At 36.0% G+C, this 72089-nt stretch overlaps 2 protein-coding genes across 2 annotated transcripts; both read left to right on the forward strand.

Moving 5' to 3' along the window:
• The first annotated feature begins 41582 nt into the window (after positions 1-41582).
• Positions 41583-52808, forward strand: LOC105051367 (3-oxoacyl-[acyl-carrier-protein] reductase 4). The gene is made up of 11 exons (XM_010931760.4): positions 41583-41957; positions 43447-43589; positions 47692-47745; positions 50117-50197; positions 50299-50344; positions 50423-50517; positions 50610-50642; positions 51375-51509; positions 51595-51688; positions 52214-52296; positions 52524-52808. Exons 1-11 carry the CDS (start codon positions 41795-41797, stop codon positions 52554-52556), a joined length of 960 nt encoding a protein of 319 aa, XP_010930062.2. The 5' UTR covers positions 41583-41794; the 3' UTR covers positions 52557-52808.
• A 6195-nt stretch (positions 52809-59003) lies between these two features.
• On the forward strand, positions 59004-60518 carry LOC140851751 (TLC domain-containing protein At5g14285-like). The gene is made up of 2 exons (XM_073243859.1): positions 59004-59149; positions 59258-60518. Exon 2 carries the CDS (start codon positions 59503-59505, stop codon positions 60244-60246), a length of 744 nt encoding a protein of 247 aa, XP_073099960.1. The 5' UTR covers positions 59004-59149; positions 59258-59502; the 3' UTR covers positions 60247-60518.
• The last annotated feature ends 11571 nt before the right edge of the window (positions 60519-72089 follow it).

Here is a 72089-nt window from a genome sequence, read left to right on the forward strand (position 1 = left end):
CCAGAGGAAGTTCTTCATGTTCATGTAGAGCAGATCTGGCATGAGGGTGACTCAAGAATAGTCATAGGCTGGATTAAAAATCCTCTCTCTTCTAAATATGCAGGCAAGCTACTTCTCAAGGATATTTGGCAATGAATAAAGACCTGTCCAATTTTTATAGCAATTGCGAAGCTAATCAAGCGGCTGATGGATAGCCAAGCATGCATGAGAGTTTGATGTCCAAGGGGTTTGTTTTGCAAGAACTTAATTTTCTACAGGCTAAGCCTCCTTCTGTATCAAAGGAACAAAAAAAAAAAAAAGAAGAGAAAAGCGCTAAAGTGCTAAATCCAAGGTTTCACCATTTATCTCACGGAAGATTATACTCCTTGTCCTCCGTGACATTTTGCTCCTTGATAATAAAGCGGCTTTTTGTATATCTCTTCTCCTTGTCCCCTTTTGGCAGGATTACAAATAAAAGAAAGAAAGGAGAAAAAAAAGGTCCAAATCAAACGTCTAGAGGTTGGCATGGCCCAATTAGAGTGACGCCCACAAAATCTATCCTTTCACTACTTTTGCGCCACCATTTTGTAGACCTGATGAACTACCATTATCTTGTCCATATATCATTCTACTGGAAAGATTATCTTCCAACATCCCCAACCCAATAATGTCATTCTATTCACTTATGGCTTCCACACCATCACTTCCATGCGAAAAAAACATCAAGACTTCTCTCGCAACTTTTTACCTTCCTTGTTTATTATGATTGATCAGAAAACAAGTGGCTAGCTTCTGATATACCTTCCAATACTAGTTTCACTAAATTAAGAGCATATTTGGTTGGGGGAGTTGGACTTTGGAATGAAAATGAGTGACTCTTATTCTAGTCATTTGATTGGGGAGGATTTTATTCCCATCCTGATTCCAAAAGGGAATGGAAATATCCTAATGGCTCAAAATTATCCAATCCAGTATGATTCTGATTCGGGTTGTAATACCAAACACACCCTAATATTATGATAGAATTAATGCTTATATCCTTTCTTTAAATGCTTTGCTCGTAACTAGCCCCTCAAAGACCTCTTTCAGTCTTCCTGAACTCCTTAAACCAACTCCTTTCAGGCTCTCGGATTCTCTTCCAACACACTATTGCCTAACCATCATGGCGCTCATTTTTCTTCGCTCACTTTTTGAGCTTTCAAAGGCATAATGATGCTTCTACCAAAAAAAAAAGGCATAATGACACAAATTCCACTATTCCCCACCATGAAAGACCAAGAAATATCTCTCTTGACTCCTGCCTCACTTTCACTTTAGCAGTGACGCCCATATCACTTGAATAACTTCCCTCTCTTGTTCCATAATCATCTTCCTTGAGTCCAGTGAGGTGTGCAATCATATGTTGAAGCCATATTAAGTAACCAGCTCCAGCAAAAATATAATTGGTTATCACTTATTAACCTAGATGCTTGAAAAGTAACAGGATGGATATGAACTACTTTCTTAAGAAAATATGTAAAGAACATTGGAACCTCCTGCTTAAAGCAACTAATGTTAAGCTTTCCATAATACCCCTAATCATTATCATAATCATCAACAAAAGCCAAAAGCCCATGCTAATGTTCTTGTACATTATACGCATCATATATGTGATACCCAGCCAACCCAAACGAAAAAAAAAAAAAAAAAAACAGAAAACAGAGGAGAAGAACTCCCGAAGGGAGTCTTCTTCCTCCGTTCACCGGCTCCTAATCGGAGTCGGAAACAGGTTTCCTCCGGCCCTATTTAAGGAGGAGAACCCTCCTCTCTCCTCTCATCGAGAAATCCCGGGGCAAAACGGCGGCAATCGCCGGAAATTCCTCATGGAGATCCGTTGCTGTGCCGTCCAATTTCTCGTCGGAAAAGCTTCGCCGGCGATGGAGGTAAGCCTCCTCCTCTTCCTCTCTTCTCCCCCTTTCTTCCCGTGCCGATGTGCACGCTCGCCGGCGACCGGAGTCACCGGATTTTGTTGCAGAAGAATTTTCTTTTTTTGCCGTTTTGCCGTCGCCGGTGGTCACCGCCGACCATCGGTTTGGCCCTCTTCTTATTGACGAGTCACCTCCTCCTGCCGACGGCCGTCTCATGCCGACCACGCCGCCGGTCGGAACACCAATGAGGGGACCTCACGGTCCCCTGTTTCAGCCCAAAACAAGCCCACGGGAAGAAGAAAAGAAAAAGAAGAAGAAGGAGGAAAAGAAAAAGAAAAAGAAAAGAAGAAGAAGGAAAAGAAAAGAAAAAGAAAAGAAAAAAAAGAAAAAGGAAAAGAAAAAAAAAAGAAAGAAGAAAAATAAAATGATAATAATATAATAATAATAAATAGGATTTTCTCCTCTCTCTTCCGTGAAGAAAAAGAAAAAAAAAAGAGAGAGAGAGAAAAGAAAAGAAAAAAAATCATTAAATTAATTAATAAATAATGATATAAATAATAAAATATGAGAAAGAGAGTTTCTCTCTCTTCAGCCTGAACTAGTATTTTCTCTCTCTAGAATTGGACTTTCTCTCTCCACTTTCTCTCTCTAGAATTCTCTCTCTAGATTATTTCTCTCTCTTAAGATTTCTAAAATTTTGAGAAGAATGATGATGAATTTAAATGATCCTCGTGATGGATTTTTGATCTGTGATCGTCGGACGGTACACCGACATCCACTTTGATCAGGTCAGGTATTTTTAGATTTTATTTCTCATAATTTTATTGAATTGTCCACATGATAATTTCAGCATGATTTGATCCGATCGATCAGAATTTGTTGAATCATATTGTCTGAAGAATCCAAGATGAATTTTCTCTCTCTAAAATATTCTCTCTCTTGATTGATTCTCTCTCTAAAAAGGTTAGTGAACGAAGAAATTTCTTTTAATAATCATGATCTGATTCTAATGAAGAACCCTGATCCATGATTGTCTGACAGCGTACTGGCACCCACCTTGATCAGACCATGAATCTTTAGATTTGATCGTCCATGATTCCGATCTAGCCATGATTTGATTTGATCATATTGATTTCACCAATTGAGATATTGGACCAATCGTAATGTTGGATTGTGTCACCTGATCAATTTGAATTGTACCTCATGAATTCTCTCTCCTCTAATTTTCTCTCTCCACTTGATGTTATGAAATCGATGAAGAAACTTCGGTCCTATCACTTCGAATCCGATTTGATCTGACAGTCAAACTTTGGATCATTTAGGTCCTAATTAGATTTTGATTAGATGAAATTAGATGATCGGACCCAATCTAAACTGTTGAAATATGGTATTCGTATTCTTTCTAATTATTGAAATTGATTCTGTATAGGATTGTGGATGTTTGATCATGGGATATCGCGATATGATCTACGAATAAAATTTTTGGAAAAAAATTTATAGAATTATGTGGATTTATTGGAATGCGTTCGAGGTAAGTAATGTTTCATTTTTTTTAGATTTATCGACAAATTATAATATATTTTTCTGACATAATTTGTGAAACGATGCATGAATTGGATGAATGGTATTTTGTTATGAAAATATCTTATTTGAAATGTTATGATGAAGCATGATTGAACATATTGATTTCATGATGCATTATTAAATTGATTTCGATACTACATGATTATATATTTTATTATCGAAATTAGAATATGAAACATGATTTATGAAGAATTATGATATAAGAAATAATAAGAATTGACAACCTGACTATGTAAAGGACCCTGCCAATGGGGGCATATACGTTGGCAATTGATTGTCCTGAGGATTTATGTCGCCAGCGAGACCAGCGACATGTCACCAGAGAGACCAGCGACAAACCGCCAGAGAGACCAGCGGTTCCAAAGGACATGGCTGCCAGATGATTCGCAGCCTACCGCAAGCAGATACGCGGTATTATGACCCTGCCACAGGAAAAATATGGTCATAGCTCATGGTTGACGAAAAGAAATTGAAGAATAAAAGAAATTGAAATTTGGAAAGAAATTTGAATTTTCAAAAAAGAAATGAATTTGGCATGAATTATGTTGCACAATTGAAATTGATTTCGAATTGATGAACTCTATATGCTTATTTTTTTATAAATGATGATTTACTTAAATGCCTGATGAAATCTGTTTAAAAGTGATCATTGCTTACAGGGCTGTTTAGCTCATTACCTCCTATTTTACTATTTTTACAGATGTTGAAGAATTAAGATGATACAAGATATGAATGGAAGAGTGATCAGAAGTAGAATCTTCATACTTTTATTTTAGGTTGAAAGGCTTATTGAATTTGATGCAAAGCCTTTGAATCGTTATTGAATTTATTGAGATATTAAAGAAAAAATTTAGGTCGTTATATTTTAGATTTAAATTGTTGACTAATTATTTCGCTGTTGTTTTAGGATAGTATGATAAGATGCCTTGCATGCTTATGGGAAGAGTTTTCTATGAGTATGCGGCGGTTGCCATGACCCTCGATTCAAAATCTCGAGTCGGGGGTGTGATAATATGTCAAGCCCCCGACCCGAGATTTGAATCGAGGGTCATGACAACCGCCGCATACTTATAGAATACTTTTCCCATAAGCATGCAAGGCATCTCATCATGATATCTTCACAAATAGTTAAATAAATTTTTCTTTATTCAATAATCAAACCTTGGTTCAAATAACAAATCAAAACTAAGTGTTCAAAAGAAAGTAACTGTCTGACAAAGTCAATACTAAAAACAAAACTAAAGGTCCTGAATCAATTCTGAGAAAAATCCTAAATCAATGAGTTAACTCCATCTCTAATCGCTCTCCCAACCGAAATCCCGCATCATGCTAATTTTCTGGATCTGTAAGAAAAAAACATAAAACTTATCATGAGCTAAATAGCCCAGTAAGCAGTGTATACCTTTAACTGAATAATCAGGCAAATAATACTATGCATAACAAATCAATATGTAATTTCATGAAATCATATTCATACTATCAATCATATATAAAAATCAAATCATCATCATTTCCAATTATACTTTTTTTCTTAAATTCATCAATTTCTTAAATTCTTCTTACCAACCATGACTATGACCACATTATCCCTGTGGCAGGGTCATAATACCGCGTATCTGCTTGCGGTGGGCTGCGAATCATCTGGCAGCCAAGTCCTTTGGAACCGCTGGTCTAGCTGGCGGTTTTGTCGCTGGTCTATCTGGCGACATGTCGCTGGTCTCACTGACGACATAAATCTTCAGGACAGTCAATTGCCAACGTATATGCCCCCATTGACGGGGTCCTCAACACAGTCAGGTTGTCAATTTCATATTGTCTTCCAATTCATATATTATTTTCAAGAATAATAAAATTAATTGATATTCGAGTCAAATCAATTATAACATTCTTTGAGATCATATATCATCATAATAATTGCTCAACAAATAACTTCAATCATAAATAATTTTCTACAATTAACTTTCATCATAAATAATTTTTAACAATTATTTCAATAAATAATTTCAATTGCAAGCATGCATAAATTTATTTAATTCATAATATACCAGATAAATTCAGTAAAAGTAAACACTACTTACCTCAAAAGAAAATCCAAACTAGAAATTCTAAGGGTCTCGAAAATCTTTCTCTGAATCTGATATGTCAAATATCATATTTTAAATCAAAATTTCATCGAATTAAAAATAATTAAATTATTAAAATCTAATATCTCCACTAGGATCAATTCGTCGACAGCATCCCGATTTTCGAATTAATCCATGGACATCCTAATTTTATTTTTATTTTTATTGCTAATTTTTTTTTAATTAATTCCATAAATCCTAAAATCTAGAGAGAGAGAGAGTTTCTCTCTCCGCCCCCTCTTTTTTTTTTTCTTTTCCTTTTTTTCTTTTTCTTCTTTTTCTTTTCCTTTCTTTTCCTTTTCTTCTTTTTCTTCTTCTTCTTCTTCTTCTTCTCGCACCGGAACAGAGGACTCTTGGTCCTCAGGCCTTGATCGGCTGTTCGGGCCGCGGCCGCCACGGCGGAGGCCGGCGGCCGACGGGGCCACTCCTCCGATCACGGAGGAAACATGGCCGGCGGTCAATTTTGATCGCCGGCGCCGGAAATTCACGAAAACGGGGCCCAAAACAGAGTCTTTTTTTCCCGACCAAAAATCGACGACGCTCGTCGCCGGCCACCGCGCACAAGCGCACGGGGGAAAGAGGAAGGAAGGGAGGAAAAGAAGGGAAGCTTACCTTGACCTCCGGTGACTTCGTCGGAGAGAAAACACGGCAAGAAACCCAACTGTGCCCGCTGCTCCTCTTCGGAAAAATCGGAGAGAAAGAGAGGAAGAAGAGGCCGATGGTCGATCTCAAGAGGGAGGGGGTATTCTTATAGGAAACCCTAGGACTCCGAGGGGTCCTAGGAGTCCTGATTTCGTCTGGATTTCGCCGGAGAAGGAGACTCCCATCGAGAGTCTTCTTCCCGGTTTTGAATTCCTCTATTTTTTTTTTTCGTTTTGGGTTTTTGTTTGCTGTAATGGATTTTGGGCTATAACATAATATATATTGTGATCATACTCGTTACTGCAGAAAAATTAAACCTCTTTCTCCATGTTGGACTTCAGCAAGTAAAAGAGCATAACCGGAAAATCTATAAGGTATCTACTCTTTTCCACAGTCTATCAAGGGTCATGAACGTCTCACATCCAATAAAGAGGAAGCCTTGTATAAGCCTAGTACCCGACAGGTGGATCAAACGTAATTTGTGATCAAGGCCCTGTTTAACAATGTTGTTGGCAGTAGAGATTTTAGAGGCAGAGCTTTTAAAATAAAATTTTTATAACAAACTGTTTGTTATTTGGTAACTATATCTCTAAGTATCATGGAGCTTTAACACGTATTTAATATCCCAAATAATGAAGTGCTTTTAGTATGATAAAATGATAATGAAGGACACTGCATAGTATTATATAATGAAATATAATATAATATAATATTATCTATTAAATTTTAATATATTATAATATAAATTGCATAATTTAATATTGAATATTATAGCACAGTAATATAATATAATATGATATGATATTATGATTGTAATCATATTTGTGGTATATATATCATGCTTAATTATAATATAATTTAAGAATATATTTATTAATTATAACTATATATTATTACAATAATATAATATATTATACTATGACAGCATAATAATATAATATAATATAATATAACATAATATATTATTAACTAATTATTATATTATATTTTACTTATAATAATATGATATGATATGATATGATAGAAGATTTAATTATAAGATATGTCGGAGAGTATTTTGGTTATCAAAAAATATTTATTAAAATCAAAATAGTTTTCTGATATTAGTCAGAAGCACTTTTAACGAGAAGCTTCAAAATGGAGCTTTTTTCAAATAGACCTGTTCTATTTTCTGACGAAGTTAAAATAGCTTTTCAATTTTTACCAAATATCATTATACTATTCAAAAGTATTTTTAGAGAGGAGGAATAGAAAGTACTTTTTAGCCCTCCAAAAACTTTGCCAAACAAGGCCTACATTATTTGAGATCCCACTGTAACCATTACGATGCTTAAATAAATTTGTTAGAAATTTTTGGATTTCTTATTTTAAAAGATTCAAATTTATAGGATAAACAAACATTAATTCTTTTCATTTTTAAATGATTCAAAATTTTAAAATTTGATTCTTAATAGTCATATTATATGATTAAATGCAAGTCCTCTTGCATTTGTAGACAATGCTTGTAAGCCCAAGTTGGGCTTTAAGGATAGTGGCAGGCACATTTTGTCACACGCTTCCCCTTATTTGAACTTGAATTTAGAATTTTTAGACCTGTAAATAGCAGGCATATTTTGCCACCTGTCCCCTCTTATTTCTATTTGAGTTTAAAATTTTTAGATTTGTAACGTGAATGTTACAAATCAAGTTTGATTTTGCAAGGAACTTCGAAAGTGCAGCATAAATGTTATGCTGACTTTGAACTATTTTTCTGCTATTCTCTTAAATATTTTCTAATCTTTGATTTGGGCAACTAAAAGAGTTGATCGGTCAAGCCTTCCAAGCGATTGTGTTCCCACAAGGAGGATCAAGTTGAGCGGAATTTTATTGCATCTTGAAGATGATCATGCCTAGATCTTACGAGCACTACAAAAAATTTGACTATTAGCGATGGCTACCTTATGAGCACTATAAGAAATTTGACTATTAGCGATAGTTAATTGTCATCACTAATAGTTATTTTATCGTTACTAAAATTATTAACGATAGCATCTCATCACTAATTGATGGTCGAAAAATTTTAGTTGCTAATTATCTTTATTAGCGATGGACTTTCCAGCCATCATTAGTAACTGGTATTAGTAACGGTATTAGCAACGGCTAACTTCTGTCGCTATTTATTTTCTCATTTTTAAATAAAATTTTAAAAAAAAATTTAAAAAAAAATAGCGACAGCTTTATTGTCGCTAATGCCGTCGCTAATAATATTAGTGACGATAAAAACCATCGGTGATATTTAATTTTATTTTTTTAAAAAATTTATAATAATATTTTGTTATTAGTGATGGCTAAAGTCGTCGCTAATACCGTTGGTAATAGTTAATTTTATTTTTAAAAAAAATTATAATAATATTTTTTAAAATTTATTTTAATTAATCACAATCAATTATGATTTCTAACACCTGTTATAATTAAAATCCAAAGATAATAAGACAATCACAAATAAAAAACTAATTATATTATATTAAAAATATAAATTATATAATTATACAATTTTACAGCTCACATCCTCATTGTCGTCCTCCTGCTCCTCTCCAACAACTGGTGGATGAGAGTCGGATGTCCCAATATCCTGAAATGAAGAAAAATAAAATATTATTAATATATTTCGATATGGAGGTGTATCTTTGGATACAGAGGCGTATCTTTCAATACACTTCTTCGATTTTTGAATAGATTATTCCTATACATTTCATTCGATGATATGGAACTATAAACACCCCGGCCCATCAATTGGATAGCTAAATTGAATTTTTAGCTCCTAAATCTCCTTCTCCAACTCAAGCCTAAATATATGAAGCTTCTAAATATGAAAACTTAAAACAAGTAAAAGAGTTTACTAATAGAATTACTTAATATGATGGTTGGAACAATGAGCCCAGCTGATCGTACAGCTGCGGATCTTAGAGAATCTCCACAATCGTATCATGGACGGTATCTCGGAAGCTCTGAGGTCGCTAGCTTAGAAGCTTCTCCACGACCTTCTCCACATGCGCATCACTCCAAGTCTGGGACGTCGAGGCCTGTGAGGACGCCGAAGAGTATCGAGCTACTAGAGGATCGAAGCTGTGGTTGAATCCTATGTCTGGTTCCTACTCACCCCTCTGACGATCCTGAGCCATCCCTCAAGATCAAGGAGGGGCTAAGTGGACTAGTCATTGCCGTGTCGTGCAACAACATACTCCGCATAATCCGTCTGTACAGTTCAAAAATTCATTAATTCTAATATACATATCAGATCTTGTAACAACTTAATAAATACAGTTTAAAATTCTTACTACGATCTATCATGATCTAGAATCTAAATAATCACTAGTCCTCCTAGACTGGTGTGTGGCCTCCCATAACTGCAGCTGGCCTGGTGGATGACTGAGCTACCATCTCTACAATAAGTAAATAACAAAATTAAATTTATTAAAGCATGTATATAAGAGTTTTTATAGTTCTAGTGAAGAGTTTTGGTATAGATTTTTTATCAGTTTATCAGCCACAATATGGATGCTGACGGAGCTGCCTGTATGCCTAATCGGATCCTACTGACTATCCGATTCTATCGGACCCTCTGTCGTCTACTAACATACTCCTCATTGCTCCACTAGTCACAAAGGGCCTCCCATACATCTGTCCGCATCCAGTGATCCTTGCAGGATTTCTAGTCCAATGGTAACTGAAAACCGAAATGCTTGATGGCGGATTGCTGTAGGCTATGTAGCCCATCTTGAAACCTACATGTGGCCATTTGCTCGAAGATCGAATGGCCAGCCTCCTCATCCTGAGGAGATAAGAATCGATAGAACCCCTGTAAGTAGAAACAAGCATGTATTAATAAATAAATACAAATCTACCATGAATTATTAAATTAAATACCTTTGACTTATCAGGAACATCTCCCAGGCTGCATCATGAGCCCCTAATGGCCAACTGGAAAACTCATTCATCGGCTCCGACATCAATCGTCGGATGATCCTAGTAATCACATAAGGCACGGAGCTCTTTATAAATGTGCTGCAAAATTGATTTTGAATAATAAATGTTAGACTCTACAATGCATAAATTTTAAACATATTCAGTAAAGATATAATACTTATGATCGGCTCTGAATATGGATGAGCTTTCTATCCTCCGATCAAGTTGGAGGTGCCGTGAGCCAGGCAGGTCCTCTACCACACCTCTATGTTTGGGAGTTGGTCGCTGGTGTGTGTGACTATGGGGTCACTGATGACCCTCTGTCCTTTGAATCTGAATGCAAACATCTAATATAATGAATGTTATATTAGTTAAAAAAGGACAAAATAATATAAATGAAAACATCTAAAGGGTTAGAGTTTATCATGGGGTGTGAGAGGTGCAGAACCCTGTGAGTTGGCCGCATGATCGCTCTCTCCTCGAGAGCTCTATCCTCTGCTGGCATGGCTCCGGCTTCAAGAAGACATGATATATAATCTCTGAAAAATAAAAATAAATAGATTTATCAAGTTAATTATATAATTAGGATGGCAATACAAGATTTAAAATGATTCGAAGATTATATATTTAGCACTACTCATCGACCTCTTCAGATGTCTGGTACCCTTCGGATTCTTCTTTTGATTCTTACTCTTCTTCCACTTCTTCCTCTTCTTCCATCTCTTCTTTTTCCTCTTCTTTTCTTTCTTGGATAGGATTGTCCTTTAAAACAAAATTAGTTGGGTCTACCTCCTCATGTTGGCCATCATGTATGAAAATTCCTAAAGCATCCAACTCGGCATCTATTGAAGACTAATAAAATTCTAATGTTTCATCCTCCTGAAAGCATTCTGATAATTGAAACTCTTCTTCTTCTTTGAGCACATAATGAATGGCTTGAAACTTAATCTTACATACAGCCCACCAATCTTTTCTTCCTCTCTTGATAGAAAAAGAGTATAATATACTTGAGCAGCTTGTTGGGCTCGCACAAAGGGGTCATTGACATATTCTTTTGATCCATGTTTGATTTCAATAAGCCCATGCTGTGGATCAACCTTCATATAATTATTGGTATCAAACCATCGGCACTTAAACAGAATGATACTATTATCACCTAAGGGGTAGGTCAACTTGATCACTTCTTCGAGGATCCCATAGTAGTCACTCTCCACCTCAATATCAAACCAGCTGCCCTTTATACACACACCGTTGTTTATTGTGCTTTTATGTTCTCCATATTGCTACATGTAAAATTTGAAACTATTTATATTATAACCATTATAACATGTCACGTACTTTATTGGCCTATAATCTAATGGTCTTAGCTTTTTAGGTATGGATTCGCCGCCTTGCATGACCTGCATATTATAAAAAGAATAAATTGAAGAAAATTAAATTAAATAAAATGACAATGGCCACTTACCAATCGATGGAACCAATTTGCAAAGTTCTATGAGTGCTGAATGAAAATTTTTTCTTCGCTTATCATCGGATTGTCCCATCTCAGCATCTCATCATATTGCCTATACATACATAAGATAAGTATAGTATGATAAGTGATTAAAGAGTTGAGATTATGACGGATATTTACTCAATATATGGGTCGATCTTTGCATAGTTTAGCAAAGTATATGTATCTGTCTGTCAAAGTTCAGTATCAGTCAATATCCGACGAACTTCGTGCCCAAATTCACGAGCAAGATAGATAAATATTGAGATTTTCACCTTTGATCTCTCACCACCATCATCATGTCGATCCAGTTGAGTCAGCTTTGTCTGTACACTGGGGTTAAAGTAGTATCGGCTGAAATTTAAAATTTTTTCTATTATATAAGCCTCCACAATAAAACCTTCAACTCGGACCTTATTTTTCACTTTCTTCTTGAGACTATGTATGTATCTTTCTAATGGATACATCCATCTATACTGCATTGGTCTCCCTACCCTAGCTTCATATGTCAGATGAATCACGATGTGCTCTATAGAGTTGAAGAAGCTAGGAGAAAATATCTTCTCCAACTTGTATATGGTCTCTATACTACTAGCCTCAAGACTGGAGATGTGGTCGGTGGATAGCTTGGTAGTATAAATATCTTTGAAGAAAAGGCTAAGCTAAGTCAAAAAACTCCATATGGAGTTAGAAAAGAGATCACACCAAGCCAATGAGAGTAATCATTGATGATATGACAGTCATGGCTCTTTAGCTCATAGAATCTACAATCTTTGATATTGACGCACTAAGCTAAATTACTTGCATAACCATCTAAAATTTTAAGACTTTTATACTATTCACAAACATCTTTCAACTGTTCTCTTGTTAAGGTATAAGATGCTTTTGACATCAGAAATTTTTTAGGTGACACCTCAACTAGCTCTAGCTGAGAATGCTTGCATATGTTCTTCATATCTGCTCGAGCCTTGAGATTGTCCTTCATCTTATCTTTGACATCCATAATAGTGCAGAAAATATTATCGAATATATTCTTCTTAATATGCATGACGTTAAGGTTATGACGGATCAAATTGATGGACCAGTACAGCAATTCTTTGAAGATATTTTGCTTCACCCAGTTATGAGTTCTATCAAACCTCCGAGGCTTCTGCTTGTCAAATAATATGTTAAACTGAACTTTGTCCAATTGGGATACCCTCTGAAATACTTTCATACCACTGAGGTGCGGGGGTGCATGATCATTCTCTATCTTATTCTTCCTGAAATTATCTCGCTGCTTTCGAAAAAGATGATGCTCGGAAAGGAATTAACGATGACAATCGAACCAGTAGGACTTATGACCATGCTCAAACTAGAATAATTTTATATTCTCCATGCAATAGAGACATGCAAGCTTCCTATGAGTACTCCATCTTGACAGCATCCCATAAGTAGAAAAATTACTAATGGTCCATATCAATGCAGCCTTTATTATAAAATTCTACTTCTTCAATGCATCAAAAGTACATATGCCATCAGACCATAAGAATTTTAGTTCATCAACAAGAGGCCTTAGATATATATCATTGCTTCTACCAGGATGTCGTGGTCCAAGAATGAGCAATGTAAGAAAGATGCTGTATTCTTTCATGCAGATCCCAGATGGAAGTTTGTATGCAGTAATAAAGATTGGCCAACATGAATAAGGGACCGTTGCATGACTGAACGGTGTAAAGCCATCCATAGATAGATCCAGTCGGATATTGTATGATTTCTGAGCAAATAAAGGGTGACAAGCATTAAATTGCTTTCATACCTTACTGTCCGATGGATGACTCATCATATCAGAGTGCTTGCAAATTCTTTTTTTGTACCATCTCATCTACTCGACAATACTCTGAGACAAGTAGAGCCTTCGAAGTTTAGGAGTGAGTGAAAGATATCAGAGAATCTTACATGGTATGCCCTTTTGATTTCTATCCTCTTGCCTCGGTTTAAATCAGCTTTCACCGCATACGTCATATGAGCTCTTCAGTTGTTTCTCTTTGTAAAAAAATATGCAATCATTATGGCATGCATCTATCTTCTAGTATCCCATACCTAACTCTTTCACTATTTTCTTTGAAGCATAGAAGCTCCCAACAAGCTTCTCATCCTTGGATAGCATCTTCTTTATTATTGCTACCATCCTATCATAATATTGATCATCATATTAAACTCGACTTTTAAATTCAATAATTCTAACACAGCTAATAATACAGTGTGTGTTTTATATCCCGACCACAGTGATTTATCAGCATCTTTCAACATACGATAGAAATCACCGCTGCCAGCTTCTGGATCATCCTTCACATTTCAGTTAAATTCAGAACTAGCCACATCCATAACCATGTCTATCATTCTATTTGTGTCCCTATCCTGTTCACTTCTAACTCTTACAATTTTTTTTCACATCTCCCCATACAAGTACCAATGTTTGTAATTGGGCATAAATCTACTCTTATACAAATGGACAGTAATTATATCCCTATCAAATATTTTCTCTATTGTCACATCTGTTACAAGGGCAACAAGTCCATCCTTGATGTAAGAGTGCTACATTTTCAAAAGCAAAATCACAGAAGTATTCTACATCCTTCCTATATTCAGTAAAAATCACCCCATCGACTACTCGACAGTCTATCCAACTACGGTCTATGGCACACTATCTAAGAATTCTGCATATACATAAATACAAAGCAATTGCTAATTAATTATTTTATCATTCAAAATAGCTTATATAGTAAATACATCCTATCATCAACTAATAGGTACAGAAAGTCCTATTCTATTCAGAAAATGTATTAATTCTATAGATCAATTACAGTAATCAAATGATATGCAACAGGGGCTGAAAAAAATTTCGATAGTATTTTTCTTTAATTTTTCCCACACAGCTGAAGATGTGTGGAAAGAACTAAAAAAAATACCGTCTAAATTTTTTTTCAAATCCTCAGCATACCGTTTGATTATTGTAATGACCAATAAAATTATATGCAATTTTCAAACTATCCATACTGGACAATCAATTGACTAATATACGTAATTCTTCTATCCGTACAAAAATATCTAAATGTACGAATATAATAGAATATGTACATTAATTAAAAGATGAATTTATGATTCTATGCAATGTAAATTTTTTTTAAAATTAACACCTAATTAATTACTTAAATTAACATCCAATTATGGGATGGCGTAGAATATGCACTCAATCCTTGCACGAGGATTGGCTACCCTGGATGCTGGCTGAGATCCGAGGCTTGACCGCACAGGGCATACCCCGACCCTATGTTTGCAATGCTGTCCAGGACCTTTCATCGGCCTGAGCGCACCCTGAACGCCTTGGATGCCAGCTGGGACCCAAGGCTCAAGCGTGCAGGGCACGCCCTGGCCCCATGTTTGCAATGCTGCCTAGCACCTTCCTTCGATCCGAGTGCTCTGCATACCGAGACCCAAGTTTCATGCTTCTAATTAATTAATTAAACATCTAACTAATTAATTAAATTAATTTTTAATTAATTAATTTTTAATATATAATTAAATTTAATTAACATAATTTAAATAAAAAATAATTTTTAGTGATAGCATTAGCTGTCATTAATACTCATATAAGGGCAAAAGGATGGCTAGGGATGAGACGTCGGCTCGAGGATGGCATGTTGGCTCGAGGATGCGGCCGTAGAGATGAAGGCATGGGGATGGGGTTGCGAGAAGGCAGTGTGGGTCGAGGCTACGGGGTCAGACCGATGGGGCAGAGCTACGGGCTGGGGGCGGTGGGGCAGGGGCCGCGGGGTCGGGCTGGCGATGTCAAGGCTAGCGGGGTCGGGGCAGTCGCGAGCATGGAGGGATGCGGGCTCGAGTCCGCAAGGTCGGGCTGGCGGAGTCGAGGCAGCTGCAAGCATGGAGAGATGCAAGCTTGGGGCCATAGGATGTCGGAAGGATGGGTCGGGGAGGGACGGGATGTTTGGATGCCGATGAGAGGATGAGTCATCGGTGAGAGGGTAGGGCATTTGGACGCTGACGAGAGGAGAGGATGAGGGAAGAGGAGGGAAGGGGGTTTGGGCACTGGTGAGAGGGGGTTGAGGGGGTTTTGGGCATCAACAAGAGGACGAAAGAAGAGAGAGATAAGGAGCATGCGAGAGAAATTTTTTTCTCTCCGCGCTTGGAAATATGTAATAGAGTATTAGCGACAGCAAGTCACCATCGCTATTGCCGTCGGTAAACCTATTAGCAAAGATAAAATCCATCACCAAAAATAGATAGCTGTCGCTAATACTTTTATCAAGAAAAAAATAATTTTTTATAATTTTTTAAATAATTTTTTTAAAAATTATTAGCGATGGTGAATTACTATCGCTAATGCCGTCAGTAATAGTATTAGCGATGGCATATTCCATCGCTAAAAATAGAGAGCCATTACTAATACTTTTATTAGAAAAAAATATTTTTTTCATAAATTTTTAAATAATTTTTTTAAAAATATTAGCGACGATAAATATATCCATCATTAATAACAGTCAGTAATTAATTAATTTAATTATAATTATAATTAATTTTTGTTTTAAATTTAAAATTTAGTAGTGACGGCTTTTGCTGTCACTAATAGTCATATTCTGTCACTAATCATATATATTAGAGATGATAGAAATTTCATTGCTAAAAGCCGTCGCTAATAACTTTAATATTTTAAAAAATTATTAATTTTAAAATTTAAAGTCTATATTCATCATTCATTATTTAAATAATTATCGCTAGAGTATCATCACAAAAGACCGTCTCGATCCAATAGCCCTAGATATCTCGATCATTAAAATTCAATTTCGATGGCCACGAACAACCATATAATAATCTATTAGATAAAGATTACTGATGGATCCAAAAACTTACAACATTGATTTTGATCATATTTATAGTACACTATCAAAATATTACTTCAATCAGACATCATTATCATGGTCAATTTAGAACAGGATGATTTGGACCATTAAATAAAAAATGAGTTATCAAAAAACCAAATAGCATCCGACTATGGGATGATTTTTTAGATAAATGATGTTTACTATTACTTTGATCGTTTGTCTGATGATGATCATAAAATTCAAACTGCACACATAATGACTTTTTGATCACTTATTTTTTATTTAACGATTGAAATCATTCTGTACTAAATTGACCATTATAATGATGTTCGATTGAAGTAAAATTTTGATAGTGTGCTACAAATATTACTGAGATCATCGTTGCAAGTTTTTAGATCCATCGGTGGTCTCTATCTATCAAATCATCATGTGGTCATTCGTAGCGATCGAAATCAAAATTTATTGATCGACATAGCTAGGGCTATCGGATCGAGGTGGTCTTTTGTGACGATACTCCAACAATAATTATTTAGATAATGAATGATGAAAATAATTATTTACAATCATTTGTAAGTTTAATAAATAAAAAAAATAGTTTTTGCGATGGTAATTTTTGTCTGTAATAGTGTTGTCACTAATGATTATTAACGAAGGCTCTTTTTATTGCTAATACTCTTTTTGCCATCACTAATAAATTTAATAAATATTTTTTTTGAGATGGCTAAATCTATCGCTAATAGTGTCATTGCTAATGATTATTAGCGACAGTAAGTACCGTCGCTAATACAGTTTTCGTCGTTGCTAATAAATTTAATAAATAATTTTTTTTTACAATGGTTTATTTTTGGTCATTTTTTGTTGTCGGTGAAAACTGTTATTAAAGACGTCAAAAATATCGTCGCTAATATCCATCAGTAAAAAATTTATTAGCGATGAAATTATTGCCATTGGTAATACCGTCGCTAATATCCTTTATTAGCGACGGCTAAAATACCATCGCGAATGGTCGTCACTAATATTTTAATTTTTTGTAGTGGGGGCGGCAAAATTTTGTTTTTTGGACAATATTTTCGCACACCTTAATTTAGATATGCTTTCATTTTTTTGATTTTTATAATATTATATTATTATTATTATTCTAAAAATTATTATTTTTATATAGTAGTAATTTTTAAGAATTACACTACTAACAAAATAGCAAGAAGGCTGTGTAACATCGTGGATGCGACTACTACTCTAAAAGCTGTCAAGGAACCAGGACTTTTGGATGTTAAGTATTCTTATTTGATTCATCCATCTTCCTCTAATCACAAATCAACTGAACCATTCAAAATCAATTAAAATTTAAATATTAAATTTTTTATTGTTGGAGTGTCTCTTTTTTAGATAAAATTGTTAGATCTCAAATTAAAAGTTTCCATCCTCATTACATCTTCCTTTAAATCTTTATCTTACAATAAGCCATTTTATATTGGGCAAGCCTTTTCGATAACAATCAAAAAAACCAACATTTTAATGATTTTGTTAATCATTTAATCAAAATTATAAAATGAAATATCAAATCGATATGTTGTTTTACATTTTTGACAATGTTGTTTTAAATTTTTGACAAATTTATAACTAATAATATCTCATCTTAATCTTGATAATATTATCTGCTACTTTCTATTATTTAAGAAATAAATTATAATTGAAAATAAAATATTATATTTTGTAAATAGTGACGTATAGAATGTATTGTTGGTACTTTTATTGTAATTCTCATTATGATAGCCACTAATTGTTGCTCGCGGATGCATCATAAATGTTAGTTTGAGGATTATGGAGGAGGACTTGGTTGACAAAGTTATCAAATATCTACTATAATACATGCAATGCATCACTTTATATAATCAGCAAACAATTGAAAAATCTTTTTGAGAAAAATACAAAATACCTTAGCATTATAACAAAATAAAGTAAACCATTGGATATTTATTGACCGGTAGCAAAACCTTTACTCCCTTATTAATCTTTAAAAGTGAAGTGAGTTGAAGCTTAAGGAAAAATAGATTGCATTTCTATTTATTGATTTCCTCCAATAGCTTATATATATATATATATATAGTAGAGTAATAAACTTTTAGAGTTAACTATTCAGTGATATTATTGATTTGTTTTAATTACTGAATGAAAGCTTTATATTCATTCATGTTATAAAAGAAGGATCATATCCATGTCTAAAGGCAACATATATGCATCCATATTACATGCTTAATATGTGGCCAGGACTAGTTATTTTAATGTGACCAGCGCATGGCTTCATACTTAACAAATGATCATCAATTTCATACCAAAAATTATCGAGTAATAAACTTTTAGAGTTAACTATTCAGTGATATTATTGATTTGTTTTAATTACTGAATGTAAGCTTTATATTCATTCATGTTATAAAAGAAGGATCATATACATGTCTTAAGCTAACATATATGCATCCATATTACATGCTTAATATGTGGCAAGGACTAGTTATTTCAATGTGACCAGCACATGGCTTTATACTTAACAAATGACCATCACTTTCATTAGATGATGTGCATGACATTTATAATTATCATATACAATATATGTACAATGCAAAGGTAGTTGACATTACATGATTAAGAGAGATATTTATGGAGTTAATCTTGCATGTGTGTTAATTAAATCCATTAAATTCATAGATCATGATTCATATTTGTATCCAATCTCGCATACTAAATGAGCAGATTACATTAACACTAGGTAGAAGGTACACCACAAATTATAAATACTTTTATGGATTGATATCATGTAGGTTTAATTGCCTTAGTGAAAGGTGGTAATCCATGTCATGTAGGTTTAGTTATAAATACTTTTAAGATTTATATTTCATGAATATGTTGATTGGTAGTACGAGAGTGGTTATATCACCTATGATTTTATCTTTCTACCAGCTTGTGTAGCACTATCTCTACAATCAACATATTCATGAAATATGTTGATTGTAGGATCTATGGCTGAGGTGGTATGACCCCAACACTTGCCCCCTACTTTCGAGTCTGAAGTGGTCGCTTTAGATGAAGGAAGTCTTGGAGTCTGATCGAGTGGACAAACTAGAGCTATTCATTCTCCAGGTGAGCCATCGTGCTGCCTCATTAAATTCAAACTTGATGTAACAAATTGCTTCATGAACCATGCCATAATTATTCATCGAGATTCGACATTTCATGACAAGGATGGCAACAAAATCCAAACCCCCAGGTACCCGATCCGATCCAATCTGATTGGATCAGGTAGTCAACGTATTGATTGGATTTAGATCGGATTTGGATAAAATTCGAACGCTTAACTTTAGATTCGGACTAGGATCAGATAATTATACACCTAACCCCATACCCGACCCGAATCCAATCAGAACTATTTTAGTATTTTAATATATATATATATTATTAAATATATTTTATCAATTATCACCTACTAGTTACTAAATCCTAACTTATTCATGAAAAATATTCTAGCCTAATAAAGACTAAAAAATATTCATGCAATTACAAGATACACCAACATGATTACTATTTTAATATATTTTAAATTTAAACTTGAATTTCAAATATTGGCTATTGATGGCAGGTTTAATTCATCAAATCATTAGATACGCCAATATGATTATCATGTTTGCTGTAATTTAAATTTGAATTTGAATTTTAAATTTTGTAATTTGAATTCCCCTCTTTCTCCCTTTTTCTTCTTTCCTTCAATTGTCATTCCACAAGAATAAAGCACAAAACGGCAAATCAAACCCTCCTCACCCATAATACCAAATGGTCAATCAGTCACACCCACACTACCATCCATCAACCCTCCCATCATCCCTTCCTGTGATCCATTTTGACACCACGATCAATCCATAAGCTAGCTATTAGTCTGTCATTCTGTCCGTTATTCCTAATATCTTTTGCATTGATTAGCAAGCAACTGCTCTTTTCAGTAATTACATTTGCTTGCTAGAGTTGCTTGTTGGTGAGAGTTCTGATATTTATTCATACTACTTATGATACTGCTTATGAAATAGATATATTATGCAGGGAGAAAAGTAGGAGTTATGCATGGCAATAAAAGGAGAAAGCACTACTCAAATGGATCAACCATCTATGCCTGTTAGTATTTCTACAACTGTTGTAAATTCAGACCAGCCTATACACCCATCTGTGCCTACTACGTAGGCTAATATTTTTACTATTGATGCAAATTCAGACCAACCTATACACGTGGATTTAGCAACTAGCCAAGACGAAGGAGAAGCTAGAAACAAAGGCAAACTAAGAAGTAGCGCTTGGAGTCATTTTGCAAAGGTTGAGTTTATGGAGTTTTAAAGGCAAAGTGTAATTATTATACTAAGCTGCTTAGTGGTGACTAAAAAAATAGGATGAGATATTTGTGTAGTCACTACAAGATATGTCCGAGGAGGAGATATGGAGATATTAAACAAAAAATTTTGGTGAATAACCTCGCAAAGGATGGAACACAAACAATGTCTGCTTACTCATTTGATTAAAAAATTGAGAAGAGAGAGTTAGCTGACATGATCCTTCTCCATAATTATCCTTTGAGCATGGTGGACCACATTGTATTTAGGAGATTTTTGAATGTAGTGCAACCGTTATTCAAGATTTCTACTCGAAACACTATCAAGGATGAGATCGAGACTATTTATAAGGAGAAGAGACAACTAACAAATTTGATTGACAAGAATGAAAATAGGGTAGCAATCACTACTAACATGTGGACTATAAGCAATCAAAAATGAGGTTATATGGCTGTTAGCGCATACTTTGTTGATCAAGATTAGGCATTATAAAGTCGAATTCTTAGATAAGTGGTTCTTATATTATATACTTTATATTTGATGGGCTTAAGTGACTTATTTTACATACTTGCTAATAATTTATGATTTTAAATAGATTTACTTATGTTCCTTCTCCACATACTGCAATAAACCTTGTTGAGATACTTATTGAATGTTTGTTAAATTGAAATGTTGATACTAAATTATCGATAATTATTTTAGATAATTGTAGCACCAATGATGTAATGGTTGATATTTTAAAGAATAAGTTACAACTTAGTACTTTATTATTGTCCAATAGATTCTTACACATGCATTGTTGTGCCCACATATTGAATTTAATTATGAAGGATGATCTAGAGGTGATTAAGAAAGGGATCGAAAATATTCATGATAGTGTGGAGTATTGGACAGCATCACCTAAGAGGTGTGAAAAGTATGAAGAAACAACTCGTCAAATACGAGTTAATTGTACTAAAAAGATGGATCTTGACTGTCCAACTATGTGGAACTCAAGTTTCTTAATATTGGAGACTGCTTTGATGTATAAAGATATTTTTGCTAGGCTGAAACAATATGAGATAGAATTTAAATGCTATCCTAGAGATAATTATTGGGTACTTGGTCAGAAAGTTTGTCATAGATTAAAATTATTTTATACAATGACTAAGGTATGTTTTGGTACCAAATTTTCTACAACTAATTTATATTTTTTTAAAATTTATAATGTGAGATCAGAGTTGCTTAAGTAGCTTGAGTCTCCTTTTGAAGTCATTGAGAACATGACTAAAGAAATGTTGATTAAATTCAACAAATATTGGGATGAGATCCATGTTTTAATGGGGATTGATATAATTTTAGATCCAAGGTTTAAAATATCCTTGATTGAGTATTATTTTAGCAAAATTTATAGGGATATGGCTACTGACAAGATTGAGAAGTTACAAAAAGTTTGTTATAAATTACTTAATAAGTATCAATTCAGGGCTAATATGAAAAGACAACATGAGAAAGACTCTAGTATGATGCAAAGTAATCATGGATCTCTAAATGATCAATTAGCTAATTTTGATTTGTATGTGCGGAGAAAGAAGAAGGCCAAAAGCACTTCAATAGAAACTAAATTAGATCACATTTGGAGGAGGATGAAATACCTCGGTCTCCTAATTTTGATGTCTTACTTTGGTGGAAAATAAATGGATCTAAGTATCCAACATTGTAAAAGATGGCCAAAGATTTGTTTGGCATCTCCACATCCATCGTGGCATCTAAATCTGCTTTTAGCACTAGTGGGAGGTTATTAACTCTATACCACAGTCGATTATATCCTGAAACTGTAGAAGTCTTGATTTGTGGCAGCAATCGGTTGGATAGAGGTATTTTCATGTATTGTATGCTATTATTTTTTTCATTAAATTTCTTTCTTTGATGTGATAATTGTTTATGTAAATTGATTTTTATTTTGTATAGGTACTAGTACTACACTTTCTAAAGGAAAGCAAGAAGAGACTTATCATGCTTTTGAGGATTTTGTACTTGAAGATAGTAGCTCAAGTATAAATTTTTTATAGTAATTTTTTTAATAAATTCTATTATTAATGATCATTATAATCAATCATCACTAACAAAGATTAATTATTTGTAGGTAGATTGGGTGAAGAATAATATTACAACTAAGGATTGATCGAGAATTGTTGTTTGAGTCTTGTTGAAACTTGAAACTTAGATATATATATATATTTTTAAATTATATTTATATTTTTATTTACTTTAGAGATGTTGGAACTAAGTGTTGTTATTGATTATTTTGATCTATTAAATTTATATTATATGTAAATTTTATTTAAATTAAATGTGAAACTAAGTATTGTTGAACTAAGTATTGTTGAATTTTATTTGCTTAAGGTAGTTTAAATTTTATTTTGATAGAACATGAAACTAAGTATTGTTTAATTTTATTTTTTTATGGTAGGTATGATTTGTGAAATGGTAGTATGGCTTTAAAGTTGATAAAAATTAAAAAAAATGCTCAATGTGACTCAAGTGGATTCGGGTTAGGTCAATCCGAATTATCTGATATCCGATTGAGATGGGTTTGGACAAAAAAATTCAGTCTCGATAGTGTTTGGACTGGGTTTGGATAGATTATTGGATATTTGGGTTTGGATAGCTGAAATTCGTGCCGAACTCGGCCCGATGCCATCCCTACTTCATAAATCCCAGTGCATTCATGAAGTGCAGACGACTCGAGCTAGATTACTCAATCTTGGAAGACTAAGTGTTGACAGTTGTTGCTCAACTATCCAAGAATGTTCTGCATCGCTCCTAAGAAAATGAATTTTGGAGATTATCTTTGGACCCATTAAGGTTCACCATGTGGTAGGTAGTGAGAATTCCCAAGGCATCCCCTGTGAGTGATCCACAGGATCGAATAGTTGTATAGTTTGTCGCTTTATGGGCGGCCGCCCGACGAGATCCAACTGCTGGATGGCTACATGTGCATCTTTTCGGGTCTATATGAGGAGGCTGCCTACTTGACAGGACTTCACCATCTTAGCCCATCTTTCTCCTATAGTATTCACCAAAGTCCTTCCTCTTTTTCTGCAACCATGATGCCATCAGAGTGATTTGTGAAGCAGATGGTTAAAGAGAGAATGGCTGCCATCCATGGGGAGCCCTTATCCAAGCGGACTAGGACCACTAAGCCAAAGCGATCCCCAGCCATAGCCTTGAGGGCAGCCCGTGCCCCTCTATCGAGCCGAGGCTTGACTCCTCCTGAGGGACTTAGGACAAGCCCCTCCCAATCTGGTGGAAACATTGGGACCTTTGGCTCTTCCTTGAGGATCTTCGATGTGGTCTGAGATCGCTGCATCAACGACTTCAAGGCTTTGGCGGAGTATGAGGAGGAGGTCGTTAACATCGTCACTTCTACTTATGTCTATGGCTTTAATGATTGCAAGGCCCATTTGAAGCAGATGGTCTTGAAGTTAGACCTCGAGTGCCTCCTTTTTGGCAACAATGACAATGAAGTTGGGGCCTCCTCTTCGGATGAGGATTAGATCCTCATTCATTTTGTATGTGCCTTTTTGGCACCTAGCGAGGCACCTTTCTAAAAAATTTTTTGAATTAATGGAAGGCAAAATCATATTTACTTTATCTGAGTGCTTTTGTTTCTGATGATCACTTGGTTGACTCAAGTTTGCTCCTGAATTAACCTCTTTGCCAGATTTTGGTTAGGTCCCATGTGGTCTGTCATCCAATTGTTCCCAAGATGCTTGCTCGGGGAGGCTTTGGCTCGGAGTAGGACTCAATCGCTTTATTTAGGGGTTGTTCATGGGTTCATATCCCTCGCCAAGGTGGCACTATAATAGAACATAGTATTAACGATGCAAAAAATTCATCGCTAATACTAGATTTTCATCGGTAATAGTTATTAGTGACGAAATTATCGTCGTTAATATTTCGTCATAAATAATGGCATCGTTGATAATTTTTTACAATGAAAAAAAAAATTTCATCACCAATAATCGATATTACCGATCAAAAATTTTCATCATTAAATTTTTTTTTCAAAAACTATTCATGATAAAAAATTTTTATATTAATTTATGATAAATTATTATGTCACTAATAAAAAAATAATTTAAAAAATTATTTGTGATGAACTACTTTCATCGTTATTAATTTAATTAAATTTTTTTATAAAATTCAGATTTATAAAAAAATATTAGCGATGTAAAAGTTTAGTCGCAAATACGATAATTTTTTATGGAAATATTATTTACGATAAAATTATTTTCATTGCTAATAATTTAATATAAAATTTTTATATTTTTAAATTTATTAAAAAATTATTTACGACCAATTATTTTCATCGCTAATTTATTTTTTGGTGACCAAAATATCGTCAGAAATAATTTCATCGCTAAAAATTTACACATAATTTTTTAAAATAATTTATGAATATATATTTTTAATTTATATTTATAATATTTTTTATTTATAATCTATAAAATTAAAATAAAAAATTCACATAATAAATCTATAAATAAATTTTATCATTTTATTATATTAAATTAAAATTATAAGAGATCTAAAATAAAAATAAAAAGCAACATAAACAGGCCGTCAAGTGTCGGCATCCGCAGAAGAGGAACGGACTGGAGAAGGGGAGTGCTTGGAAGAGCTCGGACCAGCCTGTTGCTGACTCATCAGCTGCATCATTTGCTCCATCTACACCATCTGTTCTATCATTTGGATTTGGAGTAGCCAGTACTCATCGACGCGTACAGCCAACTCATCAATTTGTTGTTCAGCCCACTATCGATCCTCAATAGCCTGCCTCTACATCTCCACCAATCGAGCATCGCAAGTAGTATGGATGTCAGTCCTAAATGAGCATGAGGATGAGGGAGTACTGATCCCATACCCTAGATTTCTAACATAACAGGATCTCTTACGAAGACCTGATCACAGATCTCATCATCTATGGGTGTGGTCGAGCCCTCAAGGGTAGGCTGGGATGTAATGCTTATCATATGATCTTGAAAATTAAAGTTATAGCTATTTTAATTTTATACTGAATATCAAACTGTGAAAGAAAAAAATAATTGAAAAAATTTATAAAAAGCTCCTGGCTCCTCGTCATCCACTCCCTTGATCGTCTTTAGTGAGTCTGCTGGTAGATATCGATCCTACCAAGAAGCTCGCCACTCTCTGCATCTCTCTGCAACTTGAAAATAATTAATTAAAATTTTTTTAAATAGTTAGAGAGTTAAAATATGCTAATTAAAAATTACTTACCATCTGCCCCATATGATGAGTGAACGACCTCGAACCCCCACAATGCGATACGGTCTGTCTCGTCTGATTCACGATGTTTTGGGCACATCATCTCTGTACAGTTAGCAATCAATTTAGTAGGTAACAAACTGAATTTAAGAATAAATAATTCAATTATTAAACTTTAAAAAAAAAATTGGATGTGTAATCTGATATGCTAGATCCTCGTAATACTGGCATACGAGAGCCCAATGATCCATAGTGATGCTGGCATACGATCGTTACTGCGCTGCCTCCACCCCACAGTCCTGCATCATATGGTACCAGTGCTGATGAATACGATGGTGATACTTCTTGAAATGCAAGCATAAATGAGCATCCACAGCTCACTGCATGCGATCCTCCTCAAAATCAACAATATCAAATACACCTTGCCAATAACAAATATTAAAAGAATATCATGCTAATTAAATATTCATAGCATAATTTATTTTATCTGTAACTGGATGTAAAAAATCTCTCTCTGAGTCTGTATAATATGACGCCAATCGAAAAATATCACATGGGCATAGCTGCGGCATATGATGCCTAGCTCAGTCTGTCACGGCTCGCACCATCCCCTAATGGGCCTGGTGTAGCCGGATAGTATCTCAATATGGAGATGCTATCTCGAGTGCTCGTGTTTTCAATGCTCTAGAGCGAGGTTCTTCGATGGACCTCATCCTGACCTCACCATCAGTGGAGACTGGCCTGAAATAATAATAAATAAATCATTAGTATGATAGCTATCTAAATAAAAAAATTAAATTTTATTATATAAAAAGTATAATAATATCATTCAGACCCACCTCACTCGGATCTGCCTCACTGAGACCTGTCGGTGCAAGATCCTCTGGTGACTCTGCTAGTGCGGCAGTGGAAATGGGTGAAGGCACCTCAGCCTTAGGGATAAGCTGCAAATGCGAACATCATCGTCTGTCTCTTGATGCCATATGTATAATTTTTGACATATAAATGAATATAATATTGAATAATAATAATAAAAAATAAATTACATTCTAATGAATATAATTATATCGCGTACCATTATTGCAAGAGAAGATTCAACAAAGAATATAAATCTACTCATCAATATTCATATCTTTCTCGATGTGTAGGTCCTCCTCCGAATCGCAATAATCGATAAATGTATCGTCTTCTATCTCATCGTCATTTGTGAACTGATCGTCATCCTCTGACTCATCAAGATTAAATACAAAATCAACTTCAACTTCGTTGGACGGCAGATCAGTCCTATTCAAAAGAGTTGTTACAAGTTCTTCATCAATAAGAAGCTCGACTAATGTTTGTTCTTCCTCTTGAAAAGCTTTCTCTTTATGTAAATCTAAATTTTCATCCATCTTTAGTCAGATTGGTATGTCATATACGTCTCTAGATATTATTCTTTGTACAACATGCCAATTACCTCGATATTTTAGATCCTTCAAATATATTACTTATTTTGCTTGAGTTACTAATATATACGGCTCATTCTGGTACCATGTTCATGCAAAGTTTACATTAATAAAGTATAGATTGATATGAATATCGATTTTTTGATTGCTAATATCCCACCATTCATACTGAAATAAGAATACAGAATTACTAAACCCATATTTCAATTCTATGATATCTATCAGTACACTATAATATTCAATCTCTTCTTCTCCTTTATATCTTATCGTAGCAATCTCACTATTCTGGATCTGTTATTGCATCTCAAGCTCTCTTGTGTGAATCTCATTCCTCTAATGATACAGAATGCCTAGTGGTTAACTCTTCGATCGGGACCACATGCTAAATCGTACAACTCATCGGTCGTACCCTCTTCTTTATTGAAATACTTATATTTCATCTACATCATAACATAAAAGATTATGTTGATTCAAATAATTATTTTTATAATTATTAAAAATAACATATTACTAGTGCAACTTACAAGATCTTCAAATTATTTTATAAATTTTCTCCTATGTCGATCATCAGTATCTGTATTATTCTCTTCGGATAGTATACTCTTGTGCTCACTGCAACAAGTCAAGATTTTTAATTTTATATCGATATGAAAAAATTACTTAGAATATTAAACAGTGTGCTAAGATGGTACTTACTCAATGAAATCTTTAATTTTTTCATAATTATTTAGAATGTAGAAGTGTGTCTTGGATAGCTCATTCACATCAATAAATTCATATCTCTTTCCACCAATAGATCGAACCATTTATTTAAATATGGACAGTGTCGGTTCATTGTCACCCCATTCATAGTCTGCGTTACGATCTGTATGATTAAATCTTATTTCGATATCGTCAAAATACATCGAGCAGAACGTGGCACACTCCGTAGCTACGTATGCTTTCGTTATAGATCATTCAGGCCGTACTTTATTGTGCACATATTTTTTTAGGATACACAAGAATCTGTAAATAAAAATAAATTTAAATTTTAAAAATATATTTACATCTTATAACTAATATAATAAAGTGCGTACAATTTTTTTACCTTTCAATAGGATACATTCACCGATAAAATACTGGTCTGACCAAAAAAGTTTGCTTTGGAAGATGAATAGTCAGGTGCACCATAACATCAAAAAATGATGGTGAAAATTTTTTTTCTAACTTATAAAGAATGAGCATGATATTCTTCTCAAACTTCTCAAGTAAGTTAATTTTTAATTTTTGACAATATAGTTTTCGGAAGAATACTTCCAACTCAATCAATGCAGTTGGAACATCACCACCCAAATAGCCATGCATGACCATAGGAAGCAAGCGTTGCATCATCACATGAGAGTCATGACTTTTCATGTTAGAGATATTACCATCGTTGTTGCCAACACACCGCGATACATTTGAAACGTAAGCATTAGAAAACTGATGATTTTGAACCATCCACAGAAACTCTTTTTCTCTCATCAAACAGCGAATAATATGTAGGTGGTATAAAAAATCTATCATCTTGACGAACTAAATGCAACTCTGATCAGATTCTCATTTTCTACAAATCAAGACAAGCTTTTGTACTTTTTTTTTATTTTTTTTGAAATGTTTAATACTATACCGATGATATGACAAAGTAGTAGCTACTTTCAATATGGTAGTTCAAAAAAAATACTTCACTTCATCAAATTTAGTTCAGCTTTAATACGCTTCCACTTGCGAGTATCCGATATTTTTTTAAATTGGATATTTTTAATAACTTCAAGTTGTTCTAAAACTTCTGCTCCACTTAACTCCTTAGGTGGCTGATGCCGGTCAGACTTACCATCAAAGTATTGATTGTAACGGATCCTCCAAGAGTGATTACCAAGTAGAAATCACCGATGATTCATGAAGCATATTTTTCGTCCATGCTTTAAATATTAGAAGGATGCATCTTTGTTGCATATTGAACATGTCAGATATCTTTTGGTACTCCATGCAGATAAGTTTTTATATGTAAAAAAATCATTTATGGTCCATAAAATCAAAGCATGCAACTTAAAATTTCTTCGACTTATAGAATCATATGTTTGTACTTCATTTTTTCATAGCTCCTTCAGATCATCAATTAACGATCGTAGATATACATCAATTTCATTACCTGATGCTTTCAAATCTGAAATCAACAATGACATAAAGATAAATGGTTCTTTCATACACTTTCAAGGTGACACATTATATACAACTAGCATCACAGGTCACATGCTGTAGAAAGTACTCAAATTACTAAAGAGATTAAATCTATTTATCGTTAGATCAAGCCGGATTTGTGCGGGTCACTCGCAAAGTGCGAATGCTTTGCATCGAAGACTTTCCATACTACAAAGTCAGCCAGGTGGCTAAGTATGTTCTCCTTCGAAACCCACTGCTTATGATGCCATCTCATTTTTTCAGCTGTCTTTATGGACATATACAACCTTTGAAGTCTTGGAATCAATGGAAATACCTCAAAACCTTTTGAGGTATCTTCTTTTCTTTTCTATTATCTGTTTTGTACCTAGGCTCATCATATTTTGGACATTCAGTTACCTGTTCGTTATTCTTATAAAATAACATACAATTATTTTTGTAGGCATGTATAAGAATATAGCCAAGTCTCAATTCCTGCATGTATATTTTTGCTTCAGAATATGATTTCGAAAGTTTCTCTCCATCGGAAAGAGCTACTTTAATCAATGTCAAATTTTGATCAAATGACTTCTGACTCTATCGATTCACGATTTTAATATAAAGTAATTTTATCAAAAATTCTAACTTAGAGAACTTTGCACAATTTAGATAGAGTGGCTCTTGTGTATCTCTTACAAGCTTTGCAAACTATTCAGAAGTCTCTTCTACCTCAAGTCGAATATTATGTTCATGATCAGAATTGGTCTCAGATGTACTAGTACTCATACATACATTTGAACAAATATCCTGATGTAAATCATCCAATAGTTTTTCTATACCATCATATTCGACAGGTTCAGCAGCATCACTATCATGTTCAGTATCATTATTGCCGTGCACAACTTCATTTGGATCACCCTCTCCATACCATATATAGTAAGTATACTTCTTGTCCATACCATAACGTAGTAGATGCTCCTCAATAAGTATTATGCGACAATATACCATATTGATACATCTCTTGCATGGACACTATCCGACTAGCACTGTCAGCCTTATGTCATGCAAACTCTATAAAATCTCGAACATCTTTTCGATATTCAGGTAAAAAAATCTTAATCAAGATCGACTCTTAAATGAGAATCTATGACTTAATACAATTTAACTACTATCTCGGAACATACATTCAGAGATGAATTTCTAATTTATCAAAAATGAGTAACTCTGCATTGAAATTTTTTCATCAAAAATTTTAGTAGAGTTTTTTTTTAAAATAAAAATATTTTTTATATTTAATTATAATAAGCAAAGGCATACAAAATAGCACATGAAATAATTAAGTTGTAATAAGCAAAAGCAATGTGTATTATGCTAGTGGAACAATAAAAAATTTATAAATTTTAATAATAATACTAAAAAATTAATATAATAAATATAAAATAAACTATTAGTAGTTGAGCATGCAAAATAATATTAATGCAAAATAATAATACGAAATTCAATCCCGTACTGAATATCCTCCGCTCTCTCTCCCTCATCTTCCAAATTCACCAAAAGCAGCACCATGGAGGCAGTCCCGTAGATAGGGCTGGAAGTGGGTCGGACCGTCGGAGGTGCATCGGGCCGGCCTAAGACTCATCGAACTGGGCTTCGGACTTGACCACAAACCACTCAGACCGGGCTCTAGCCAAAAAAATAGGGCCCACTTGGCCATCGGGTTGGGCTCGGACAGACATTTGGTCTGGCCCAGAGCCGACTCGATTGGGTTCGGATCGATTAACCCTCCTCTCTCCCGACCCCGACCCAATCCATATTTTAACTTTCATATATATAAGAAATCATTTTTTTATTTTTTTAAAATATTTTTTACCTAAAAATATTTTTTTTAAAATATTTTTCTCCTAAACATTTTTCTTTTAACAATTATTTTTTCTCTAAATATAGTTTATCCTAAATATTTTTTTTTAATTATTTTTTTCCTAAACATCATGCACCCACAGCCTAACCCACCCCCCGTGATGCCGTCGTCGTCACCACCCCCTGCCACCCGCATTCGACCCCCGTGACCCTTACTCCCGCGGTGCTGGCACCGTCACCCACCCCGCACCGCCCGAACTAGGCCCTCGCGACCCCTGCTTCTGCGAAGCCACCGCCGTCACCCATCTCACACCATCCGAACTCGACCCCCGTGACCCCGCGCCTATGGTGCTACTGCTGTCACTCACCCCCCACCGCTCGGCCTCGACCCTCGCAATCCGGATCTGACCCGGATCCCAACTTGGATCCTGATCAGATCCTGATCTGGATCTCAATCCGAATCGAGATCTTGATCTGGATCCCGACCTCGATCCAATTCGGATCGTGATCTGAATCCGAACTGGATCCCAGATCGGACAGTTCATATGCATTAAAAATTTACTAAAGGATTCGGCTAATCCTAGTTAAAACATTAAATCATAATCATAATATTTTATATGCATTAAATTATAAAAAATATATATATTAAATTATAACAAGTAAAAAATATATATATTAAATTATAACAAAAAAATTATTTTATTATTAATCAAATAATAAAATATTTGATTAATATTTTTTTATTTTTTTTATTTTTCTTTTTCCCCCTCGTTTCTCCCTTCTCTTCCTCCCTCCACGCCCCGACCGACCTTCCTCCATCGACGGCTGACCCACACCTACCCCGCTCCAGTGTGCCATCCATGGTGTCGCCCCACCCCCTTCGCCCTCTGACCCCCTGGCCCCTATGTCGCCCCCGACCACCCACCCCATGAAACCCCCTCCACCCTTTGGCCTCCCAATCCCCTGCAACCCCCTTCGAGACACCGTCACCCACCCCACGCCGCCGTCCCCCCAACCCCCGCCGCCATCCCCCCAATCCTCGGCTTCTGCACCCGCACCCATCATCGTAGGACGGATCCCTGTGACCCCCCCACTCCTTTCCTCCTCGATGAACCCCACAGCTCCCCCCCACCCCTATCGGTGTCGCTCCTTCACACCCCACGGCCCCCCTTCCCCACGATCGGACCCCCTCCATGGCCCCTCCCCCCCACCGGCAGCTCAGTGCTATGGCGGCCACTGGCACATGCCGATGGAGGCACCGGACGTCGCTCGTCGGTGGCCCGATCAACCAAAAAAAAAGAGCAGAAAGCAATGGCAGATCGTACCTGAAGGAGAAAAGGAGTCGTTTGTGACGGTCGGTGGAAGCGACGGTAGAGCCCAAAAAGCAATGGCAGCATCGGTCGGTGGAGGGAGAGCTCAGAGAGGGAGAGGCTTTCGTGCGAAGGGACGAGATGTCGACTTGACCTGTAATAAATGAACAACTATTAGTGACAAAAATTTTCATCGCTAATACGCTTATTCACGACGGAAAACTAATTTTCATTATCAATAAGGTGTGAAAAAAAAATTTTTCTAAAAAAAATTCATCCAAAAAATTCATGAAATAAATTATTGGTAATGAAAATAAAAATATGCATCGTTAATAAGGGTATTAGTGACAGAAACTATATTTTTATCGCTAATAAATACCATCCAAAATTTTTTTTCTCTAATAAATTTTTTTAAAAATAAAAAAAATATTTTAAGAATAATTTTACTAACAAATTCTTTTTCATTGTTAATAAAAAAAAATTTCCATTAATAAATTTTTCTTCACGAAAATTGATTAAAATAATAGTTTTAAAATATGGTTGTCATTGGAAAATAAATTTATGTAACAAATAAGTTTTTCTAAAAAAATTAAAAAAAAATTAAAGACTATTTGTGATAAAAATTTTATTTATATCGCTAATAATTAAAAAAAAAATTCTCCTAAATTTTTTCAATCTAAAAAAATCTTTCCAATAATAATTTCATAAAAAAATTAATTTTAAATTTTTCCACCAAAAAAATTTTTCATCCAAAAGATTTAACAAAAAAAATGATATTAAAAAATATTTATGATGAAAAATAAAATTAATTTTTTTAATGTAAAAAATTTATGATCTAAAAATAATTTTCAAAATAATTTCATCAAAAAAATTAATTTTTTATTAATCAAAAAATTTTTATATAGATAGTTAATTAATTTATATTTTTTTTAAAAAAAGTTTTTTTCTTCAAAAAAATTATATAAAAAATATAATTATGATATAAAATTCAATTTACGTTGCTAATAATTGTTATAAGAATAGCTCTTCGGCTTCTATAATAGAATGGGCATTATGAGAGATCGATAGTTTTGAGATCTTCGATCTTCAAGGAGCTCGTCTTCTTTTTGAAGTCTTCATTTTAAAAGTCGGAATACGAGAATATCACAATAATTCTGAAATTACGAGAGAAATTCATCAAGATTGAGATTTGAAGGATAGGATAGCGACAAAAAGTTAGAGGTCCAGAAGCTCGTATATTGTATGTGAGGATTGAGCTTGAAAACTTTAAGAAAAGTTATGTGAGCATCAAAGAGCAATTAATCAGAATCAAAGCAGACCTGTGGATAGTGTAAGCTATGTTATAAAGTACAAGTTCATATTTATACTTTGCATTGCTAGGAAGATGAGTGTTCGTATTATTTATCTTTTCATAATTAAAATTTTTACAGAGATATATTTAAGCATCGATCGATGCAAAAAATGTGGTATCTTTCGAGATCGTGAAAGTCATGCTTGAATACGCTACTTAACTATATGATTTTTGCATGAAAGGAAGCTCCTTTCATGCAGCTTAAGATAGATATTCCATCAGAAATATTCATTGATATCACTAGTAATAGTGACAATAATAAACAGATAAATTTTATGTCGCAAATAAACGTATAACTCATTTCATTGAAAAAGATCTATTCATTCTACTCTATAAATATCATCCACTTTTATATAATTTTTTCATATAAAAAGTTCGATCTGGATCATAACTCATATTTGCTCTTTTACTATGCAAAAAGACAAAAAATATATACAGCTGTTACAAAAAATAGATGTAGTTACCTTACACAAAATTAAGAATTTAAATTTTATAATTTTTTATAATTTTTAATTTTTTAAATATTGATGATGAAAATATTTTCATCGTAAATAATTAAGTATTTACGATGTAAATTTTTTTCATCATAAACACTTAATTATTTAGGATAAAAAATTTTCATAAAAAATAATAAGTAATTTTTGATTTTTTTGATTTTTAATTTTTTAAAATATTGATAATAAAAATATTTTTATCATAAATAATTAAGTATTGATGATGAAAATTTTTTACATAAAAATACTTGATTATTTATGATGAAAAATTTTCATCATAAATAATAAGTAATTTTTAATTTTTTTTAATTATTGATGATGAAAATATTTTTATCTTAAATAATTAGTATTTATCATAAAATTTAATTATTTATGATAAAAAAATTTTATCATAAATAATCAATAATTTTTGAATTTTTTATTTTTTTAAAATATTGATGATGATAATATTTGCATTGCAAATAAGCTTATTGGGAACGAAATTTTTTTTTTATCGTAAATACTTAAATTATTTATGATAAAAATATTCATCATAAATAATTTATATTTAAAATATTTTTTTTTCATCGCTGATACGCGATTATTTGTGATGAAAAATAATTTTTATTGTAAATATTAAATTATTTATGATGAATATTTTTTCATCATAAATAGCATTATTGATGATAAAAATATTTTTATCGTAAATAATTCCATCATGAAAAGGTTGTTTTCTTATAGTGTGGACACTTAAAGCTAGTCTTAATTTGTCTGGATGGAATTTGCCTTGTTTACAGCCTTGGTCATATTCTTGGATCAATCCCAAGAGTCTTGTTCATGGGGGCCCGAACTTGGGTTCGGACATTCTCATTCCTATCGTCGGATCATTTCCAACTTAGTATTTAGAGGTCTCGATCTGAGCTGAGATATCTCCAAAATTCATTCATGAAAAATTTTTGGGATCTTTTTCAAACTGGCTTTTCAGCCATACTATCACCAAGTTACCTCTGTCGGTTGATTTGAGTTCGATCATTTATCATTGGATCATTTCTAAGACTTTTGCTCTATGAAAGGTCTTAACTTGGATTAAGATATCTCCCCATCGTTGACGCTTTACTGATTAGTATTTGGAGGTCTCGACCTAAGCTGAGATATCTCCAAAATTCATTTGTAAAGGTCCTAATTTGGGTCAAGATATCTCCTTCTCATCGGTGCTTTGCCAACTAGTATTTGGAGGTCATAACCCCTAAGCCAAGATATCTCTGAGGGATCTGTCTGCCAATCTAATCGTTGGGGTTCAAATAATCATTTGAATGTCCTATAATTTTTGTCTACATTATCGATAACTTGGTTGGGCCCAATATCTGAAGTTTCGAACGGGTCCGAAATATCTTGAAGAGCCATTCCCTGGAGGGTCATGCTGTAGAAGTCCAAAGGAGTCATGCATTTAATGTTGGCATATCCCAATAATGGTGGTTTATGGGAATGGGTGATTGGAAGCCTGATCATTGTACGATATGATCCTCAAAAGTCATTTTTTTGGGTGACACCTATTGCATGGCCAGCGGAAGTTAGTTGGGGAGCATTTAGTCCCAACTTCATCCATAAATCGAGCCTCTATAGCTCGAAGCTGGTATTAGCCAAAAGTCCCTCATGATGTGGTGGTGTTGCTCCACTCGTTAATGGATAGTTGGTGTTTCTCCCCAGTTGGAAAAAGTTTCTGCTACTGCTCGACTAGCCACCGAATGTCTTAGAGGAACACACCAGCGTGAAGTTTGATTTGGTATGAAATGTGTTGGAAATATCCATCGCTCCAGTGAGGGAGTCAAACCGACAGTCAGGGGAGGCTGCTTCCATACAGTGCTCCAAAGGAGAGCCCACTATCTTTATGAGGGAATGCTCCTTCCTCACCGATAAGGTGGTCTCTTGGGCATCCCAAGCGGAATATCCTGGAGGTGGATGTGTTCCTGAATTCTTTCTATGCCCTCATCGATATCTTCTCCCCAAGATCAATGTCCTCTACTGATAGAGGTCCTCTTGTATAAATATCTCTGAGGACCTCAACACACATTTCAAGCCTCTTGCCAAGATTGGTGATTGAGGACGTTGATGGGGCTCCCATCTTATAGCTTTTCTTTCTTTACTGTTATCAACTTTGTACAAGCAATATTACCTTCGAGAAACAATATTCTCTTTATCCAATAAATGTCTTCTTTATCTGTTGCAAGATTGCCATCATCGTCCAGAATTGTCCGAAGCTTTACTCGACTTGCCAAAAAGCATTGGCTAGTCGATTGAGATCCTAGAGGGTTGTACTTTTCATCGATGTACTCACCCTCGGCTCATGATGAGGAACGGAAAATGGGTCAATGGCCACGTGGCCCTCACTAAACTTGTCCATAAGCAAGGAGCGTCGCTAGGGCCAATGTCGATGTGGTCGCTACTTGACTTGTCCATAGGCAAGGAGTGCCACTGGGGCCGATGTCAACATGGCCTACGCTCGACTTGCCTGTAGGTGAGGAGCGCAACTTAGGCCAAGGTCGTTGTGACCGTCACTCGACTTTTAATAGGCAAACAATGCCACTGGGGCCGATGTCGATATGGCCTGCGCTTGATTCATCCATAGGCGAGGAGCACCACTTGAGCCGAGATCGTTGTGACCGCTGCTCGACTTGCCCATAGGCAAGGAGCACTACTGAGACTGATGTCGACATGGCTATCGCTCGACTTGTCCATAGGTAGGGAACATTGCTGGGGCTGATGTCGATGTGGCTGCCACTCGATTTGTCTATAGACAAGGAGCGCCTCTAGGGCTGATGTTGATGTGGCTTGTGCTCGAGTCACTGTAGACAAGGAGCACCGCTAGGGCTGATGTCGATGTGGCTTGCAATCGAGTCACCGTAGACAAGGAGTGTCGTTAGGGCTGATGTCGATGTGGCTTGCGCTCGACTTATCCATAGGCAAGGAGCACTACTGGGGCTGATGTCGATGCGGCGTATGCTCGATTCGCCCGTGGGCGTGGATCGCCACTTGGGCCGAATAGGGCCCTTAGAAGGTTGTTCCCTTTGGTGCCATCTGGCACCTTCAATTTATCCATGATAGGAATTCGTAGAAGGTTGATTTTGTTAACGAAAATGAGTAGTTATAAATTTTCTTAGTAGTATATTTGGAGTCCCTTGGTGTTCCAGGCTCGAAAGATAGAAACAGTGTTAACCTGATTCCCTACCCCTCCAGTAGCTTTCGATATCCGAGATCATGTTGATGACGCCAACTACCGATCGGTTGTTGTTGTTGTCGTCCTCATTAGACTGGCATCGGGATGGCTCCTTGGGGGTTTGACTTTGCTGCTCCTGAATGTACTTTCTGAGGTAGCCTTATTAAGTAAGCACCTTAATCTCGTCCTTCAATTGAAGATACTTTTTGGTGTCGTGACCGTGGTTACGATGGAAGTGACAGTACTTCCGTTTATTTCATCGGATTGATAGGGTCTTCATCGATGGAGGTCGGTGAAGGTACTCTTTGCCCTCGATTTTCATGAGGATCTAAGCTCAAGGGGTAATCAACAGGGTGTAGCTTGTGTAGGGCCAAGGTGGACTCTCACCCTTGGCGCTTTCAATGGTCGAGAGGATTTTGCTTCAACCCAAATCGGGCGTGCATCTTCTTGCACACACTTCTTTTTGTTGCAGGTCCGACCTTCCTCTCACTGGCATGCAATCTGACCCTCTTCGGCTACATGTGCTTGTGGGCCTAGGCTAGGAGATTAGTATAGTCCCATGGATGTCTTGTCAAGAGAGTAGATGAGGTACTCATTGTGGATGCCTTACTTCAGCATCGATATGGCAATGCCTTCGTCTGGATTGCACACTCCGAGTATAGCTGCATTGGAACATGTCACGTAATCGTGCAAAGATTCTCTCTCTTTCTAATGGAGAGAGAAGAGGCTATCTGAAGTCATTGATTGGACCTGACTGTGGCCAAATTGAGCAACGAATTGATGCCCAAGTTGCTTGAAGGATGAAATGGACTCCAATAGGAGTCCAGAGTACCAGGTCCACACGGTCTTCTTCAGAATTGTAGGGAAGGCAAGGTAGAGGAGGATGTCCGTGGCACACTGGAGCATCATGATAACCTTGTAGCCCTCCAAGTGGTCAAGGAGATCGGTGGAGCCACCATATGATTCCACCATCGGCATCTTGAATCAACTCGGGATCAATTCTTGGAGGATGGAGTGGACAAAAGATGGCCGAAAGCTGAAGTTGAAGACATCATCATTCCTTCTGTCGCCCACCTGGATCTTGGCGAGTCGATGCTCAATCCCACTGATCTTTCCCTCAAGATCTTCGTCTTGGCGAGATTGCTTGGTCAAAGGGAGTAACTCGGCATCAAGTCCTCGCTAGAAGTAGGACACCATCAGTATCATCGACTATGGGCAGACCCATGGTGGGAGGATAGTCATCGATCAAGGCAAATCGATCGATGTGTCCTCCAAAGAGGATTCTCTAGAATTGGAGTTTGGTCTCGGTGACTATGCCAAGACAGCACCATCTGGGGAGCAGGCTGGGGCGGTTGCCATTGCTCTATAGTATGTTGAAGGTGCTAGACCTAACAGATTTGGTCATCGAATCATTGGGATTCCACCATCATGAGTAGCTATTCTAGCTCTGTCAAACTACATGAGGTGGATGACCAAGAGGTTCCACCCCGACCTCACCAAGTCAATGGTCAACGAAAAGTGGGGGAACGGCACGGCATACTCTCTTTCTTAAGTAGGGTTGCTGGCTCTTCCTTTGGCACCAATGCATTGTATCAAGGCTCTAGAGGTGCTAATATGGCCGAAGGCAGAGGACAATCTGGATGTTGGGATGTCGAACAGATCTGCAAAACAAGCCTGCTTACATTGGAGGTGGGGCCTCCGATAGAAGATCCTCCGATGATTAAGTCAGTCGGAGCTTAAGCATAAATAGAGAGAGTATAAGAATTAGTGATGACTTGAGTTGGCTTACCAGAGCTTCTCCTTTTTCTTTTTTGTTGGTTTCCTTATTACCTTCTTATATAGGGAGATGCTGGAGTTTATTATTTTTAGGCTTATCGATTGTCAGACTTGGGCTCGTAGATGGTTAGTCATGGGTGTTTGTTATACCCACATGGCTACGTTCTGAAAGTTTTTTGAGAGATTCCAACTAGTTACCCTCATGGACTGATCATGAGCCAACAAGTTTGGGTTGACTTGTGACTGAGGTGGCACTTCGATCAGATCTGTGTCATCTTGGGTCGTGGGAAGCCATCGCTGAGGTCTGTGAGGTCTCGATCTGAAGGTCGATGAGTTTCCGACCTATAAGTCGATGAAAGTCTACATTGGCATCGGTATAGATTATAGGTCCGTATTGCTGGTGAGATATCTATCCGGAGATCGACAGGATCATGATTTGATGGTCGGCATTGACAGCGGACTTCATCCCATCGGCATTGGTAGCGGGGTGTGGCTATTTCATCTTAATTTTTTTTTGATGTCTGTCACTGTCTCTTCATTTTCGTTGGCCTGAGATTTCAGAGAGTTTCCGTACTCATGATTGAGATAGTACTGCCCACAACAGAGTCAACACTTGGAGTTTAATATCAGATACTACAACAATCTTCACTCTGAATCAACTTTGCCATGAGTTTGTTGTTGCAAAGACTCACTTTTTATTTTTTCTATAGTGACATATAATTACAATGAATACATATTTTATTGCACATTAGTCTAAGTTACAGCGTCCTGCATGGTGGAACAAATGTTTACAGATGAACACATTAGTTTTGCGATTGTCAGTGAAAAGTTTTCTTATGCCTTCAACTTAAAAACTACTACCATTTCCCTTCAAAAATAATGTTGCGAACCGAAATTTCCTCTTCATTGTGAGAACAATGACATAATAAAGGAAACGAAATGAGTACGCAACGAAATGAGTACGCATGCTTAGTGCGGTGAATTTTCAAAAATACCAGCGAGTGGCTTTGAATGCATCCTAAAGTTTAAAGTTTTGAACCCTAAATCATGCTAGAAATCCTTAAAAACCTAAATCATGCTAGAAATCCTTAAAAATTGTGGTCCAATAGCAAGCTTCAAGGGCTATGTGGAAAGAAAGTGCTTCAGTAACTGACGATTTTTGCTCAAAAAATCACTCAGCTCATGTATTGTATTCTCACTGCTTCCTTTGCATTAGCCTCATGAAATATGCCATATAATGAAATAAAGTGAATGATGCAAGACAACTAAAGCAATTTTTTTGAGCAACTTTTTTTGACCACCGTAGCATTGCTCACTTTAAAATAACCTTCAATCTAAGAAAAATTATTTGTTAGAACCATCCTATCACATATGTCAGAACCATCTAATAAAAATTCGCTAATCATTTATTATTAAAAAAATATTTATTATTATCATTCTTAATTGAAAATTTTGAATCGAAAGAGATTACTTTAATTGCTAGCCGATAATTTTTGCCGATTTGAATGGAAAAAATATTTTTTAAAATAATATGATAACCTTTTATTTGATGGCTAATGGTAGAACCGTAAAAGTAGAACAGCAAGGTCCATATTGCGCGGTCAATCGCACAGGAAGTTCTATATGCCATGTGGCAAGCGGGGATTGGTGCAACATACGTATCGGAGGTAACACTGCGGCATGGCTCCAAGCGATCACCCCAAACCCACCGAGGTTAGCGATGGGCGTAAATCTCAAAGCAAGACTGCCTCCCTTCTGTCCTCGAACCGTCCGCCCGGGCCGGTGCTCCGAAACCAAAGAGCGGACCCACCCGAAGCTCCACGCCTCGGTCCTTCCGCCCTCTCTGTCTCACTCACACGCTCACCTCCTTCCCTCTTCGGAGCTTCCAAAGACCACTCCCTCTATATACTCTCTCTCTTCTCTTCTCTGGTGACCTTCCGACCCTACTGCCCCAAGATCTCTCCTCCTCCCTCTTTGGTTTCTCTATATCTCCTACCATGGCCGCCTCCATCGCCTTCAATCCCCACGTCATCCCGGCGAGATCCGCCGCCCCAAGGAGGGTTGCACCTCTCCAGACCCTCTCCGCCGCCCCCCGCCTAGCTGCCCGGTCCCTTTGCTTCAAGTCCAGCCTCAGATCGGATGGGACCGCTGCCTTCTCTGGTAACCGTCTCTTTCTCTTGTCCGCACTCTGATTTGATTAATTTGGGCCGTACGTTTGAGGTTTCGGATCGAGATCTGCTTGAAAGCCCCATCTTTGGGTGGTGGGTTTTAGCGAGAATAGCTTGGGTGGTTGGTTGAGCTGGATTAGTCGGAAAAGTAGCGATTTTTGGAATAATTGAATTCGTGCTGAGAAGTGTTGGTGGAAAAGATGCTGTGCTAATGATGAATGGATTGTAGTTTTTCCAAATTGGGAACATTTGGTTCTTTCTTGATGCTTCTTGTTTCAGTGGGTTAATCGGTTAAACACATTTTGATTTTGAGTTTGTGTTCCTTTATGATAGATTATTTGAGTTTAGGTAGTGTGAATGCTTGACTCGTAGATTTGAGCGTAATATTTAGTTTTTAGCTCTGTCGCACTTCACAATTCATGTTAGATAATTAGATACATGAAAAAGCCAACAAATCTATTAGTTGGGGGTATGTGTGAAAGTGTCTTTGCGTAGAAATTAAATTCTATGATTGTGGGATCATTTGCGATCCGGTGTTTTTTTTTTTTTTTCAATTATTCAGCATGGTGTAATTTGCTGTTATAACATTCTACTCCGTTCCCTTCTTCATTGAAACGGGCCACGAGCTCAGTACTTGGCTTAAAAGTTTTAAATCCTCCTGCTCTTGGACCTTTCTATACAGGATGACTGCTTGAAGTCTTTAAATGACAGAGACAGTACTTCTTGACTCTAGTCCTTGGATATGTAAGTCTAGCTGTCCATGCAATGGTTTTATTTTAAAGGGAAATTTGAAGTTCCTGTCAGCTGATATCCCAATGTTGCAAGTTTAGTCCAACCTTTTTCACTGGATGAGCTGAATATTCACCGGGAAAGGGCACATTACATTGATACTGTTTTGAGGCTCACGAGAACCGAAGATCAAATTATAGAGAAAATGAAGGTTTATTGTTGTGACTGTTTTACTTCCTTCTCCTAGAAGCACGAAGCTCTATCTTTTCTTCAATAGATAATCAAGATGCAGTAGATTTCGCTATGGTCAAGTTTATGTTGAAGTTGTCATATTTTATAGTGGTGATTTGCTTTCTTATTGGATGCCATCAGGAATGCTTGAGCAAATCCAATGTAGCATGGGTTGTGCTATCAGTGGTACAAAATGGAAGTGTTTGTGATCTCCTTTGAGGGAAAAATTTGATATGATCTGGCTATGTTCCGGTTGAAAAGGAGAATTCTGGTTATGTAGGAGCTTAGAACTATTCAGGTTCTTGCAACATGTGTATCAACAACTTTTAATACAAAGTATTTTATATATTGTTATTTCAGTGATTAATGAAATATTGGATCATATTTAAGCACCATTGGCATTTCATTATGTAGATGTAGTCCTGCCTTTTTTACATAATCAATAAGTTAATCCTAAACTCCCTTTGACATTAACCTCAACATGCTAATAAATATGTCCTATTCACTAACGGCCCAAATAGGTGTGAGAACTCAGGCGGCAGTCGTTGAGCAAGCAAGCATTGAACAGGCTCAAAATGTGGAAGCTCCTGTTGCCATAGTCACTGGAGGTTCTAGAGGAATTGGAAAAGCAATAGCATTAGCCTTGGGCAAAGCTGGTTGCAAGGTCAGTAAGTTTACATTATATTTTGTCTCTCCTACTATAATTAAGATTAAGCATTTTGGCATATGGAATCTCAGCAATTTTAAAGATGTGTATGAGCTATAAGCAGCAAATAAGGGATTCATTTTGTGGGAAGTTGTTTGGGCATTAATTAACTTTTAGAGCTCGAGTGTTTTTTGGTTTATTTTTTTAAGAAAAATACTTACACAGTCTCCCCTGTGCGTGTGTGTGTATTATGTGTATCTGTGTGTGTGTGTGTGGGGATGGACTATTCTCCTTTCACGATGAGAGGATACTTGTTCATTGCAACTCCAAAATCAATAATAGGCATTTAAGTCGATTAACCACAGCATTGATCATGATCTATACAAGTAAAGTGCTTTGCAACAAAGTATCATATATTTTGTTAGTCTCTAACCTATGCATCATGTGGACAAAAAGAATGAATGGTTTTTGTTGTATTGGTGTGCTAATATACATATAAAATATTTAGAATACAAGTTTTTGATCATGATCTGCACATGTTAAAACATATAGATTGAGACCCAATAATTTTATTTTTTAGATCATGGCAAAGGATAGTCTCACATTGTTTTAACTGTTCATTTTTTTCATCCATTTGATGCATAGATTATAGACTATTAAAAAATGTGTTTTTCATTTTCTAAGCATTTTTTATAGTATAGATCATGACCAGCGATGTGAATCTTTAATTTGGATGTCCCATTATTAATTTTGCACTTGAGAGGAGTCTCTCCACGAGAGAGGGGCATAGTTTGTTCCTGATATATGAATATGTATACATGTATGTATATATGTATGTATGTATATTATATACATGTATGTGCATGTATATGTGTATATATATAGACACATGTATATACATACACATACATATATGCAAGGTTCGCTGTACCGGTATCGAATGGCGTGCCGGTGCCGGTACGGTACGGTACCGGTATCGATATCGTACCGACACACGGTATGCCTAGGTGTACCGGTCTGGTACCGGTACATAATATTTTTTTCGATTTTTAAATTTTTTTTTTGAATTTTTGAAGTTAATAATTGATAAATATAACTTCAATATGGCATTATATTGCATATTATTGACATATTTGGATTCAATTTGGAGTTAGGTTGCGGTACAAAGAGTCTTGGTCCAAAATTTCAAACATATATTTATTTACAGTATATTTCAACTATGTCATTTTAAAACTAAAGAAAAAATATATAAAATACGCATTAAAATGTATCTAAATATTTAAGTACAAAGCGCAATAACTTATATACGAACCTTAAGATGTACTCTGCATTTAATTTCTTGTCGAGTGTCTGTGACGCTCGTAGATGTCTGGATCATCAACATAGTCTGAAGGGATATCAGTCCAACCCTCTAGCCAAGCTGCACCGTACTCTCGAATATTCATCATCCCATAAGGCATCCTCTCTGGATTGTAAAACATCTCAGACCTCTCATTAAAATTCTGACTCTGAGAAGTATCCTCGAGATGATGGTATGGTTGTGGAGGAGCCCATCCAAATATACCAGTAGCAAAATCTGATCCGTAAGATACTCCAGACTGCATAGGATAGTAACCACTAGAAGATGATGTCTCGGATGCACCATATGCATATGGATCATAAGGTGGCTGTGGATAATAGGATCCATAATGCGAGATGATCCAGATACATCCATGGACCCTACTCCACGTGCAAGATCATCCGCAGTATATATATAATTAAAATATATGCAAGTATAACAAAACACGATAGTTTAATGATAATTAAAATAATTATATATAATTTTAAAATAATTTTAATAATTATTTTAAAACTTATAAATTCAAAATAAATATGTTATATGCTTCAAATAATATTTTTAAATTAACTAAAATATAACACTATTTTTATATATTTTTTATTTTATAATTAATTTTTTTAATTTAAATAATTAAAAAAATAATTTTTTAATTTTAAATATTTGAAAAAAAAATTTGAAATTAGATTTAAGTAGCTTGAATCATTCTAAACATGATTCCCAAACTCTAATTTTTTTCCTAAAATTTAATTTTTTTTAATTTTTAAATAAATAAATATTTAAAAATATTTAAAAAATATATAATTAACAAAAATTATCAATTTTGATGTCATCGTGTAGATCTTCCAAAGATCTATCACATATAATTAAATCATACCAAAATCATAAGATTTTGGTATGATTTTCTCATATTTTTATTTTATCTCATTTTTATCCTATTTCTAACAACAAAAACAAAAAAAATATTTACTAATAAAATAACAGATTATTTTACCTCCGGCCAAAGATCAGCCTCTTCTCAAATCACTCCTCCAATTTTACGAAATTTTACCTTCTTTTCTAATTTTTTGGAGGTCTCAACGATTAAGTTGCCCACGGCCATGAGTGTTCTCTGAGAACTCTCAAAGAACACCGAAGGCCTGGTGCTTATTAAAGCACTAGGCCCTCCCCCCATGTGAAGTGGGCCACGCCCATTTTTCTCCTCCCTCTCTCCCCCCAACCACGTGAAAAGGCCCCTAAGCACCAGGCCCTCCCCCCATGTGAAGTGGGCCACGCCCATTTCTCTCCTCCCTCTCTCCCCCCAACCATGTGAAAAGGCCCCCACCTTCCCCCCTCCCCCCTTTTCCTGGGCGGTACGGTTCGGTTCACCCCGAACCGGTCCAGTACCGAGCCGTACCACCCGATTCCGGGCGGTATAGGCCCGAACCGGACCGGTAAGGGACCGGTCCGGCTCGGTACACCCCGTACCGGGCGGTTCGGCCCGGTACGGCGAACCATGCATATATGCATATATAGGGTTGCATTGTGCTCTTTTTGAGAGGAGAAGGTATCTACTCCTCGAGTCCAAAATCTGTAATGTGGTATCCAAATTAAAGATCCACATACTATTGATTATGATCTATACCACTAAAAAAACATGCCTAGAAACCCAGTATCGCATATTCTGGTGGTCTCTAATTAATATATTTGTGGACACTAGAATGAAAAGTTTCTATTGTGCTAACATATTAAAATGCATGATAAATATTCAATTGAGAAATCATTTTATTGATCATGATATCCATAGGTTTTAACATATGTAGAGTGAAAATCATTAGATTTTAGTATTCAAAGCATAGCAAAGTATGGTCTAGCATTATTTTAACTATTCATTTTTGTGCCACTTGATGCATAGGTTAGAGATTGTCAAAACATGTGATTGTTGGTCTCTAAGCCTTTTTATCATATAGATCATGGTTAATCATGTGGATCTTAAATTTGGACATCCCATTATTGATTTTGGACTCAAGAGGAGTAGATACTCTCTTCTCTCGAACTAAGAAAAGTCTATTAGTTTAGAATCAATAATGGAGCATTCAAATCAAAGATCCACATTCTTGGTCACGATCTGTACCAGTAAAAATGTCTAGAAATCAAATATTACATATTTTAATAGTCTCTAACCTATATATCATATGGATAAAAAAAAGGGCCTTTTTCGATTATGCGACTATGCTAAAATACATGACTAAGGATTAAATTGAGAATCAATCCTTTATTGCTTATGACCTCCACATGTTAAAACATATGTACATTGAAAATCAATGGATTTTAGTTCTTTTATCATAGCAAAAGGTGGCCCTGCATTATTTTAATATTTCATTTTTACACTCGCTGGATGCATATGTTAGAGACTACTAAGATATGTGGTTTTTGGTTTATACACATTTTTCGTGATATGGATCATGATTAATTGCGTGGATCTTTAACTTGGATGCCTTATTATTGTTTCTGGACTTGAGAGAAGAAGATACCTCTATCCTCTCAAAAGGAGCATGATCCGTCTCATATACCCACATACATATAAATATGCGGATGGTGTTGCGGGTGGAGTTGTTGTTGGGGTGCCCCTGCCGGGGGGTGGGGGGGGGGGGAGGCTGGGTGGGGGTGGGTTTGTTGTGGGGTTTGGGTTGCAGTGAGTCAGATCTGGTCGATGTGGGACTGTGATTAAATTATAGTAAACACCGGTGCTGCATGTGTTTTGCCAATTTTGTCCAATCTAAGGTCTTTTTAAATTCTATTCAGGTCCTTATAAATTATGCCACATCGACGGAGGAAGCTGAAGAAGTCTCCAAAGAAGTAAGCCTAACTGTTTCCTTACATAATAGTTTATCTACTATATAATTCTGCAAGTAGTTTATCTAGTTTTCTTGTTACCATTCATATTTGGTGCAACATCTTTCTTATAATTAGGATGACCATGCGATATGTTTAAGAAGCCCTGAAATTAGTTGCTTGTAGTGGATAACTTATCGTGAGATAAATTTGTTCATATTTTGTTTTTTTGAAAGTATCATTTCTTTATATAATAGAATTTTCATGCATTCTGAAGCTGCAGTTGTGTCACAAGCACAGTGACATGATAAACTGTGTTACCATGGCCACTGTCACCTTTCCATTTCCCTCTTGCAGTGGTTGAACCATCTGCGAAAAACTATTTAAAATGTCTGATCAATGGAGGCTGGTTAAAATTAATCAACTTTTTCTCATTCACCCATTATTTGCAACCAACGTGTATAGATTGTTCTATTGATTGATTGTTTAAATGAGATAATCCTTTTTGGCTTATTAATGATATGACTTGCCCAGCTACTGAAAGTTAATCTGTCCAGATCGTGAAAGTTTCTCATTTTATAATTTGAAAGACTTTGCTTTCGTACTGTCTAATCATCTTGTTAGTTTCTGAGGAGACTTGAATTTAAACTTTTCATTGATTAAAAGTTTTCTGACATTTGTCTTATGTTTTGTGGTTCTTGTGCCAGATTTATGTCAAATCTCTATATTATCTTTGACAACTGAAGCAATATAGACCTGCAAGGGCCAAAAAGTAAACATGTCTGATGCAAATAATAATGCTATATTTAGTGCCTTGTCAATGATATTCTACAATTTCAAATAGAGATTTCTTTGGAAGTCTATTTTGGATTTGTGCTGACCTTTATACAATAGATTGCCCAGCCTCGTAATTCTCTGCATACTCCTCACGTATCTGTTATGACTGCAAAGTTTTGCCTATGGGCAGGGTTTGTTATGTATAATCTTAAGTATTGAAATTGGAAAACTTTTGACCTGTAATTCTGTAAAAAATTCTGGTAATATGCAAACGTAACTTTTCTTCTGATTGGTTCTCTTTTCCAATAAAAAATGAAATGCAGAATTTCTCTTTTGGTTTTTAATAAAAAGTTTAAACTCCACACCACCCCCCCCCCCCAACCACCAAAAAAAAAAAAGGAAGATTAACAATATCCCTATTAGAAGAATTGCTATTATTTTGTGAACTATTTTCTGTCAGAAAGCATGGCCCTGAACCACCCAGGATGAAGGGAAAGGATTTATGTAACAGACCTCAACTAGTTTGGGATTAAGGCTTAGTTGAGTTGTGTATTTTCCCGCATGTGCAGTCCTAGGGGAAGGTTAAGTGGCGCTGCTAGCTTATATGATCGAAACTTCTTAGAATTTGTATGTGTTCTATAATAGTGAATGATTTATTAATAAACCCAAACTTTCTACAAGGTTCTTTTGAAAAAAAAGAATTCTTTTCAGCTTAACAGAATTAGTTAGAGTGCTAGATGCAAAATTCTTTTCGTATTGGTAATATCAGAGTGCTGGATTGATTTCTTCTTTCTTTCTTTCTTTCTTTTTTTTTTTTTTTTTTTTTTTTTTTTTGAGTTCTTGTTTTTGAATTTGGGAGATCATTCCATAATCACAAGAGATAAATATCCAGAGGCAACAGAAACAACTAATGTTATCTTTATATTTTTATTTTAAAAGAACTGTTGTTATATGCTGAAAAATATATTTCGTTCTTAATGTTATTGGATTGTAGATTGAGGGGTACATTTTATAACCCATCTAAAATGATCAAGCAATCATTCTTATTCATTTTGGGAACTCATTTATATAAATTTAATAAAAGACTCAAAATACAAATAGTTCTTATTTCTTGAGATCTTGGATTTCCACTAATGGATCCATTAAGCTTTAAGCCACTTTGCTTAAATTTTGTCTGTACTAATACTAACTGTTTAAAGTAGTCTGCATGTGAAAAGATGAATAATGTCATATTGAAACAAGGCTTAGAACTATGCTTAGTTTATTAGTAGATGCCAGACCGCAAGAACTATGTTTTATGTGAATGAGTTGGTAGTACCAACACTCACTAAATCTTTTTTTTTTTTTTGATTTTTTAAATATCACAGAGTTTTATTTAAATCTTTGTTGTTGTTGTTTCTGCATGGCCTGACACATGCACTGGTAAAAACAGCACAGCGAGTGCCATGCCGGCTGCCGGCTCGCAGCACTGATGCTTGAAACCTTATCTAGTTTTGACTATACAGGCTAGCAAACTACTTAATTCTCAAATATTTTGCTCCCATTGTGTTTATTTTCATTATTTTTCATCAGACCACGAGCATTAGATCATGAATTTTCATGTCGGTCCCTACTGCAGATTGAGGCATCTGGTGGTCAAGCCATTATATTTTTTGGAGATATTTCGAAAGAAGATGATGTGGAATCTATGATCAAGATAGTGAGTCAGATATACTGCGTGCTTTTAGTGATACATGTAGGAGTTTTTTTAATGTCATCTTATTTTCTAAGCTAATGCCATGTCGCTTTTTACGCTTCTAGGCAGCGGATGCATGGGGAACAGTTGACATTTTGGTGAACAATGCAGGTCCTTGGGACTCCACTTTTCTGTTCTTGCTACTTCATTACCTTTTTTTTTCTATAGCCAAACTTTTGATGCTTTCAGGAATTACACGAGATACATTATTGATGAGAATGAAGAAATCACAGTGGCAGGAAGTAATAGACGTGAATCTAACTGGTGTCTTTCTTTGTACACAGGTGTGCCCTCATACTTTTTAGCATTTTGTTCCCATAAATGTTAACTTATGAATCAGTTTAGTCACCATAACTACATTCTGTTCTTTTCCCAGGCTGCAGCCAAACTTATGATGAAGAAGAAAAAGGTAAGTCAAAGTCCATGTTCTCTTTGTTTCATTTATGGGCAAGCCTTTTAGGAATTTGTGAGTACTACTTAACTGGCCTAACAACTCAGCTCGTGTTCATGTCTTATATTACTCTGATTGACATGTGGCTGAAAACTAAAGAAATCATGACTAATGATAAATATGTTGTTGATATACTTCTGTTAATGTACTCAGAGGCATATTATACATGGAAGGCTGTTGGAATTTTGTGGTTATCTGAGAGATGGTCACCTTTTTTGGTAAACAAAAGATGGTAATCTTAAATAACATGTTGTACATGATGACATGAGCTTGTGTATATTCTGCATTAAGGCGTATCATATGAATAGGAGACAAGGTTGGACAAGGAGAAGGGTGGGGGGGGGGGGGCGGTTGAAATAGTTTAATTCATCATATTCCACGTCTACAACTACACATAGACATAAGTTTATGTATATTCTGCTTTAAACTGTGTCATTTGCATGGGAGACAAGGTTGAATAGGGTGTGGGGGCTGAAACAGTTTAGTTCATCATATTTGACATCCACAACTTGTCATTGTTCTCATTTCCAGGAATGATACATATAACCATTAAAATTACTTCAATTCATCTTCAAAATTAAATGAGAACTTTTGAGGAGGAAATGGTGCAAGAGATACATATACCATTGGCATGTGTAATCATTCTTCTTTTACTGCTGAATTCTTATCAGTTAATGACTTTCTATGCAGGGAAAGATCATCAACATAGCATCTGTTGTTGGTCTTACTGGCAATGCAGGTCAAGCTAATTACAGTGCTTCAAAGGCAGGGGTGATTGGTTTTACCAAAACTGTAGCAAGGGAATATGCAAGCAGAAATATCAATGTGAGCTTATGGTTCCATTAAGATACAAAGTAATTTTAGCCTAGCTCTTGGAATTTGTTATAATTTGTAACTACCTATACTTTAGGTGAATGCTGTTGCCCCTGGGTTCATTGCATCTCCTATGACTGCCCAACTTGGAGAAGACGTTGAGAAGAAGATCTTGCAGACCATCCCACTAGGTAAGCATGAACCACCATGTGTCTTTATTCTGGCTTAATAATCAAGTCATTTATATTAATGCCAAAAGCTGAAAAGGTCGTGATGTAAGATCTTTCGGAAGTTTGATGGATTATTTTTGTCTGTGTGCGCGTGCGCATGCAAAGTCATCTCATAATATTTTGTAGAAGCAATACTTGAGAATAGGTCTTAATTTCTCCTGGTTTCTCCCTTCAAGACAGATATAGTACTATGTTCTGTACAACATGGTCATGTTGTCTTGTCAAGGCCCTGAACACATTGAAAGTTTTGAGACTGAAGACTGATTCTGTTTCTTCTGTTTAGGTTTCCTCTAAAGACTGAAGCTGCATGGCTTCCTGCAGTAGATGTTATTGTTGCCTTCAACTATCTTCTCCTGCTCAGCTTTTTGGTTTTGTTTAACTATTAGATGATGCAAGATTCTTCATTACTTAAGTATAAACCTTATGAGATGGGGTAAAGACGTGTAGTTTATGAGAATCTTGTTATTTTTTTATGCAAATTTTCAGGGAGATATGGGCAACCAGAAGAAGTCGCTGGCTTGGTGGAGTTCTTGGCCCTGAATCCTGCTGCAGATTACATAACCGGGCAGGTGATATAATCAATTCGCCTTTCCAATTTTAAGTTCCGATTAGTTGATTCTGAGGCTTTCTGTTCATCCATTGTTTGCTTATGACTTCATGAATAGTCGTCATTCTAGTTCCACATTTTCACATATTTCCCCTACATGAATTTCAATGTGCAAAGTGTTATGCATAATCCTGTGTGCCTTTCCTTTTCTCATAAGCATCAAAAATAATTATAAATATTGTGATGCAGGTTTTTACCATTGATGGCGGGATGGTAATGTAAACTTGAGTGGAGGTTTCTTGATATAGTTTTCCATTGTGTGCTAAGCCTCCACTTGGAAGTTCAGAGCTTTCCCACTCTTAGTTGCTGATTATGGACATGTTGGTAATGTGCTCCGGCTTTTTCACTGGTCGAGACTTTTTTCCCCGTGTTTTGAGTCTCCATTCAGTAGTTCAGATGTCTTGTTAAGTGATTTAGTGACAAGAACAAGAAAAATGTTATCTCATATTTGCTGTTGGACATACTTTCCTTCAACTGATCTATGTTTTGATGGCTCAAATCTAGTGATAAGAGCAAGAAAATGCATTTTTTTTTTTTTTTTTTTTGCTGTTTCAGGGTATCAGATGTCACTATTTTGATGGATTCATCATCCGAATAATCTAGGAATGTCAGGAACAATGTATCTTAACAAAATCAGAAATAGGATTTAACTTCTCATTTTTGGATGAGCAGAATAGAATGAGAGTAATGTTGACTTTTTAGATTATTATTATAAAAAATAAAAAAAAAAATTTCCTTCCTTCTTCTCCAAACTTTTCCAACGTCCAAGAGATTCAGAATTTGGCGTGGAGAGAAATCTCTTGATTCATTCATTTATTTATTTCATTTCCTGTCACTCCATAGAGAGTACGAAAAAAAAAAAGTAGGAATGTTCAATTCTCCCTTCCTGTTTCGGCCTCTGTTCTCCAAGTCTCCTGGTTCAAATGGTTATCAGTTTGGATTGCTTGAAGCATGTGTCTAGCAAAATTACTTGCGACCTGATCAGAGGCAGCCTGACCTCGCAATTATATATATATATATATAAGAGAGTTTTTAACTTGGGTCGTAATCTACCTTATATTTATCAAAACAATGGATCACCTTGTGTTTATGCCTGGGATAAAAGCTGGGATAGGTGAAAGGCTAGATTGTTTAACCAAGCTAAACTCCTTGTTTTTCAGGGAGGAAGAAAAGAAAGAGAGAATCTAAGCTAAGCCAACTCGCTTGCATCTTTCATTTCAATCTGGCAAATTAACTGTTGCACCATACACCAGTTTTTCATGCAAGGCCATCTGTTTGCCATCAAGGTTTCAACGATAACATTGTTCTGTTACAACGGACTTCTGCCAAAACCATTGTCGACCAATGTAGTCGTGGTTATAACAGTCATTATTTGCCCCATCAAGCTCGAACTATTTAGCTGCAAAATATTGACTATTTTCATGGCATTATAAAGGAAAATAATGGGCAGTAATAGCAATGTTATTGTCCAAATCACAATTCACTCGACAGAATGTTCTTTTTCCTAATGTCACAAGCCCTTTTTTAGTGAAAAGTTGATACAAATATTTGAATTTGAGAAGAAAAGATATGTTATTAGAGGAATTGTGCAAGTATAAATAATAGTCTTTGTTTTTATTTCACCATGTCCATTATAATAGCATAATGAATAAGTAATAGTCCATATCTTAATAAACATAATAGACGATCTTTGAAACCATTGTAACAGGCAAAGTCAATAATTAAATAAATATTTTCTATCAAGAAATAACTAAACGGCTTTTTATGCAAAATCTATATTTTATTTTATTTTTCTTTTTATTTGCTGTCTCCAGTAGTTAATTTCTATGAATGTAAAATTTATAAAATACTATATTGATTGATTATCTTTTACTTATTATTTACATCTCGACATCAGTATGTAATTAAGAGATCTAAGATAGAAGAAAAAGAGGATATATCCGTCGGTTAGTTCAATCGGATCCAGAGAAGTATCTTAACTAATGATTGATGGTGGTGATGCTAGAGCAATGACAATCGGCCAACAGCCCTTCTCATCCTCCTCCTCGGTAGAGAAGGCTGGCTATCGAGGATTTTAGCTGAGAGGGGAAAGTGGAGCTGCCTGGTAGAGGAATGAAAAAAAATTTATTTCACAAATGAAAGAAAAGATGGAGAATATCATATTTGGAATAGTTTGGTTAGTGGGGGAAAAAAATCCAAATAGCACCATAAATATTATAAGATCACCACATATACCCAGCATGACATTTCATGGATCAATGCATGAGACAAGGGTTACAGGATGAACCTAGGTGGCTAATTAACATCCATGGAGATTTTGATGAACATGTTTGAACCTAGCGGATGCCCCAAACTAATAGTGCCATTTCAAAGGCACATGCACATGAATTTCTAAGGATATACCAGATTAATTAATCAAGATACCTCACAAGTGTATCTCAAACAGCTCAAAAATATAATTGTTGCTAAAGCAAGTTTCCGAGTAGTAATTAATTTTCTCTTCATTCTCACCTCCTCCTTTTAACATATTTCTCACCAATCAACAATCATTCAATCAACACGACTCTCATTATATTTCCAGAACAAATTTCAGGTCCTTATCTTTATCCAAATCCTCCACTTAATCTAAAAACCTTACATCAAACAGACAACCTCAAAGTTCCCCCCTCCCAGCCATTCCTTGATCGATAAAAATTTTCCTTCCAGAGTAACAACTTCTACTCCACAATTCTCAGATTCTGTTGAGATGATCTTGCACGTTATCAGGCATCCAAATAGACCTGAATTAAAAAAAAAAAAAAAACTCATGTAAAATAGAAATTAAGGAGCTTCTACGAATTTTGTAGAGCATCAGAGGCTATAATGTTGGTCACTTCAACTAAGTGTATAATTTAGCTATTATCACCGAGAAAACAAAAGCTTGAGCAAGGATCGATCCTCTTGTGTTTCATCTAACTTATTTCGGAGATGGCTGGATACCAGAAGAATTACTAATTCCCGTGGAGGAAAAAAAATTAAATGGAAGGGTCTTCCGCAGTCACTGGTAGCGAGGTTAGCTAATAAGACTGAACCAAGGATACCCAACAATTTATTTAAATAAAAAGCCGGTTAGCAACTCCTTGACTGAACCACTTGTCATTCAGGAATCTTAAAATGTCTGGAATCGACCAAAAGAGCAGTTCCCATGAATGTCAAAAATCGACCATAAATTCATACTTACAGAGAATCATGGTGATCAATAGTTCCATTTGGAAATAGGAAGGTATCAAGGTTTAAGTGTTGGAAATGCTTGATTTTCTTTTGAAAAGGTTCGAATTTTTAAATAGATTTTTAATAATTATCTTTTTTGAAAGTGTTCAAAACTTACTCTTAATAGTCTTATTTTTTGGAATTTAAATGCAAGTACATTTGCATTGATTGATGCCCAATTGTTCCAGGCCTGATTAGGGTTTGAGGATGTTGGCCAGTGACCATGTCAATGTGTGCATGTGGTGAGGCGAGGTCTAACATTGTGTGGTTAGTATATTTTGCTATATGCCTTGACTGGATTAAAATTGAAATCTAATCTCATATCCATAACGTAAGCATTACAAAGCAAGATTAAATTCATATGTGACGTTGTATTCGTAACTTAAGTATTACGAATATCAACAACCATTGATGTTTAATTGGTCTAATTTGAATTTGAATTTCCAATCATGCTAACTCTCAACTGATTTGCTCATTTTAATATAGACATTACTGGTCTTAATGTGCAAGTGTTGTAGGGCCATGATGAGGTGCCTGCATTAGTTGGCCATTGAGGCCTTTTTGGGTCTCCCCAAGTGTTTACTTGTGTCGAGCCTATAAAAAAGGTTCCGAGTCCGGGGTCTCAAATAACAATGCAAATTAGACCTCATATAACTACTTCGGGAGAGGAGGGAGGGATGGAGGGGGAGAGAGAGAGAGAGAGAGAGAGAGAGAGACCCCACTAGCCTTTCAATTTCTACTCAATTTCTTCAATTCTTTAATTTTTTTTTTAGCCTTTCTTGCTTTTCTTCTTGGGGAAGTAGAGGAGTGTATTAGGTTAGAACTCCACTTGAGTTGATCATGCTGGTGATGAGAGGCTTCAAGTTAGGCTGAGCTTATTGTACCTTGGAAATGATTACACCATAGACTTATACAAGGGGACAAAATTCATTTTTAGGATAGTATCTTAACATGCCTTATTCGAGGCACACCTTCTCTCTTTTTTTTTTTTTGCAATTTGTCTTGTTACTAAATTTTAAAATAATTTATAAAATCTTATTTTATGCAATTATTAGTGCTTTTTAGAGACTGGCCTCAAACAATGAGCTCCTTGTAATTAGACTTTTTTTAAATTTGATATTATTCTAAGAGAGATTCTGATAGACAACTAAAATAGCATCTTGATTGTTGCAAAATTTCTCTACTCTAGGTTTGGGGTATCCATAGCTCTCTCCACTGGGTCAAATACATCTATCCCGATCTCATGTTTAGGGCTGAGCATGGATCGGATTTAGTTGGGTTGAGAGAAAAATTTTATCCGATCAAATTTAATCGAGCTGAAAAAAATTCAATCAGCTGCCGACCAATTACCATATATAAATCGTTTGAAACTGAAGTGAATGGTTTATAACGGATTCGGATGGATTGTGTCAGTTTGTACTTCAATGTTATTCCAATGTTGATTTTAAATCCAATATTGGCCCACTTAAACTTATTTATTTTTTTATCAATTTAATACAAAAAAATCTAAATCTTATAAATTATAAATTTTGGATTTATTTTTGAATCTGTACAAAATAAAACAGAAAAAAAATATATTTACTTATTTGAAAGCAATTACATTTAAAATTTTCACTTCAAAATTGTCTCAAATTGATATACTTCTATCAATAAGTCAACATTAATATCCTATGAATTCAAATGGGTAATGAGATATTTTTTAGAATGAAGTATTGAAGTCTAAATGACGTCGTCCTAAAATGAAATTGAGTTTGTGAAATACTACATCGGTCGGATTCGGTTTCATATAAGTTAAAAATATAAGAACCGAATCCAATGATAAATAATTAATTTTTTACAAACTCCAATCCGATTTTATCTGATTTATGTCTTTCAACCAACCGAAACCGACGTTTATTGGATCGGATTGGATAGATTTCTTTGGATTTCAATTATTTGCTCAGTCCTACTCATGTTGACTTTTCTAGTGTGATTCATAAGCAGTGACAAGATAAAGCTCTATGCATAATATAAACTAAGATTGCATATATTTGCAAAAGCTGCCAAACAGGCATTTTATTTTCTCTTAAGCATTTTGTACCTTTCCTATCATCACATGCATTGCATGTGCATAATACTACAATGTATATATAAGAATATTATCTCATAAGTCCATTTCTCAAACTTCGAGAACCCTGTAACTAGAAGTATCTTTCATAGCTTATTCTAGTTGATGATTAATGAATGATATTATCTTGCAACCTCGTTTTAGCTAAAAGAAAATTTATGCGTGTTCTAACTTGTTTGTCATTGAATCAAATAGTTTTTCTATCGGAAGTTTCTTTTCTCATCTTTTTCATTTTTTGCCTTTGAGAGTAAGTGAAGGTGACCCCCACTCTGGTTGTTTAAGCAAATGAGTGTAACTATTGGGATGAGCCCTAATTCAATGTTTCATTATTCTCATAAAGTCAATTTGTTTACAAAAACTGGTGGTCTCATTTTTCAAAAGGTCAGCCTCAATTCAATTAGTGGTTGCCATGAAGATCTTGGACACCTTCATTTTTCAATATAAGCATAGAAAAACCATATAAATGTATCAGACATATCAATTGTGGTGCCAAACATGTTAAATGGATATTTTTATCTAGACCCATTGCCTTCATGTTAAGAATAAGATCATTATTATAAGGGAGATGACTTAAGTGCCTGACTAATGTATGATGTTCTGGATTCATAAAGATTTGGTTAAAAACCATATATAGCCTATTGTAATTGTGGTCTTACTTGAGTGTTCTGAATTCATAAAGTTAGACAACCATATAAATTTTGTCTAACTTTATGATAAATTTGGGCCTAAATTAGTGATGCTATTTCTAAATTCCAATGCAAAATACATGGAAATTTCTAAAGATAAACAAACTTGTATTTTTCAAGTGATTATTCAGCAAAAGAGAGAGAGAGAGGAAAAAAAAAAAAAAAGGATTAATCAATGTGTGCCACAAACATGCTTGGTAGGAGAAGAAAGGAAAGATGGATGGCAAATCCAAGATCACACGAAAACTTGCATACCTAAATCAAGAAAAATAACAACATATAATCATAATTCTCTTAGTCTTCGTACACATGGATGAGATGAGATCGTTTTATTCCCCCATCCGAAGAATAACACCTGGGAATATCCGAAGCGTATGCGTCCGATCACAGACATCCCCTCACCAAGCAAAATCGCTAAGCGGCAATCCGGTTTCTATTCACTCTCACCTTCCTCTATCTTATCATGTTCCACCACACTAGAGTTAATTAATCTCAACTTGAGACAAATTTGGATTCCTTGTCCTTATCTAAGTAGACCATCTAGCTTAAAGAGTTGCTCACAAACATATAACTTCACAACACCCTTTTGCGTCTCCACTGTCCTCTCCTCTCTCTCCCCCCGGAGTTCTTCCCCCCCCCTCTCTCTCTCTCTCTCTCTCTATTTGGTTATATACGGGGAGCCGGTCTCTCCGCATTCTCTGTGGGCGGCTCTCAAAGTTCTAGCCCTAATCGTGATCTTGGGGATTGTGGTCATCTCTGGCTTCGAAGCGCAGGTAACTCCTCTGCTCTGTTTCTCTTTGAAATCCTAGATTTGGACCTACGAAGATTGAAGTATTGGGTTTGAGTGGATTGAACGCTAGAATCCATTCCATTTTATCCAGACCCAGCTGTTGGATTCCGAAAGTTTGCGCCTTTACGGGTTTGGTATTCGGAAGGGAAACCGGAGAAGGGAACTCTGCGCGGTAGAGTGGGATTCCGCATTCTGGGTGTCTTTGGCTGCTGGAAATAGTGATTTTGTACCCCAAAATCCGATTTTGGGCTCTCAGGAACACCTTAGAAGAAGAAAAGCTCCGATTTTTAGAGAATTTTTTTGGTTCCAAGTTCCAATTTTTTTATTAATTCTACCATGGAGGTGGTGATTCCTGGGTACTCGCTATTCCCTTCTTTCTTTGCAATGTTCTGTCTCATATATCTTATTGGATACTTCGTAATTTTCCGCAACTGGAGTCCGAAGCACCGCCCGGATGCATCGAGTTGTTTCATTTCTTTGCTTCATGGAACGCCGGCCGTCTTCTTGGCTCTCTCTGCAATTCTATCACAACCTATTCGAGGATTTGCCTCTTCCAATACCAATTTCCAGAACCTGGTTCTTGACTTCAGCATTGCCTACTTCACAAATGATCTGCTCCACTACCTAATTTTTATCCCTGGAGACTATCTCTTCATTGCCCACCACCTTGCAACGCTCTTTGTGTTGGTAACCTGTCGCTACCTTGTTCTTCATGGTGCTTTTGCAATGCTAGTCCTCATGGTGTTCGCAGAGGCTACCAGTTTTTGCCAGAATGTGTGGACGCTTGCCGGACTCCGGAAAGCAGAATTGCCCACTGCAGCAAAAATATATATGTTCTTATCTCCTCCTTTCTATGCTTTGTATACTGTCATGAGGGGACTCCTCGGGCCGGTGTTCTTCTATAAGATGAGTGCTTTCTATTTGAGTGGGAAGGCTGGTGATGTGATTCCGATGTGGGTTTCTGTCTCATGGATCGTTGTGGTCGGTGTGGCAATCGCAGTCAGCATCCTCTGGATTTCAAATCTTTGGATTGAGCTGTTCAGAGAGATGAATAAGAAGGAAGAGAAGAAAGGGAGGTAGTCACTGGCTGGTGAACTGATATGGATGCATTGGATGATCAGTGACTTGGTGGATAAGCTCTATTTAATTAGTTCCAACACATCAATTGAAGTCATGACTAAATGTAGTTCTTCATCAACAAAGCTTGTGCTCAGCTGAAGGTATTTAAAAGTCAATTGGGCATTGGAAAGTAAAAGATGTAGTGGGTAGTTGTTAACTTATATGCTTATGCTTTTCTAATTGATCTTCTTAACCAAGATTTATATTTCAAATTTAGTACTTCTTTCTCCCTATGGTTTGCCACTTCGCAATTTGTATTGTTGGATGGAATAATTTGAAATTATTTTGTGAATATGTGTAATTAATTTTCACCTAGACAAAGCACTTTCATCTGTTGGCCAGTTTTCTCTTATTCTACCAAGAAATGCCAAAGAAGCTTGAATTACTTTTGAAAGAAAGAACACAAGGGAGAAGTCTGTATTCTATGGATGGGAAGGGAAAGAATAGGGTGGGGCCTCCAGCTTTAGATATAGGTAGGAAAAGAACAATCATGCATCTTTGTTCTCTGGGAACCTTTCTCCTTTATTATATCTTCAGCTAATTACTTTTCTGAAAGCAATCACTAAAATTCTTGTTGGGTGGATGTCTGGTCAGGATACCACCTCCCAAGATCTTTTCAGTACCACGCGATGCAGCAGGAAGAAAGAAGAAACAAAACAAAAAAAAAAACAATCAAAATACGTGGATCAGCCACAAAAGAGCTCACCTCCACGGGGCATACAAACTTCACTATGAAAAAGAAAATTTTACAAGAGGAGACCTCATCCTCAATCTTTGTACACCCAATTCTCTCTCACTAGAAGTTTCCCTCACAAAAGCTCTCTCTCTCTTGAAGATCCCCCTAAACCCCTGAAGTGCCTGGCGACCGCTGTCCAGGAGCCTCCTGCTCTTTCTCTCTCAGCGCTCTCGCCTCTCTCTCTTCTCGGGTTCGTACGGACTTCGTACGGCGCAAAAAATCGATCCACACCTTCCTCTGTTCGTCACAGGCCCTTTTAAAGGGTTAAACAGAGTTTAAACCTAATTAGATTAGGTTTAAGAGTCCTAAACAAACCAAATCAGCCTCCTGAACCATCGGATCGTCATCGAAAATCACCTGGGCCCTCCGATCGTGCTCCGTTTCAGGTGATCTTGATCTCGTTGGACTCCGTTTTTCACTGCGAACCTCACTGTGGGCTCAATGTGGGCTGAATCTCGAGGCGTCAAATCCTAACAATCTTCACTTCGACTCGATATTCGGTCTCCTCCAAACTCCGAGAGCTTCTGGATCTTCTCGCTCCCATGCCCTAGGGCAATCGCCTGCTGATCATGGATGGGCAAATATGGGAGTCGAGTCAGGCTGCTCGATCCCATCTCCATCGTATACTGTGCTCCTCCTGACCTGAGACCTGCTCAGGGCATCATCCTGCGGCAATAGGAATCTCACCTTGCGACGTCGCCTCCCGTCCTCCCGAGTCTCCTGTCTCATGCCCGATCCGCCTCCTGGAGCTCCGCTTGCTTTGGGCTCCGCCTGGCTTCGAAGCTCCACCTCGCACTGGGCTCCCCGCCAGGTAATAATGTCCTCTGCTCTCCTTCTTCCCCTCCAGCACAATCCTATCACCGCGTAGCACCCTCAGGATTCCTCCACCAGCTACCATCCTGTAGCCTCTCGAATCCAGTCTGCTAAGTGAGATAAGATTCCGTCTGAAATCGGGTATGTATCGGACCTCCCTCAATCTCCTCACTGCACCATCATATGTCCTCCAGCTGACCGTCCCAATGCCTTTGATCGCACAGCTCGATCCATCCGGCAGATATACAGTGCCCTCACTGTTCTCTAGGGAGTCAAACTGCTCCTCTCTGCAACACACATGATAGGGGCATGCAGAATCTAATATCCACTGCTGGGAAGAAGTAGATACCTTGTCAGATATCTCCAGGACATCTCCATCTAAATCGCTGCCGGCCGTCGCTACAGCAGCCATCGTCCGATTTTTCAGTTGAGGGCAATCTCTGGCTAGATACCCCAACTCCTCACACCGGTAACATCTGGTTTTGCTCAAGTCCCTCCTGGACTTAGACCGCCCTCGATGCGATCTCCTGTCGCTCTGTCTACCGCCTCTTGCTCCTCCAGAAGCCACCAAAGCTGAGCTACCGCCACCTGAGCTCGAAGCTGGGTTCTCCCTCCTGAGAACCTCGTTCTGGAGTATCGTCGCGGTGACCTCGTCCATCTTGATAGTGCTCTTCTCCACTAAAAGAGCAGTCACCAAGGACTCGTACGAAGGGGGAAGCGATGCCAGCAAAACCAGCGTCCTGGTCTTCTCCTCAACGTTCTCACCAACGCTGAGGAGGTCGGTGAGGATCTTCTGGAAGTGGCTCAAATGCTCCGCACGCTCTGTCCCTCAGTCATCCGCAGTTGGTAAAACTGCCTCCAGAAGAAAAGAGTGTTGGTGAGAGACTTCGCCATGTACAACTCCTCGAGCTTCGACCACAGCACCGTCGTGGAAGTCTCGCTCAGCACATGGATCACCACCTCATCCGCCAGGTACATGCGGATGGTACTCACCGTCTGCATCTGTAGTCGTTTTCAATCCTGCACCTCCATGGTGGTCGGCTTCTCATCGCACAAGAGAGCATCGATCAACCCCTGTTGGATGAGCACGTCCTTCACCCTTGCCTGCCACAAGGAGAAATTGCTCTTACCATCGAACTTGTTGATCTCCATCTTGATTGTTCCTGTCTTCTCCATCTTCAGTCTTGCTCACCACCACTGCAATCTGCGTCCTTGTACCGCCTTGCTCTGATACTATTTGTTGGGTGGATGTCTGGCCAGGACACCACTTCCCAAGATCTTTTCAGTACCACGCGATGCAGCAGGAAGAAAGAAGAAACAAAACAAAAGAAAAACAATCAAAATATGTGGATCAGCCACAAAAAGGCTCGCCTCCGCGGGGCATGCAAACTTCACTATGAAAAAGAAAATTTTACAAGAGGAGACTTCACCCTCAACCCTTGTACACCCAATTCTCTCTCACTAGAAGTTTCCCTCACAAAAGCTCTCTCTCTCTTGAAGACTCCCCCTGAACCCCTGAAGTGCCTAGCGACCGCTGTCCAGGAGCCTCCTGCTCCTTCTCTCTCGGCGCTCTCGCCTCTCTCTCTCTTCTCGGGTTCGTACGGGCTTCGTACGGCGCAAAAAATCGATCCACACCTTCCTCTGTTCGTCACAAGTCCTTTTAAAGGGTTAAACAGAGTTTAAACCTAATTAGATTAGGTTTAAGAGTCCTAAACAAGCCAAATCAGCCTCCTGAACCGTCGGATCGTCACCGAAAATCACCTGGGCCCTCCGATCGCGCTCCGTTTCAGGTGATCTTAGTCTCGTTGGACTCCGTTTTTCGCCGCGAACCTCGCTGTGGGCTCAATGTGGGCTGAATCTCGAGGCGTCAAATCCTAATAATTCTCATATGAGTACTAGACGGCAAAGAAAGTATCATTTACATGTTTATTAAAATATTTTTTTTTATTCTGATTTATATTAGAATAGTGGACAAACTTGCATCCACCCCCCAATTCTTTTTGTTCACATGGGCACTCACATCATTTGCACGATGGTCTTGGGTTCTTCTCGCTTGGATTTTTCATTCCAAACAAGGCCTAGAGAGTACCTCGATGATGTCGAAACAAGTTATAGAACCAGAAACTGTTGCTGATCTTAAGATTTTTAACGGAAAGTTTCGTGTGAATAAGGCATTCACCTTGACATCTCTTTGCCATGTGCCACTAGCTTCATATGTAGTTGTTCAAGAATCCATAGTCATGAAGAAAGATTTTTTATCCTGTGTATACATTTTTGTAATCTTTAAAAGTTTGTTCTCTCTTGCAAGTTTTGAGACTTCTGTAGATAGTTTTTAAGCCAGGACTTTGCTTTCTTGTTCTTTTCTTGAATCAAGCCCAGTTGCTATTGCCTCAAGTCTTGAATAAACCTCATGAAAGCTGGGAGACAAAATAACACCCATCTATATGTGTCCTCACTGTTAATTTGGATCGAACACCAAGAATACTAATCACTCAGTACTTATTAGAAATGCTAATTCTTTGAGAAAATGTGCTACGAATTAGTGGCGCGCATATGTTTAAACTAAGTTACCTAATTTTCTTCTTCCATCTCCTCCATTTTTTTTCTCTGAAGAGATTCTCCTGTCTCCTTCATAAGTTTATAAAATGATTCTTTAAGTTAATGGTCTTGCCAGGCAATGTTATTCTATTATGAGCATAGCTTTGTTGGCATTCTTTGCTAAAAGTGCCTTTGAAGTAGTAAAGTCAGTGTCTGAGAATCTTTCACATGAAGAACATCATGTTGTACTCATCGAGTCAAAGAAGGTTAACAAATCTTCAATTTGTGCTATTGTCATGAGCATTGTATTGGATTAACCTTAACAAGATTTCATGCTTTGTCATCCAATATTGCCGGTGCTTAGCAAGGTAACTTGGTGTGGTGCTCAAGTTGTTGGCCTTCAGAGTAGTTTGATGAAATTCATAGTTGAGGTTGGTAGTTTCTTTTGTAATTTGTGCGGAGCCACCAACAGAATGGAAAAGAAAGAAATTTTGGTGCTTGATTCTTCTCTGCATTCAGATCACTCGCTGTAATTAAAGATATATGCGGTGTTGTATGGTTCTCCTACTGATATCCTTTTTGAGGAGCATTTACGTCTGTAGTTCTGTTGCAGTATTGTGTTCCATTTTTGTCAGAATATGCTATTCTATTCAGGAATAGCATCAGTGTTCCTTCTATAAGTGATCTGCTAGTTAAAACTTCATGCGAATAAAGGTGCTACTGGACGTTCTCTCCTCATGGAGCACGGTATTTCCCAATGGCTTCCTTTTGTACTGTAACAGCTTGCTTGCTCATCAGTGCAGGCGTTGTGAGAATCCATATGGATATATATTTAATCTCAAATTGATTATGTACTAGATAAATGTTGGATATTTATACAGGATCAAGGAACTTAAATAAAATCTTCTAGATAGCCTCTTTGAATGAGATCTTAGGTTGTTACTAAGGATGCAATTGAGTCGAGCTAAGTCAAGTAATTAGAAATTCGAATTCGACTTGATTCAAAATATTCAAGTTCAAAATTTGACTCAAGATCAATTGGGGTTTAATTTTTCAAGTTCGCACTTAACTCAACGAAGAAAGATAATATACGAGATTAACTCAACTTGAATGTCAATTGAGTTATGTTCGAGAGTTCAAGCTCAAATTTAAATCTTACCTCTATATTATATATATATATATATATATATATATATATATATATATATATATATATATATATTATTAATAAAAATATATATAAATTTGAATAGACTCACAAATTTTCAAGCATCTTGCTATTTAACTCAACAAAACATATTGTTCGAGCTATTCAAGCTCAATAATATCAAGTCGAGTCGAGTTCAAATAACTTATGACAATTGACTCATTTGTAATTTTAGTTGTTGTAAATGATATTAGAATCTGATTATAGTCTATGTAGATCAGGAGATAATACAACATAAGTCCACTACAACTGACTATGGCCAATCGAAGTATTTATAGTTAGATTTGAATGGATTTAGATATTAATCTGTCGAAAATATCATAAAGAATGTACAAGATTCATACGGGCGTACATTGTCTTATATCGGTTATGCATTCGGTAAATTTAAATATTTATATAAGATCAAGAAATCTAAATAATACGGTAACTACTTAGCTATTACAAGTGTATGTCGAGAAGAGATGGTCGAGTGCATTACAAATAGATGTATTACTTGCACAAGATATGACGTATTTCATATGCCTTGAAGCATTTAACGGGTTAATGCAATCATTTGACATTAGTTTTGTTTGAAATTCTCTTAATGTACCATGCATATATGGTAGCAATTTCTTGATGATGTAATGTATTCCAAGTACTAGTTTTTGCAGTCCAGAAGCCACTAATTACTGTCTCTGTTTGTGCTAGACTTCTATTAGCCATCTTTTGATTTCGAGGGAATACTATGGGCCATTTTGTGCACAGGAAATATTTTTCTGGCCCCTTAAAGCTGGCTTGGCACCTAAATATTCAATTACCCTCATGTAACCTATGACTTAACCGATGCCCTTGCATTATGTGGCAGGAGAGCTTCTTATATGCATGAAAAGAGAGCCTCTTAGCATTAGTAGATGACAAGAAATGGGTTTCACGAAGACGGGAGACATGGTGATTCTTATTATTGAACATGTAGAGACTGAGATTTTCCGCCAATTGTATGTGTGGGTTAAGCCTTTTAAACTCCATGGAACTCTTTTTTTCATGCCTATACATGCTAAACAGAAAAAAATGGGATATGCCTACAATTTAAGGTAATAAAATATTGTTAACAGCAATATTGATATTAATATATTGAATAATTTTAACAATCACCAAGCTACATTATATAAATGTGTGTGTGTGTGTGTGTGTGTGTGTGTGTGTGTAACAACATTAATTGTAAATCATAAGATCATTAAATAATTATAGTATTAGTATAATAATTTTATTTGATTATATTATTAAAACATTATTAGTTATGTTATACTATTTGGGTAAAATATTATGATAATATTAATGTTGATATTGTTATTTTGAAATATTATGTTTGGTATGATTATATTTATTTGATATTCATATAATATGAGAATTTTCATAGTATTTTTAACATTATAGTAGTATTATTGTTATCAGCAATATTCATATAATACATAATATAAAATACACAATATATTATAGTTTTTGAAGAATATTAATATTTTTAATATGATTTACTTATTATTCACATAATAATATATGGGTATTCTATTATAATATTATGCAAGTATTGTTATATCAAAATAATGCTCTATTATAATATGAATATCTCATTATACTTTTACTTTATAATATAATATATTATTTATGCCTTTCAAAAAATAGTAATATTCCAATATACAATATGAAATTAAAAATATAATATTATAAACAACTTTAATATGGTATATAATATGTAATATTATATTTTACATAGATAGTATATCATTTTATTATATTTTTACTTTGCAATTAATATTAATAGATAAAAATTATTGTTACTGGTAAATATAAATATTAGTATTAATAACTATAATATTGATAAAGATAATAGATTATTTATTAATAAATATAATAAAAATATTAGATGAATTAATATTATTAGCCAAAATTGAGAAGGTGATACCCAAACCCTCCCTTAGGTATGGTGTTCCCATTTTTATGGGAATAATACTCTTCAGAATCAGCATTTCTAGGTCCAAAGCTGTGACCAAAGATGGGAATAGGCTGGATAAGAAATTGAAGGGTTACCTAATGAAGTTGGTAAAAGAATTACAGAGAAATTGGACAACTTATTTTAAGAATGTAGTTTATTTATAAAGATATTAATTGGTCATAAAGTGTAAGATGGATGGATGGTGTTAGCTTACCAAGTTGGTAGAAAAATAATGGAGATATTGGATATCTCATCAAGATTATAGTTTATCTATAATGATCTTAAGGATGTATTGGTACACCTAACCGACTTCTGATATATGGTAGCATCATAAGACATGGTCTATTACCGATCTATAGGTCAACTTCAAGCCATATCGGTTAACTCTTGCCAGTACTATGCTAAGACTAGATCGTTAGTTACCGATCTAATCTATAATAGTCAATCTTCTACTCAGATTATATCAATAGAATATTGGTTTTAACCGATCTCCTTTTCAGCCAGTAAAACTTCAAGTTAGTTATTTACAATATGCTACAGCTATATTATAACTATTCTCCACGTGGAACAACTCATAGTCTTTCTATAACTGGCCATTCTGTTATAACAAACTAACAGCCTAACAAATAAATTCTCCAAATAGATGGTTACTAACAGTCAACAAACTCTCTCCATGGCTTAATGCTAAGTAAGCTCCTCTATATAAAGGGAAGCAGGGGTTCTCTAGAGGTAAGTCATAGCTCACAGAGCCAAGACTCTACTGAACTCTCTCCTCATTGAAGAAAATCTAAGTTCTTCTCACTCTATTCTACCTCTTCTTTTGTCTATTTTTATTTTTCATTTTCACTACTCAACTGACTTAAGCATCGGAGGATTCTAAATCGGAGGGTACCCTGCTGGTTTTAGGACTTTTTTTGTAGGATTACTTGCGGACTTCATCAACTTGATCTTCTTCAACACTCCAGCTCGATTCTTAACTGACCTCTCCATTCTTCCTCCGGTGCCTTGCAATAATAGATTGAGCTAAAGGAAGGGGTATGCCCAAAAGATTTTATGAAAAATGATAAATTAGAGAGCATAAAATAATTCTCTGCCTTCACCATCTTCTCTAGGAGGTGGATCAGAAGATGTTAACTTTCATTATGGTTGATCCACAGTAATTCACTCTTCTAGTTCAATAAGTTCAGGTCCTCATGCTGTTGTATAACAACTCTAACATACCACAGAGCAGCAATGAGAGATAATTCCTCAAGTAGTTCTATCCCAACATAGCCATCAACCAATCTATCAAGATCCCTATTCTGATCATCACCCCACTCAGACTAACCAATCTTTTGAAGAAAATCTATTCCTGATAGTGGGAAACCATGTTGGGGAGAAGTTCTTGAAATGAAGATTCAAGATCTTGAAAAATGACTGATGAAAGTACAATTGGAATCATTTCAAGGCAAAAAAGATTTTGATCTACGATCCCTTTTTTCTTAAGAAATCTTGAATGAGCCTATTCCCTCTCAGTTTAAGATGCCGACAGTAGAATCATTTGATGGTTTCATTGATCCACTAGATTACTTAAAGATATAGAGCCATTATGAGGCTACAAGGAGTATCTGATATCCTACTCTGCATCACTTATCCCATTACCCTCAAAAAATTCATAAGGATATGATTTTCTGGACTCCAACCAGGGTCTATTTCTTCTTTTGAGCGACTAGCAAGGCTGTTGTCACTTATTTCAGTAATAACCGAATACATCTAAAGAATATAAACAGTTTTTTCACTGTTAAGCAACGGAGGGTAAATCCCTCCATGAGTATGTGGTACTTTAATGCGGCCATGCTTGAAGTCAAAAATTTCAATAAGTCCATTGTAATGGCAGCTTTGAAACAAAGACTTCAAAGTAGTCACCTGATCTTCTTCTGAATAAGAATTTTTTGGATGCCTATGATCAAATGCTAGCTCGGATCCGAAAACATGCTCAAGCCAAGGAGAAAGAAAGTATAACTCAGCAAGCAAAGAAAGAGAAAAAATAAAAAAAACGGCCTCAAGAAGAAGACCATGGAGATCGGCCAGAGAATAATTCTAGCTGACCTCAAAAAAATCCAAGATCGAGGAGCCACCTTGGCATTTTGATACCTACACCTCTTTATTTGCTCCTCATGCCAAGATACTACTGAAATCAGGGGATAGGGATATCTTTGTCGGCCTAATCCTATGAAGGCTCCATTGGTGAAGAAAGATAAAAAAAGTATATCATTTCTATCGAGAGCATGACCACAACACTGAAGAATGCGACAGCTCAAGGATGATATTAAAATCTTAATTTATCGAGGTTATCTTGGCAAGTATGTCCAAATCGGACAAACCAAACTGCTGGACAGCATCAGAAGATCGATGATGATGTAGAGCTCAATCGGCCTATTACTGGGGTCATCAATAGATCTCGGATATCGTAGAGATCTGGGGGGCACAAAGGATACCATTCCGAAGAAGCAGCGTATTGAAAATACTATTTTTTTCTAATAATGATGTTTAAAAGTTCAAACTCCTCGTAATGATGCTGTTGTCATCTCTTGATAATAGCAAAATATGATATAAAAAGAATATTAGTGGATAATGAAAGCTCTACTGATGCATTGTTCTATGGTGCATTCCAGAAAATGAATATATTAGACAGGTTAAAATAGATCAGTACTCTGTAATCGGATTATTTGGAGATCCTATAGCTGTGGAAGGATAAATCACTCTACCTATAACTATAAGACAGAAACCTTGATAGTCAACTGTGCAGCTCACCTTTCTCGTTATCAAGATACCATCACCTATAATGCCATTGTTGGCTATCCCGAACTCAATGCCCTTAAAGCGGTAGTCTCCACCTATTATCTATTAGTTCTATTTTCAACAAAAGATGAAATTAAAAAAATGCTGGAGATCAAATACTTGCTAGGCAATGCTTTTTGATAGCTACCAAAATGAAGAAACTAATAGAAGTTCTACTAATTGAACTATCTAATCAAAAGGATGATCCAGAGATCAGCAAAGAGGTGAACAGCTGAACAACTTGTTACTATTCCATTGGGTGAAGATCTAGAGAAGACTGTTCAAATCAGATCTCAGTCAAGGATTAATTTAAGAGAAAACTGATATCCTTTCTTCGGAAAATATCGATGTCTGTCTGATCAGCTTCGGATATACTTGAAATTTCTATGGATGTTATTGTGCATAAATCAAATGCGGATTCGAAGCACCAACCAGTCCAACAAAAGAAAAAGACTTTCATCCAGAGAGGCAAAAAGCTATAAATGAAGAGGTCAACAAGCTTTTGAAAGCAGGATTCATTAGAAAGTCAATATTCGAAGTGGATAGCCAACGTCGTTGTGGTCAAAAAGGTAAATGGTAAGTAGATGATTTATATTGATTATACCAATTTCAACAAAGCTTGTTCAAAAAATAATTTTTCTCTGTCAAAATAGATCAGCTCATTGATGCTAATTCGGGACACAAATTGTTGAGTTTCATGGATGTATTTTCTGGCTACAATCAAATCAGAATACACTGAAGATCAAAAAATATAGCCTTTATCATCGAAAGAGGTTTGTATTATTATAAAATGATGCTTTTAATCTTAAAAAATATAGGTACAACATACCAACATCTAGTTAACAAAGTCTTCAAACAATAAATTGATCATAACATGAAAGTCTATATTGATGATATGCTGATAAAAAGTACTAAAGCAGATCGGCATATAACTGATCTAAAAGAAGCATTTGAAGGACTTCGAAAGTACCAAACAAAACTTAACCCCAGCAACTATGCTTTCGAAGTGCATCGAGAAAATTCTTAGATTTTTTTTGACCCAAAGAGGAATAAAAGTTAATCCCAAGAAAATCTAAGCAGTACTTAAGATAAAGAATTCAAGTACAATAAAGAAGTACAACAACTTATCAGACAAGTGATATCACTCAGTCGATTTATATCTAAATCGGCTAAGAAGTGTCGCCCTTTCTTCAAAATATTGAGGTAGATTAAAGACTTTAGCTGGTCGGAAGAATGTCGAGCTATCTTCGATGATCTTAAGAGTACCTAGGTTCACCTCTATTATTGTCCAAATCAGTTAAATATAAGGAGTTATATTTGTATCTATCTGTTTCACCTAATACTATTAGTTTGATTTTACTCCAAATGATGCAGGAACACAAAAATTGATCTATTATATTGGCAAATTGCTACTAGATGCCGAAACTCGATACAACAAAGTTGAGAAAATGATCTATGCTCTTATTACATTGGCTCGATGATTTCGACCTTATTTCTAAACCCACTCGGTCATTATCTTAACTGATCAACCTCTAAAGTCGGTTCTGCAATGACTTGATACCTCAGATCAGATGGCCAAATGAGTTATTGAATTCAGTGAGTTTGACACCCATTATCGACCTTGATTTTTACTAAAAGCTCAAATATTAGCTGATTTCAATATGGAATATATCATTCTTGATGAAGAGCTGACCTCAGAAAGCTTAAAAAAGATCATCGAA

Source organism: Elaeis guineensis, chromosome 9, assembly GCF_000442705.2.
Source record: "Elaeis guineensis isolate ETL-2024a chromosome 9, EG11, whole genome shotgun sequence".
Classification (NCBI taxonomy): domain Eukaryota; kingdom Viridiplantae; phylum Streptophyta; class Magnoliopsida; order Arecales; family Arecaceae; genus Elaeis; species Elaeis guineensis.

Excerpts from the sequence above, each read along its gene's own strand:
- LOC140851751 (XM_073243859.1), top strand. The coding sequence starts at position 59,503 with ATGGAGGTGGTGATTCCTGGGTACTCGCTATTCCCTTCTTTCTTTGCA.
- LOC105051367 (XM_010931760.4), top strand. The coding sequence starts at position 41,795 with ATGGCCGCCTCCATCGCCTTCAATCCCCACGTCATCCCGGCGAGATCC. Across the intron at positions 50,345-50,422 it reads CATTTTGGTGAACAATGCAG|GAATTACACGAGATACATTA; the intron begins GTCCTTGGGACT and ends TGATGCTTTCAG. Across the intron at positions 51,689-52,213 it reads CTTGCAGACCATCCCACTAG|GGAGATATGGGCAACCAGAA; the intron begins GTAAGCATGAAC and ends GCAAATTTTCAG.